This window comes from Oncorhynchus keta, unplaced genomic scaffold, assembly GCF_023373465.1.
Source record: "Oncorhynchus keta strain PuntledgeMale-10-30-2019 unplaced genomic scaffold, Oket_V2 Un_contig_17611_pilon_pilon, whole genome shotgun sequence".
Taxonomy (NCBI): domain Eukaryota; kingdom Metazoa; phylum Chordata; class Actinopteri; order Salmoniformes; family Salmonidae; genus Oncorhynchus; species Oncorhynchus keta.
The window spans coordinates 9478-80534 of record NW_026280505.1 but is presented as its reverse complement, the minus strand read 5'-3'; the positions used below and the strand labels follow the sequence as shown (position 1 = coordinate 80534).

Here is a 71057-nt window from a genome sequence, read left to right as displayed (position 1 = left end):
CTGTTTTCTATCATCAGAGTATTGGAACATCTAGGGGTCTGTTTTCTATCATCAGAGTATTGGAACATCTAGGGGGTCTGTTTTCTATCATCAGAGTATTGGAACATCTAGGGGTCTGTTTTCTATCATCAGAGTATTGGAACATCTAGGGGCCTACAGTCTGTTTTCTATCGTCAGAGTATTGGAACATCTAGGGGTCTGTTTTCTATCATCAGAGTATTGGAACATCTAGGGGTCTGTTTTCTATCATCAGAGTATTGGAACATCTAGGCCTTTTCACATCAGTCATCTAGGGGTTTTTTCTATCATCAGAGTAGTGGAACATCTAGGGGTCTCTTTTTTCTATCATCAGAGTATTGGAACATCTAGGGGTCTGTTTTCTATAATCAGAGTATTGGAACATCTAGGGGTCTGTTTTCTATCATCAGAGTAGTGGAACATCTAGGGGTCTGTTTTCTATCATCAGAGTATTGGAACATCTAGGGGTCTGTTTTCTATAATCAGAGTATTGGAACATCTAGGGGTCTGTTTTCTATCATATTGGAGCATCAGTCAGAGTAGTTTCTAGGGGCCTGTCTGTTTTCATAATATATTGGAACATCTAGGGGTCTGTTTTCTAACATCAGAGTATTGGAACATCTAGGGGTCTGTTTTCTATCATCAGAGTATTGGAACATCTAGGGGTCTGTTTTCTATCATCAGAGTATTGGAACATCTAGGGGGTCTGTTCTTTTTCTATCATCAGAGTATTGGAACATCTAGGGGGCCTCTCTGTTTTCTATCATCAGAGTATTGGAACATCTAGGGGGCCTGCAGTCTGTTTTCTATCATCAGAGTATTGGAACATCTAGGGGGCCTGTTTTCTATCATCAGAGTATTGGAACATCTAGGGGTCTGTTTTCTATCATCAGAGTATTGGAACATCTAGGGGTCTGTTTTCTATCATCAGAGTATTGGAACATCTAGGGGTCTTTCTATCATCAGAGTATTGGAACATCTAGTTGTTTCTATCATCAGAGTATTGGAACATCTAGGGGGTCTGTTTTCTATCATCAGAGTATTGGAACATCTAGGGGTCTGTTTTCTATCATCAGAGTATTGGAACATCTAGGGGTCTGTTTTCTATCATCAGAGTATTGGAACATCTAGGGGGTCTGTTTTCTATCATCAGAGTATTGGAACATCTAGGGGGTCTCTTTTCTAGGGGGTCATCAGAGTATTGGAACATCTAGGGGTCTGTTTTCTATCATCAGAGTATTGGAACATCTAGGGGCCTACAGTCATCTAGTTTTCTATCATCAGAGTATTGGAACATCTAGGGGTCTGTTTTCTAACATCAGAGTATTGGAACATCTAGGGGGTCTGTTTTCTATCATCAGAGTATTGGAACATCTAGGGGTCTGTTTTCCTACAGTCTGTTTTCTTCTCTATCTGTTTTCTATCATCAGAGTATTGGAACATCTAGGGGGTCTGTTTTCTAACATCAGAGTATTGGAACATCTAGGGGGTCTGTTTTTCTATCATCAGAGTATTGGAACATCTAGGGGGTCTGTTTTCTATCATCAGAGTATTGGAACATCTAGGGTCTGTTTTCTATCATCAGAGTATTGGAACATCTAGGGGTCTGTTTTCTATCATCAGAGTATTGGAACATCTAGGGGTCTGTTTTCTATCATCAGAGTATTGGAACATCTAGGGGTCTGTTTTCTATCATCAGAGTATTGGAACATCTAGGGGTCTGTTTTCTATCATCAGAGTATTGGAACATCTATCTGTTTTCTATCATCAGAGTATTGGAACATCTAGGGGGCTGTTTTCTACAGTGTTTTTTCTATCATCAGAGTATTGGAACATCTAGGGGTCTGTTTTCTATCATCAGAGTATTGGAACATCTAGGGGCCTCTGTTTTCTAACATCAGAGTATTGGAACATCTAGGGGGGTCTGTTTTCTATCATCAGAGTATTGGAACATCTATGGGGCCTCAGTCTGTTTTCTAACATCAGAGTATTGGAACATCTAGGGGTCTGTTTTCTATCAGAGTATTGGAACATCTATGGGGCCTACATCTGTTTTCTATCATCAGAGTATTGGAACATCTAGTTTTTTCTATCATCAGAGTATTGGAACATCTAGGGGTCTGTTTTTCTATCATCAGAGTATTGGAACATCTAGGGGTCTGTTTTCTATCATCAGAGTATTGGAACATCAAGGGTCTGTTTTCTATCATCAGAGTATTGGAACATCTAGGGGGTCTGTTTTCTATCATCAGAGTATTGGAACATCTAGGGGTCTGTTTTCTATCATCAGAGTATTGGAACATCTAGGCTTGGAAACATCAAGGGGGTCTGTGTTGCAGGCTAAGATGGTGTGAAAGCTCCAGCCAGGCACCACAGTTTGAAGTGTGAAACGTCAAGAAACACCTCAGTCAGTTATGGACACATGGGGTTCTATATCCGTGTCACGTTGTTTCTGTGGGTACAACACTAAGCCTGAGCCTGTGGTTGCCAAGATGAAGCAACATCCAATCATTCCTCTGCTGTTTTCTATCACAAAACAGTTTTGATTCTTAGCCAAAACCAGAATTTGATATCCTTGTTTTCTCAAATAGCCACTCTCTCTCTCTCCCTCTCTCTCTCTATCTCTCTCTCTCTCGTAGGAGACCGATCCATCTTCATCATGCCCCTATTTAGATCGATTCTCAGCTTGTCAACCTGGGATGATTGAACAGGATTATATTTTAACTTCACATTCTAATATCCCTGCCAAGGAGCCAATTGATTGGTCATTTATTTTCTGATGGGGAGGCTGAAGGAGAGGCTGAGGGAGATTAGACTGAGGGGAGGCTGAAGGGGAGGAAAGGGAGTGGCTGAGGGAGGCTGAGGCTGAGGGAGAGACTGAGGGGAGGCTAAGGGAGGAGGCTGAGGGAGAGGCTGAGAGCGAGGCTGAGGGAAAGGCTGGGGGGAGAGGCTGGGGAGAGGCTGGGGGAGAGGCTGGGGGAGAGACTGAGGGAGAGACTGAGGCGGAGGCTAAGGGAAAGAATGAGGGAGAGGCTGAGGGAGAGGCTGAGGGAGGCTGAGGGGGAGACTGAGGGGTGAGGCTGAGGGGTCAGATGCCAACTTTTGTCAGGAGAAATAAATAAGTATGATGAGGAGTCAGAGTGTGGAGCCAAATGGCCCCCAGTGCCCTATGTAGAGCATTCATATGGGCTGTGGTGCTGTTCCCTACATAGAGCATTCATATGGACTGTGGTCTATGTAGAGCATTCATATGGGCTGTGGTCCTATGTAGAGCATTCATATGGGCTGTGGTCCTATGTAGAGCATTCATATGGGCTGTGGTCCTATGTCGAGCATTCATATGGTCTGTGGTGTAGTTCCCAATGTAGAGCATTCATATGGGCTGTGGTCCCACGTAGAGCATTCATATGGGCTGTGGTCCTATGTCGAGCATTCATATGGGCTGTGGTGTAGTTCCCTATGTAGAGCATTCATATGGGCTGTGGTCCTATGTCGAGCATTCATATGGGCTGTGGTGTAGTTCCTATGTAGAGCATTCATATGGGCTGTGGTCCTACGTAGAGCATTCATATGGGCTGTGGTCCTATGTAGAGCATTCATATGGGCTGTGGTCCTATGTCGAGCATTCATATGGGCTGTGGTGTAGTTCCCTACATAGAGAATTCATATGGGCTGTGGTACAGTTCCCTACATAGAGAATTCATAGGGGCTGTGGTCCAGTTCCCTACATAGAGCATTCATATGGGCTGTGGTGTAGTTCCCAATGTAGAGCATTCATATGGGCTGTGGTGTAGTTCCCAATGCAGAGCATTCATATGGGCTGTCGTGTAGTTCCCAATGTAGAGCATTCATATGGGCTGTGGTATAGTTCCCTATGTAGAGCATTCATATGGGCTGTGGTCCTACGTAGAGCATTCATATGGGCTGTGGTCCTATGTAGAGCATTCATATGGGCTGTGGTCCTATGTCGAGCATTCATATGGGCTGTGGTGTAGTTCCTACATAGAGAATTCATATGGGCTGTGGTACAGTTCCCTACATAGAGAATTCATAGGGCTGTGGTCCAGTTCCCTACATAGAGCATTCATATGGGCTGTGGTATAGTTCCCAATGTAGAGCATTCATATGGGCTGTGGTGTAGTTCCGTATGTAGAGCATTCATATGGGCTGTGGTGTAGTTCCGTACGTAGAGCATTCATATGGGCTGTGGTGTAGTTCCCAATGCAGAGAATTCATATGGGCTGTGGTGTAGTTCCCAATGCAGAGCATTCATATGGGCTGTGGTCCTATGTAGAGCATTCATATGGGCTGTGGTTTAGTTCCCTCGTAGAGCATTCATATGGGCTGTGGTCCTATGTAGAGCATTCATATGGGCTGTGGTCCTATGTAGAGCATTCATATGGGCTGTGGTGTAGTTCCCTACGTAGAGCATTCATATGGGCTGTGGTGTAGTTCCCAATGCAGAGCATTCATATGGGCTGTGGTGTAGTTCCCAATGCAGAGCATTCATATGGGCTGTGGTGTAGTTCCCCTACGTAGAGCATTCATATGGGCTGAGTGTAGTTCCCTATGTAGAGCATTCATATGGGCTGTGGTGTAGTTCCCAATGCAGAGCATTCATAGGGGCTGAGGTGTAGTTCCCAATGCAGAGCATTCATATGGGCTGTGGTCCTCGCAGAGCATTCACATGGGCTGTGGTATAATTCCCTATGTAGAGCATTCATATGGGCTGTGGTACAGTTCCCTATGTAGAGCATTCATATGGGCTGTGGTGTAGTTCCCAATGCAGAGCATTCATAGGGGCTGTGGTGTAGTTCCCTATGTAGAGCATTCATATGGGCTGTGGTCCTACGTAGAGCATTCATATGGGCTGTGGTACAGTTCCCTATGTAGAGCATTCATATGGACTGAGGTGTAGTTCCTATGTAGAGTATTCATATGGGCTGTGGTGTAGTTCCTACGTAGAGCATTCATATGGGCTGTGGTCCTATGTAGAGTATTCAAATGGGCTGTGGTCCTATGTAGAGTATTCATATGGGCTGTGGTGTAGTTCCCTACATAGAGCATTCATATGGGCTGTGGTGTAGTTCCCTACATAGAGCATTCATATGGGCTGTGGTACAGTTCCCTACATAGAGCATTCATATGGGCTGAGGTGTAGTTCCCTATGTAGAGCATTCATATGGGCTGTGGTCCTATGTAGAGTATTCATATGGGCTGTGGTATCGTTCCCAATGTAGAGCATTCATATGGGCTGTGGTGTAGTTCCCTACGTAGAGCATTCATATGGGCTGTGGTCCTATGTAGAGCATTCATATGGGCTGTGGTGTAGTTCCCAATGCAGAGCATTCATATGGGCTGTGGTCCTACGTAGAGCATTCATATGGGCTGTGGTCCTACGTAGAGCATTCATATGGGCTGAGGTGTAGTTCCCAATGCAGAGCATTCATATGGGCTGTGGTGTAGTTCCCTACGTAGAGCATTCATATGGGCTGAGGTGTAGTTCCCTATGTAGAGCATTCATATGGGCTGTGGTCCTACGTAGAGCATTCATATGGGCTGTGGTGTAGTTCCCAATGTAGAGCATTCATATGGGCTGTGGTCCTACGTAGAGCATTCATATGGGCTGTGGTGTAGTTCCCAAATGTAGGGCATTCATATGGGCTGTGGTGTAGTTCCCTACATAGAGCATTCATATGGGCTGTGGTCCTACATAGAGCATTCATATGGGCTGTGGTGTAGTTCCCTACATAGAGCATTCATATGGGCTGTGGTACAGTATATAGGGAGTCGGGGGTGACGCATCAACAGTAGATTCCTGTAGGAAACTACATCTTTCATGGTGGAAAGTAGGAGGGCCCTAGCTCTTTATAAATGGTGGAAAGTAGGAGGGCCCTAGCTCTTTATAAATGGTGGAAAGTAGGAGGGCCCTAGCTCTTTAAAGATGGTGGAAAGTAGGAGGGCCCTAAGCTCTTTATAAATGGTGGAAAGTAGGAGGGCCCTAGCTCTTTAAAGATGGTGGAAAGTAGGAGGGCCCTAGCTCTTTATAAATGGTGGAAAGTAGGAGGGCCCTAGCTCTTTAAAAATAGTGGAAAGTAGGAGGGCCCTAGCTCTTTATAAATGGTGGAAAGTAGGAGGGCCCTAGCTCTTTATAAATGGTAGAAAGTAGGAGGGCCCTAGCTCTTTATAAATGGTGGAAAGTAGGAGGGCCATAGCTCTTTATAAATGGTGGAAAGTAGGAGGGCCTAGCTCTTTATAAATGGTAGAAAGTAGGAGGCCCTAGCTCTTTATAAATGGTGGAAAGTAGGAGGACCATAGCTCTTTATAAATGGTGGAAAGTAGGAGGGGCCTAGCTCTTTATAAATGGTGGAAAGTAGGAGGGCCCTAGCTCTTTATAAATGGTGGAAAGTAGGAGGGGCCTAGCTCTTATAAATGGTGGAAAGTAGGAGGGCCCTAGCTCTTTATAAATGGTGGAAAGTAGGAGGGCCCTAGCTCTTTATAAATGGTGGAAAGTAGGAGGGCCCTAGCTCTTTATAAATGGTGGAACATTAATAATTTGGTTTGTATCCCAGTGTGCAAATCTGGTTGAAGTTGATCATACGTCATGACAGTAGTATTACAATGTGGGTTTATTGATGTCATTTCAACAAGCTTTACTTCCTGATTGGTCTTCTAGGAATGCTTGATGTCACAATAGAAAGACTAAAACATGAAGTCATGTCCCACACTAGTCCAAGAGTGTATTGTCACAGGAGGTTGGTGGCACCTTAATTGGTTGGAGGACGGGCTCCTGGTAATGGATGGAGCGGAATCAGGTGGAACGGTATCAAATACATCAAACACATTGGTTTCCATGGTTACCATGTGTTTGATGTCATTCCATTTGCTCCGCCCCCCTGTCAGCAGCCTCCACTGGAGTGGGACAATGAGGTATGACGTCTTCTCTCTCACTCCACTTTCCATATTGGTTTCCATGGTTACCATGGAACTTTTCATACCCACCAACCAGCTAGGGTGAGACTGTGAGTACGGCTCTAACTCCACTTTCCATACCCACCGAACCAGCTAGGGTGAGACTGTGAGTACGGCTCTAACTCCACTTTCCATACCCACCGAACCAGCTAGGGTGAGACTGTGAGCACGGCTCTAACTCCACTTTCCATACCCACCGAACCAGCTAGGGTGAGACTGTGAGTACGTCTAACTCCACTTTCCATACCCACCGAACCAGCTAGGTGAGACTGTGAGTACGGCTCTAACTCCACTTTCCATACCCACCGAACCAGCTAGGTGAGACTGTGAGTACGGCTCTAACTCCACTTTCCATACCCACCGAACCAGCTAGCGTGAGACTGTGAGTACGGCTCTCCTCCACTTTCCATACCCACCGAACCAGCTAGGGTGAGACTGTGAGTACGGCTCTCACTCCACTTTCCATACCCACCGAACCAGCTAGGGGTGAGACTGTGAGTACGGCTCTGGAGATGACATACAGTATGACATGGCCTGTCTAGTGTGGATGAACCTTAGAACATCTCAGACTGCGTCTGCTGGGGGACAGTCTGGGTGTGTGTGTGTGACCCAGTCTGCTGGGGGACAGTCTGGGTGTGTGTGTGTGACCCAGTTACTGTGACTGCAGTCAGTTACCTTTTTGGAAACAACTGTCTGCTCCTAGTCCTCAGATGACATCAGCAAAGAACAGCCTCCTCTTATAATGTTGTAGTAACAATATATTTTTTTTTATCCCGGTGGGAATCAAACCCACAACATTTGGTGTTGCATCGTGCTGTACAGACTGAGTCACACCCGTTGTTTCTGTTCTAGAAGCTTTTTTTATATGGAAATTCTGCAGCCACTTCCTCTCATCTCCCCTGTTGTCACCATCATACCTTTGATTTATTTTACCTTCATTTTACTAAATTCTTATTTTCAATGATGGCCTAGGAACAGTGGGTTAACTGGCTCGTTCAGGGGCAGAATGACAGATTTGTACCTTGTCAGCTCGGGATTTGAACTTGCAACCTTACGGTTACTAGTCCAACGCTCTAACCACTAGGCTACCCTGCCACCCCTCCACTCTAACCACTAAATCAAAATCAATTCAAATTTTATTTGTCACATACACATGGTTAGCAGATGTTAATGCGAGTGTAGCGAAATGCTTGTGCTTCTAGTTCCGACAATGCAACAAGTAATCTAACTAACAATTCCAAAACTACTGTCTTATACACAGTGTAAGGGGATAAATAATATGTACATAAGGATATATGAATGAGTGATGGTACGGGGCAGCATACAGTAGATGGTATCGAGTACAGTATATACATATGAGATGAGTATGTAGACAAAGTAAACAAAGTGGCATAGTTAAAGTGGCTAGTGATACATGTATTACATAAGGATGCAGTAGATGATATAGAGTACAGTATATACGTATGCATATGAGATGAATAATGTAGGGTAAGTAACATTATATAAGGTAGCATTGTTTAAAGTGGCTAGTGATATATTTACATCATTTCCCATCAATTCACATTATTAAAGTGGCTGGAGTTGGGTCAGTGTCAATGACAGTGTGTTGGCAGCAGCCACTCAATGTTAGTGGTGGCTGTTTAACAGTCTGATGGCCTTGAGATAGAAGCTGTTTTTCAGTCTCTCGGTCCAAGCTTTGATGCACCTGTACTGACCTCGCCTTCTGGATGATAGCGGGGTGAACAGGCAGTGGTTCGGGTGGTTGATGTCCTTGATGATCTTTATGGCCTTCCTGTAACATTGGGTGGTGTAGGTGTCCTGGAGGGCAGGTAGTTTGCCCCCAGTGATGCGTTGTGCAGACCTCACTACCCTCTGGAGAGCCTTACGGTTGAGGGCGAAGCAGTTGCCGTACCAGGCGGTGATACAGCCCGCCAGGATGCTCTCGATTGTGCATCTGTAGAAGTTTGTGAGTGCTTTTGGTGACAAGCCAAATTTCTTCAGCCTCCTGAGGTTGAAGAGGCGCTGCTGCGCCTTCTTCACGACGCTGTCAGTGTGAGTGGACCAATTCAGTTTGTCTGTGATGTGTATGCCGAGGAACTTAAAACTTGCTACCCTCTCCACTACTGTTCCATCGATGTGGATAGGGTTAGATTAAGGTCGGACGGAGTCCAATCCTTAATGTTTAGCATTTTAAAACTACTGTAAATCCCAGATTATCCCAAGTCAGCCTCCAAGCTAAACCCAACCCTGCCATGACCAATCCAAAGGTCAAACGCCAGGTTCACCCAGCTATACCTTCTGAATCATGGTTGTCTCCATGTTCAACAGATTAGAAAGATACTGAACTACATTTTTCTATAACTTTTTTACGGCTGTTTGTTGATATTTATGTTTGTTACAGTCATATATTGGCAGGAGATGTCTGCCTGGCAGCGATTTGTCGGCATCAAAACTTAGTCATATGTTCTATTTTATTCATCTTTCAAATCTCTCCAATTCATCTGAGATAAGAAACAAGTCTACGACTCAAATGACACCATATTCCATCAAAAGTGCCCTACTTTTCACCAGAATCCTATGGGCCCTGGCACCCTATTCCCTACATAGTGCACTACTTTTCACCAGAACCCTATGGGCCCCGGCACCCTATTCCCTACATAGTGCCCTACTTTTCACCAGAACCCTATGGGCCCTGGCACCCTATTCCCTACATAGTGCACTACCTTTAATCAGAATCCTATGGGCCCTGGCCCCCGATTCCCTACATAGTGCCCTACTTTTAGTCAGAACCCTATAGGCCCTGGCACCCTATTCCCTACATAGTGCCCTACTTTTAGTCAGAACCCTATAGGCCCTGGCACCCTATTCCCTACATAGTGCCCTACTTTTAGTCAGAACCCTATAGGCCCTGGCACCCTATTCCCTACATAGTGCCCTACTTTTAATCAGAACCCTATGAGCCCTGGCACCCTATGAGCCCTGGCACCCTATGAGCCCTGGCACCCTATTCCCTACATAGTGCCCTACTTTTAATCAGAACCCTATGAGCCCTGGCACCCTACATAGTGCACCACCCATTGTGGGTCAGACAGCAGGCTGTGTGTTGCATCGACCTCTATAGGGCTTTTCACGCTACTGATCCCAACTGAAGCGGAGTTGAACCACATGTAAATCAGTACTGAGCTGGCCTGCTTAAGCATCCAGTTGATGGAACCGTGAGGGTAATAACAGTGATAACTATTACCAGTAGTAGACCACGTACCCTGCTGCTAGCAGTCATATCCCATCAACACCAATCCCCCTCTCTCCCTCTGCCGGTGTGGTCACAGAAACCTCTTTGCTGGTGTAACCGATGTGAAACGACTAGCTAGTCAGCGGTGGTGGTGGCGCGCTAATAGAGTCTCAATCGGTGACGTCACTCGCTCTGAGACCTTGAAGTAGTTGTTCCCCTTTTGCTCTGCAAAGAGCAGATGGGTAACCATGGGTAACCATGGGCTTTGTGGGTGTCGGTTGTTGATGTGTGCAGTGGGTTCCTGGTTTGAGCCCAGGTAGGGGCGAGGAGAGGGACGGAAGCAATACTGTTACACTTTGAGTAGAGTTGATACTTTCTAATGTTCATCTAACATCTCCACCATCCATGTCTCATCTAACATCTCCACCATCCATGTCTCATCTAACATCTCCACCATCCATGTCTCATCTAACATCTCCACCATCCATGTCTCATCTAACATCTCCACCATCCATGTCTCATCTAACATCTCCACCATCCATGTCTCATCTAACATCTCCACCGTCCATGTCTCATCTAACATCTCCACCATCAATGTCTCATCTAACATCTCCACCATCAATGTCTCATCTAACATCTCCACAGTCCATATCTTATCTAACATCTCCACCATCCATGTCTCATCTAACATCTCCACCATCCATAACTCATCTAACATCTCCACCATCCATATCTCCACCATCCATAACTCATCTAACATCTCCACCATCCATATCTCCACCATCCATATCTCATCTATCATCTCCACCATCCATGTCTCATCTATCATCTCCACCATCCATGTCTCATCTATCATCTCCACCATCCATGTCTCATCTAACATCTCCACCATCCATGTCTCATCTATCATCTCCACCATCCATGTCTCATCTAACATCTCCACCATCCATGTCTCATCTAACATCTCCACCATATCTGTCTCATCAATCATCTCCACCATCCATGTCTCCATCCAGGCAACCTGTAGATACAGGATATAGTGATGAGTAGGAAGTGATCTACTGGACTTTAATGAGGACCAGATACAGGATATAGTGATGAGTAGGAAGTGATCTACTGGACTTTAATGAGGACCAGACAACCTTTAGATACAGGATGTAGTGATGAGTAGGAAGTGATCTACGGGACTTTAATGAGGACCAGATACAGGATGTAGTGATGAGTAGGAAGTGATCTACTGGACTTTAATGAGGACCAGATACAGGATGTAGTGATGAGTAGGAAGTGATCTACGGGACTTTAATGAGGACCAGATACAGGATGTAGTGATGAGTAGGAAGTGATCTACTGGACTTTAATGAGGACCAGCCAACATTTAGATACAGGATGTAGTGATGAGTATTAAAACTGTCACCTGTGATAAAACCAATGGTACTATGTTAGACTGAATCCAAAGGTTTAAGAGTAGTGTCTGCTGCATTCTGGGTAATGGTGTCACCGTAGTCAACAACGGGCAGGAAAGTTGACTGTACAATCTGCGTCCTGCTATTTAGGGAGAGGCAAGATCAGTTTCTATACAATAAAGGCTACTTTAAATCTCAGCTTTTTAACTTGCTCATCCGTATGTTTTTTTAAACATGAATTCCAAATGCCCAGATATTTGTAGGCCTTGAATCCGATCGATGGGAGAACCATTCAATGAATAACTATGTAGTCAATCTGAAACATTCTGGAGAGAAGTTGAGAACAACATACAGTATGTTTAGTCTTGGCCACTTGGTTAAGTATCCGTTTTAAACCAACAAGGACTTTCTTGTAAGGTTAGATTGCAGCTCTTATAATACATTATTTGCATTAGGGGCAATGGCATAACAGTATTGTTTACATACAGATTAATATTCCATGTTTTAACAGATCGACTAATATTATTTATATCAACAGTAAAGAGAATAGGTCCCAGTACTGATCCCTGTGGTACACCTTTTATAATCGCGAGGACACTAGACTTAACACCATCAGAGATCACACACTGAGTTCTGTCTGACAGGCCTATATCAGTCAACCTTTGAATGAGAATGTGATGGTGTGTGGTATCGAAGGCTTTGGAAAGGTCGAGAAATAAGTAAAAGCACAATGATTTTTATGATTTAAGCAATTTAACACATCATCTAGAACAAGTGTAGCAGCTGAATGTCTGGGTCTGAAACCAGAATGGTACGTAAACAGCTGAATGTCCCAGTCTGAAACCAGATTGATTGCGTAGCAGCTGAATGTCCCAGTCTAAAACCAGATTGGTACGTAGCAGCTGAATGTCCCAGTCTAAAAACAGATTGGTACGTAACAGCTGAATGTCCCAGTCTAAAACCAGATTGGTGTGTAACAGCTGAATGTCCCTGTCTAAAACCAGATTGGTGCGTAGCAGCTGAATGTCCCAGTCTAAAACCAGATTGGTACGTAAGTAGCTGAGTGTCTGGGTCTAAAACCAGATTGGTACGTAGCAGCTGAATGTCCCAGTCTAAAACCAGATTGGTACGTAGCAGCTGAATGTCCCAGTCTAAAACCAGATTGGTGTGTAACAGCTGAATGTCCCAGTCTAAAACCAGATTGGTACGTAGCAGCTGAACGTCCCAGTCTAAAACCAGATTGGTACGTAGCAGCTGAATGTCCCAGTCTAAAACCAGATTGGTGTGTAACAGCTGAATGTCCCAGTCTAAAACCAGATTGGTACGTAGCAGCTGAATGTCCCAGTCTAAAACCAGATTGGTGTGTAACAGCTCAGTGTCCCAGTCTCAAACCAGATTTGTGTGTAACAGCTCAGTGTCCCAGTCTAAAACCAGATTGGTACGTAGCAGCTGAATGTCTGGGTCTGAAACCAGATTGGTACGAAGCAGCTGAATGTCCCAGTCTAAAACCAGATTGGTACGTAGCAGCTGAATGTCCCAGTCTAAAACCAGATTGGTACGTAGCAGCTGAATGTCCCAGTCTAAAACCAGATTGGTGTGTAACAGCTCAGTGTCCCAGTCTCAAACCAGATTGGAACGTAACAGCTCAGTGTCCCAGTCTCAAACCAGATTGGTACGTAACAGCTCAGTGTCCCAGTCTCAAACCAGATTGGAACGTAACAGCTCAGTGTCCCAGTCTCAAACCAGATTGGAACGTAACAGCTCAGTGTCCCAGTCTCAAACCAGATTGGAACGTAACAGCTCAGTGTCCCAGTCTCAAACCAGATTGGAACGTAACAGCTCAGTGTCCCAGTCTCAAACCAGATTGGAACGTAACAGCTCAGTGTCCCAGTCTCAAACCAGATTGGAACGTAACAGCTCAGTGTCCCAGTCTCAAACCAGATTGGAACGTAACAGCTCAGTGTCCCAGTCTCAAACCAGATTGGAACGTAACAGCTCAGTGTCCCAGTCTCAAACCAGATTGGAACGTAACAGCTCAGTGTCCCAGTCTCAAACCAGATTGGAACGTAACAGCTCAGTGTCCCAGTCTCAAACCAGATTGGTGTGTAACAGCTCAGTGTCCCAGTCTCAAACCAGATTGGTGTGTAACAGCTCAGTGTCCCAGTCTCAAACCAGATTGGTGTGTAACAGCTCAGTGTCCCAGTCTCAAACCAGATTGAGTGAGAAGTAAAGACAGTGTTCTTAGCCGAAAGTTAGTCAGGGATTCTAAAACCTTGGAAAGGCGAGATAATTCCGAAATTGGACGGTAGTTATCTAAGTCAGCGGGATCTCAATCTCCTCCTTTATCTACGGGGAGGAAGTGCCTCTTTTCAGATCTTAGGGATATCACCAGAAACAATTATCACGTTAAACAAATAGGTTAGTGGTTCTGCAGTAAGTGGAGCAGAGAGAGGCAGCAAGAAGTGAATCAAGTGAATCAGCTCCTATGGTTTAATTAACATCAGTCTGTATTGCAGTAAGAAGTGAATCAGCTCCTATGGTTTAATTAACATCAGTCTGTACTGCAGTAAGAAGTGAATCAGCTCCTATGGTTTAATTAACATCAGTCTGTACTGCAGTAAGAAGTGAATCAGCTCCTATGGTTTAATTAACATCAGTCTGTACTGCAGTAAGAAGTGAATCAGCTCCTATGGTTTAATTAACATCAGTCTGTACTGCAGTAAGAAGTGAATCAGCTCCTATGGTTTAATTAACATCAGTCTGTTCCAAAGCACTTAGTACATCATAGACATCAAAGGGTTGAAATGAAAGTCTGTCAGTGTATGTGACGACGACGCCGAAGCATGTGCAGGTAAAAACATTGATTGAAAACAACAAACAATACAAACATGAACACAGGTGTGTGTAATGATGAGTACCAGGTGTGCGTAATGATGAGTACCAGGTGTGCGTAATGATGAGTACCAGGTGTGCGTAATGATGAGTGCCAGGTGTGCGTAATGATGAGTGCCAGGTGTGCGTAATGATGAGTACCAGGTGTGTGTAATGATGAGTACCAGGTGTGCGTAATGATGAGTACCAGGTGTGCGTAATGATGAGTACCAGGTGTGCGTAATGATGAGTACCAGGTGTGCGTAATGATGAGTGCCAGGTGTGTGTAATGATGAGTGTCAGGTGTGTGTAATGATGAGTGCCAGGTGTGTGTAATGATGAGTGCCAGGTGTGCGTAATGATGAGTACCAGGTGTGCGTAATGATGAGTGCCAGGTGTGTGTAATGATGAGTACCAGGTGTGCGTAATGATGAGTGCCAGGTGTGTGTAATGATGAGTACCAGGTGTGTGTAATGATGAGTACCAGGTGTGCGTAATGATGAGTACCAGGTGTGCGTAATGATGAGTGCCAGGTGTGCGTAATGATGAGTGCCAGGTGTGTGTAATGATGAGTACCAGGTGTGCGTAATGATGAGTACCAGGTGTGCGTAATGATGAGTGCCAGGTGTGCGTAATGATGAGTGCCAGGTGTGTGTAATGATGAGTGCCAGGTGTGCGTAATGATGAGTACCAGGTGTGCGTAATGATGAGTACCAGGTGTGCGTAATGATGAGTACCAGGTGTGCGTAATGATGAGTACCAGGTGTGCGTAATGATGAGTGCCAGGTGTGTGTAATGATGAGTGCCAGGTGTGCGTAATGATGAGTGCCAGGTGTGTGTAATGATGAGTGCCAGGTGTGCGTAATGATGAGTACCAGGTGTGCGTAATGATGAGTGCCAGGTGTGCGTAATGATGAGTGCCAGGTGTGCGTAATGATGAGTGCCAGGTGTGCGTAATGATGAGTGCCAGGTGTGTGTAATGATGAGTGCCAGGTGTGTGTAATGATGAGTGCCAGGTGTGCGTAATGATGAGTGCCAGGTGTGTGTAATGATGAGTGCCAGGTGTGCGTAATGATGAGTGCCAGGTGTGCGTAATGATGAGTGCCAGGTGTGTGTAATGATGAGTGCCAGGTGTGCGTAATGATGAGTGCCAGGTGTGCGTAATGATGAGTGCCAGGTGTGCGTAATGATGAGTGCCAGGTGTGTGTAATGATGAGTGCCAGGTGTGCGTAATGATGAGTGCCAGGTGTGTGTAATGATGAGTGCCAGGTGTACGTAATGATGAGTGCCAGGTGTGCGTAATAATGAGTGCCAGGTGTGCGTAATGATGAGTGCCAGGTGTGCGTAATGATGAGTGCCATCTTCCTCCTCCTCTGACTTCTTCATCTCCTCATCATCATCCTCCTCTTCCTCCTCCTCTGACTTCTTCACCTCCTCATCCTCCTCTTCCTCTTCCTCTTACTTCTTCATCTCCTCATCCTCCTCTTCCTCTTCCTCCTACTTCTTCACCTCCTCATCCTCCTCTTCCACTTCCTCCTACTTCTTCATCTCCTCATCCTCCTCTTCCTCCTCCTCTGACTTCTTCACCTCCTCATCCTCGTAGTGTTTACAGTTTTGCAAAAAAAAATATATATATATATAATATTATAAAATGACAAAAACTGAGTGTAAAACGGAGAACGTGCATTCAGTTTGGCAACACTTTGGTAAATGCATTGGGCCAGAAGGGATCATGGTTTCTTCACCAGAGAGTGATTCAAGACTCACTGTTAAACTGTAACACTGCTGTCTTCTCCTTTAACATTAAGGAAAGACTAGTGATCACTGGCTACATCCCAAATGGCACCATTTCACTATTATAGTACACTACTTTTGACGAGAGCCCTATAGAGTCAAGTAGTGCACTATGTAGGGAATAGGGTGCCACGTGAGCCCTAACCCATGTCTCATTGGCCTCTGATGGAGGCCACCTGATATTGTTTAATGCCACAGCAGCTGGTCTGTGGCGGGTATGGAAACAGGGGTGACATTACTGAGTGACCTCTGGCAGATATTGATACTGAAGTTTACAGGCATCTTAACGGACAGCCTCTGTCCTCATGTCAGGACCCTCTGGGACAGGGTCCTCTGGCAGATATTGATACTGAAGTTTACAGGCATCTTAACGGACAGCCTCTGTCCTCATGTCAGGACCCTCTGGAACTATCTACAATGGCAGCCTATTCCCTATATAGTGCACTACGTTTGACCAGGGTCCATGGGAGGGAATAGGGTGCCATTTCAGGAGCACCCTTTATCTTTACAGACGGGCATTTTAAAGGAAAGCCTGTCCTCAACAGGACCCTCTGGAACTATCTACAATGGCAGCCTATTCCCTATATAGTGCACTACGTTTGACCAGGGTCCATGGGAGGGAATAGGGTGCTGAAAGGACAGCCTCTGTCCTCAACAGGACCCTCTGGGACTGTCTAAAATGGCAGCCTATTCCCTATATCTTTACAGACGGGCATCTGAAAGGACAGCCTCTGTCCTCAACAGGACCCTCTGGGACTGTCTAAAATGGCAGCCTATTCCCTATATCTTTACAGACGGGCATCTGAAAGGACAGCCTCTGTCCTCAACAGGACCCTCTGGGACTGTCTAAAATGGCAGCCTATTCCCTATATCTTTACAGACGGGCATCTGAAAGGACAGCCTCTGTCCTCAACAGGACCCTCTGGGACTGTCTAAAATGGCAGCCTATTCCCTTTATCTTTACAGACGGGCATCTGAAAGGACAGCCTCTGTCCTCAACAGGACCCTCTGGGAATGTCTACAATGGCAGCCTATTTCCTTTATCTTTACAGACGGGCTTCTGAAAGGACAGCCCCTGTTCCCATCAAGTCCATGTGTCTTAGTCAGAGAGACAGTGCACAGCAAGAGGCCCAGTAGCAATTAGCCTGTAGAGCAGAGAGTCAATAACCTGCTAGCAGACTGAACAGATTACACTGAACAGATTCAAATGCTAATTAGGCCTAAGGGTTGTGGTTGGGGGTTAGAGTTAAAAAAATAAATAATTCACCTTTATTTAATCAGGTAGGCTAGTTGACAACACGTTCTCATTTACAACTGCGACCTGGCCAAGATAAAGCAAAGCAGTGCGACACAGACAACAACACAGAGTTACACATGGAATAAACAAGCGTACAGTCAAGAAAAAAATAAAGTCTATATAAAGTGAGTGCAAAAGGCGTGAGGAGGTAAAGGCAATAAATAGGCCAATAGTAGCGAAGTCATTACAATTAAGCAAATTAACACTGGAGTGATAGATGAGCAGATGGTGATGTGCAAGTAGAAATACTGGTGTACAAAAGAGCAGAAAAGTAAATAAAAACAATATGGGGATGAGGTAGGTAGATTGGGTGGGCTATTTACAGATGGGCTGTGTACAGCTGCAGCGATCGGTTAGCTGCTCAGATAGCTGATGTTTAAAGTTAATGAGGGAGACATAAGTCTCCAGCTTCAGCGATTTTTACAATTCATTCCAGCCATTGGCAGCAGAGAACTGGAAGGAAAGGCGGCCAAAGGAGGTGTTGGCTTTGAGGGTGACCAGTGAGATGTGCTATGGGTGGGTGTTGTTATGGTAACCAGTGAGCTGACATAAGGCGGAGCTTTACCTAGCATGGACTTATAGATGACCTGGAGCCTGGCAACGAATATGCATGGAATCATTCCTTCTAAAAACTGTCTGGCTAACTAACACACACAGTGCAGATAAAGTCTTCACATTCATTGTTTTACACAATATCTTAATCACAGAGAGAGACAGAGAGAGACAGAGAGGGAGACAGAGAGAGAGAGAGACAGAGAGACAGAGAAAGAGACAGAGAGAGAGACCGAGAGAGAGAGACAGAGAGAGAGACCGAGAGAGAGACAGAGAGACAGAGAGAGAGAGAGACAGAGAGCCAGAGAGAGAGACAGATATCTTAATTAATCACAGCACTGGTAAACCGTAGGGATTGTTGAGGTGAACCACATAACCTGATACACAGTCAAACCCCCCTTTTATAGATTAATAGGAATGTCACATTGATCAAACTCGTTTTTTAATGCTGCTCCTATTAATAAACATTTTAACGATCTGAATAAAAATCATTCCTCTGACTGCTGGGATGTCAAGGTACTAAAATCTAAAAGGAAATGAACTGTAAACCTTTTCATATCAATTGTAACAGACACAACGTGTAGCACACAATAAAGCCCATCAGCCCATTGTCTCAATACAACAATGTGATGTCCACGACTGGTAGTTCAATTACTGTCTGACAGAAATAACCTTTTCATCTCTCAACCTTTTTTAACAAAACTAAACCATACAGAAAAGATGGCTTGTTTTTTTTTTCCTCAACCTTTATGTGCTCATCGAGTCATTGTGATCTGAAATGACACCTATTCACAATGTAACGGTCGTTAAGGTGACGTTGTCACTGTGACAAATCTGAACCGGTTCTCTCTCTCTCTCTCTCTCTCTCTCTCTCTCTCTCTCTCTCTCTCTCTCTCTCTCTCTCTCTCTCTCCCCTGAGCTCTCTCTCTCCTCCCTTCTCTCGTCCCCTTCTCTCTCTCTCCCCTTTGTCTCCCCGATCTCTCTCTCTCCTCCCTTCTCTCCCCCTCTCTCTCCCCCGATCTTTCTCTCTCTCCTCTCTCCCTTCTCTCTCTCTCCTCTCTCTCTCTCTCTCTCTCCTCCCTTTTCTCCCCCTCTCTCTCTCCCCCTCTCTCTTTCTCTCCTCCCTTCTCTCGTCCCCTTCTCTCTCTCTCTCCTCCCGTCTCTCCCCCGATCTCTCTCTCTCCTCCCTTCTCTCGTCCCCTTCTCTCTCTCTCCTCCCTTGTCTCCCCCGATCTCTTTCTCTCCTCCCCCTCTCCTCTCTCTCCCCTTCTCTCCCTCTCTCTCCTCCCTCTCTCTCTCCCTCTCTCTCTCTCTCTCCCTTCTCTCTCCCCTCTCTCTCTCTCTCTCTCCCTCTCTCTCCTCTCTCTCTCTCTCTCTCTCTCTCTCTCTCTCTCTCTCTCTCTCTCTCTCTCTCTCTCTCTCTCTCTCCTCCCTCTCTCTCTCTCTCTCCCTTTCTCTCTCCCCCCCCCTCTCGCTCTTTCTCTCTCTCTCTCTCTCTGCTCCCTCTCTCTCCCCTTCTATTTCTCTCTCCTCCATTCATTCTCTCATCCCCTTCTCTCTCTCCTCCCTTCTCTCATCCCCTTCTCTCTCCTCCCTCTCTCTCCCTCCCTCCCTCCTCCCTCTCTCTCTCTCCTCCCTTCTCTCCTCCCTCTCTCTCTCTTTGCCTCCAGGTTCCATTGCCAGATGTTCCTACATCAAATACCACTACTCTTCAGCAACGATACCCAAGAACCTCTCGTATAACATCACAAAGACCATACGACAGGATGAGTGGCACTCTTTGCGTAAGTCTCCCCATTCTTGATTTTCTTCAACAGGGTTTCGTTATGTCTGTATGTGTAGTTTCTGTACTCTCTACACAGACATCCCCTGTTTCCCGTGGTTATGTCTGTATGTGTAGTTTCTATACATGGGTCATGTACAGAGACTTCCTGTCACCTGACACACTGTCAGTGATGGGAGAAGGCATGACAGTTTGGGTCATGGTTAGAGACTTCCTGTCACCTGACACACTGTCAGTGATGGGAGAAGGCATGACAGTTTGGGTCAGTCTAGTGGTTAGAGGCAGGTAGCCTAGTGGTTAGAGGCAGGTAGCCTAGTGGTTAGAGGCAGGTAGTCTAGTGGTTAGAGGCTTCCTGGTTCCAGAGCGTCCACATACTCCACGCTTCCTGGTTCCAGAGCTTCCTGGTTCCAGAGTGTCCACATACTCCACTCTTCCTGGTTCCAGAGCTTCCTGGTTCCAGAGCGTCCACGTTCCAGAGCTTCCTGGATCCAGAGCTTCCTGGTTTCAGAGCTTCCTGGATCCAGAGCTTCCTGGTTTCAGAGCTTCCTGGTTTCAGAGCTTCCTGGCTCCACGCTTCCTGGTTCCAGAGCGTCCACATACTCCACGCTTCCTGGTTCCAGAGCGTCCACGTACTCCACGTTTCCTGGTTCCAGAGCGTCCACATACTCCACGCTTCCTGGTTCCAGAGCGTCCACATACTCCACGCTTCCTGGTTCCAGAGCGTCCACATACTCCACACTTCCTGGTTCCAGAGCTTCCTGGTTCCAGAGGGTCCACATACTCCACGCTTCCTGGTTCCAGAGCGTCCACATACTCCACGCTTCCTGGTTCCAGAGCGTCCACATACTCCACGCTTCCTGGTTCCAGAGCTTCCTGGTTCCAGAGCGTCCACATACTCCACGCTTCCTGGTTCCAGAGCTTCCTGGTTCCAGAGCGTCCACATACTCCACGCTTCCTGGTTCCAGAGCTTCCTGGTTCCAGAGCTTCCTGGTTCCAGAGCTTCCTGGTTCCAGAGCTTCCTGGTTTCAGAGCTTCCTGGCTCCACGCTTCCTGGTTCCAGAGCGTCCACATACTCCACGCTTCCTGGTTCCAGAGCTTCCTGGTTCCAGAGCTTCCTGGTTCCAGAGCGTCCACATACTCCACGCTTCCTGGTTCCAGAGCGTCCACATACTCCACGTTTCCTGGTTCCAGAGCGTCCACATACTCCACGCTTCCTGGTTCCAGAGCTTCCTGGTTCCAGAGCGTCCACATACTCCACGCTTCCTGGTTCCAGAGCGTCCACATACTCCACGCTTCCTGGTTCCAGAGCTTCCTGGTTCCAGAGCGTCCACATACTCCACGCTTCCTGGTTCCAGAGCTTCCTGGTTCCAGAGCGTCCACGTTCCAGAGCTTCCTGGATCCAGAGCTTCCTGGTTCCAGAGCTTCCTGGCTCCAGAGCTTCCTGGTTCCAGAGCTTCCTGGTTTCAGAGCTTCCTGGATCCAGAGCTTCCTGGTTTCAGAGCTTCCTGGAACCAGAGCTTCCTGTTTCCAGTGCTTCACAACATCCCTCCATGAAGCAGATACGGCTCTATGACGGTCCAATCCCATCAGGAACTATTCACACCCTTTAACAAGGGTTAAAGCACACAGCCTTGTAATCCCATGTGGACGATAGAAGAGATGGAGTTTTGCTCCAGTCAAGGAGTCAGTCATCCGTTTTATTGGACCAGGTGAGAGGATAGCTTTGGTTAGCATGCAGTCATCTGAAAGAACAAAGACTGTACCCCTCAAGGCTCCAAAATAGCAAGGTGTTAAAGAACACAGACTGTACCCCTCAAGGCTCCAAAATAGCAAGGTGTTAAAGAACACAGACTGTACCCCTCAAGGCTCCAAAATAGCAAGGTGTTAAAGAACACAGACTGTACCCCTCAAGGCTCCAAAATAGCAAGGTGTTAAAGAACACAGACTGTACCCCTCAAGGCTCCAAAATAACAAGGGTTAAAGAACACAGACTGTACCCCTCAAGGCTCCAAAATAACAAGGGTTAAAGAACACAGACTGTACCCCTCAAGGCTCCAAAATAACAAGGGTTAAAGAACACAGACTGTACCCAAGGCTCCAAAATAGCAAGGTGTTAAAGAACACAGACTGTACCCCTCAAGGCTCCAAAATAGCAAGGTGTTAAAGAACACAGACTGTACCTCTCAAGGCTCCAAAATAGCAAGGTGTTAAAGAACACAGACTGTACCTGATGGATGGGTGGATGGATGGATGGATGGATGGATGGATGGATGGATGGATGGATGATGGATGATGGATGGATGGATGGATGGATGGATGGATGGATGGATGGATGGATGGATGGATGGTGGATGGATGGATGGATGATGGATGGATGAATGGTGGAAGGATGGTGGATGGATGGAGGATGGATGGATGGATGATGGATGGATGAATGGAAGGATGGTGGATGGATGGATGGATGGATGGATGGATGGATGGATGATGGATGGATGGATGGATGGATGGATGGATGGATGGATGATGGATGGATGGATGGATGGATGGATGGATGGATGGATGATGGATGGATGGATGATGGATGGATGGATGATGGATGAAGGATGGATGGATGATGGATGGATGGATGAAGGATGGATGGATGGATGGATGGATGGATGGATGGATGGTGGATGGATGGATGGATGATGGATGGATGATGGATGGATGCCCTGTCAAGCATGAAACACTGAAAAATAAAATGACCAAAGGGAAAATAAACAAATCCACTTCCTGCTCTTGGAGAGTCTCCCCCTCTCTCCCCTCTCTCTCCCCCTCACCTCCCCCTCTATCTCCTCTCCTTTCCCCTCTCTCCCCTCTCTCTCCTCTCTCCTTCCCCCTCCACCTCCCCCCTCTCTCTCCTCTCCTTTCCCCTCTCTCCCCCTCACCTCCCACTCTCTCCCTCCTCTCACCTCCCCCTCTCTCTCCTCTCCTTCCCCCTCACCTCCCCTCTCTCTCCTTCCCCTCACCTCCCCCTCTCTCCCCCTCCCCTGGTTTAACCAGGCCACTTCCCCTTCCCTCTGGGTTTAACCAGGCCACATCCCTTCCCTCTGGGTTTAACCAGGCCACTTCTCTTCTCTCTGGGTTTAACCAGGCCACTTCTCTTCTCTCTGGGTTTAACCAGGCCACTTCTCTTCCCTCTGGGTTTAACCAGGCCACTTCTCTTCTCTCTGGGTTTAACCAGGCCACTTCTCTTCCCTCTGGGTTTAACCAGGCCACTTCTCTTCCCTCTGGGTTTAACGAGGCCACTTCTCTTCCTCTGGGTTTAACCAGGCCACTTCTCTTCTCTCTGGGTTTAACCAGGCCACTTCTCTTCCCTCTAGGTTTAACCAGGCCACATCCCTTGACCAAAATGACAGTACTGCCGAGTAGGCTAGCTCCTCTGGGTTTAACCAGGCCACTCCCTTCCCTCTGGGTTTAACCAGGCCACTTCCCTTCTCTCTGGGTTTAACCAGGCCACTTCCCTTCTCTCTGGGTTTAACCAGGCCACTTCTCTTCCCTCTGGGTTTAACCAGGCCACTTCTCTTCCCTCTGGGTTTAACCAGGCCACTTCCCTTCTCTCTGGGTTTAACCAGGCCACTCCCTTCTCTCTGGGTTTAACCAGGCCACTTCTTTTCCCTCTGGGTTTAACCAGGCCACTTCTCTTCCCTCTCACAGCCAGACCTGACCATTCTCTCTGGGTTTAACCAGGCCACATCCCTTCTCTCTGGGTTTAACCAGGCCACTTCCCTTCCCTCTGGGTTTAACCAGGCCACTTCTCTTCCCTCTGGGTTTAACCAGGCCACTTCTCTTCTCTCTGGGTTTAACCAGGCCACATCCCTTCCCTCTGGGTTTAACCAGGCCACTTCTCTTCCCTCTGGGTTTAACCAGGCCACATCCCTTCCCTCTGGGTTTAACCAGGCCACCTCTCTTCCCTCTGGGTTTAACCAGGCCACATCCCTTCTCTCTGGGTTTAACCAGGCCACATCCCTTCTCTCTGGGTTTAACCAGGCCACTTCCCTTCTCTCTGGGTTTAACCAGGCCACTTCTCTTCCCTCTGGGTTTAACCAGGCCACTTCTCTTCTCTCTGGGTTTAACCAGGCCACTTCCCTTCTCTCTGGGTTTAACCAGGCCACTTCTCTTCCCTCTGGGTTTAACCAGGCCACATCCCTTCTCTCTGGGTTTAACCAGGCCACTTCTCTTCTCTCTGGGTTTAACCAGGCCACTTCTCTTCCCTCTGGGTTTAACCAGGCCACTTCTCTTCCCTCTGGGTTTAACCAGGCCACTTCTCTTCTCTCTGGGTTTAACCAGGCCACTTCTCTTCTCTCTGGGTTTAACCAGGCCACTTCTCTTCTCTCTGGGTTTAACCAGGCCACTTCTCTTCTCTCTGGGTTTAACCAGGCCACTTCTCTTCCCTCTGGGTTTAACCAGGCCACTTCTCTTCCCTCTGGGTTTAACCAGGCCACTTCTCTTCCCTCTGGGTTTAACCAGGCCACTTCCCTTCCTCTGGGTTTAACCAGGCCACTTCTCTTCCCTCTGGGTTTAACCAGGCCACTTCTCTTCCCTCTGGGTTTAACCAGGCCACTTCTCTTCCCTCTGGGTTTAACCAGGCCACATCCCTTCTCTCTGGGTTTAACCAGGCCACTTCTCTTCCCTCTGGGTTTAACCAGGCCACTTCTCTTCCCTCTGGGTTTAACCAGGCCACTTCTCTTCCCTCTGGGTTTAACCAGGCCAGTTCTCTTTCAGACCAGTTCTCTTTCAGGCCAGTTCTCTTTCAGGCCAGTTCTTTTTCTCACACACACACACGGACACAGTCTTCTCCCTGGGGCAGATGCTGTTATAACCCAGTCTTCTCCCTGGGGATGATGCTGTTATAACCCAGTCTTCTCCCTGGGGATGATGCTGTTCTAACCCAGTCTTCTCCCTGGGGATGATGCTGTTATAACCCAGTCTTCTCCATGGGGATGATGCTGTTATAACCCAGTCTTCTCCCTGGGGATGATGCTGTTATAACCCAGTCTTCTCCCTGGGGATGATGCTGTTATAACCCAGTCTTCTCCCTGGGGATGATGCTGTTATATCCCAGGTTATACACACACACACACACACACACACATACATACATACGTACGTGTGGGGTACAGAGATGAGGTAGCCATTCAAAACCAATCTGTCCTTGCAACTCAGTACGTGACTTGTTAATTAATTTACACCTGAACTTATTTAGGGCCTAACAAAGGGGTTGATTACGTATTAACTCAATGCATCATTCTTGTTATTATATATATTATTTTTATTGTACCAATAAACAAAAACATTCATAGACATTTCCACATTTCATGTGTAATTATTGAGTAAAATATTTCTTAAAACATAAATCCACTTTGACACTAAGTCTAAATGTAATCCATTTTAAATTCAGTCTGTGACAAAACCTGGAAAAGGTCAAAGGTTGGGAAGACTTTCTGAAGGCACTCTAACTGTGTATAAAGGGACAGATAGTCAATAGTAGCAGCAGTGAATGTGATGAGTTAAAACGTGAAAGAAAAGACTGGGACTGGGAATGTGATGAGTTAAAGACTGGGACTGGGAATGTGATGAGTTAAAGACTGGGACTGGGAATGTGATGAGTTAAAGACTGGGACTGGGAATGTGATGAGTTAAAGACTGGGACTGGGGATGTGATGAGTTAAAGACTGGGACTGGGAATGTGATGAGTTAAAGACTGGGACTGGGGAATGTGATGAGTTAAAGACTGGGACTGGGAATGTGATGAGTTAAAGAAAAGACTGGGACTGGGAATGTGATGAGTTAAAGACTGGGACTGGGGATGTGATGAGTTAAAGACTGGGACTGGGGATGTGATGAGTTAAAGACTGGGACTGGGAATGTGATGAGTTAAAGACTGGGACTGGGAATGTGATGAGTTAAAGACTGGGACTGGGAATGTGATGAGTTAAAGACTGGGACTGGGAATGTGATGAGTTAAAGACTGGGACTGGGAATGTGATGAGTTAAAGACTGGGACTGGGAATGTGATGAGTTAAAGACTGGGACTGGGAATGTGATGAGTTAAAGACTGGGACTGGGAATGTGATGAGTTAAAGAAAAGACTGGGACTGGGAATGTGATGAGTTAAAGACTGGGACTGGGAATGTGATGAGTTAAAGAAAAGACTGGAAGACAAGGAGATGGAAAAGGTCTTGAAAGGATGGAGAAGGAAGGGGGTAGGAGATTTGATGAGACCTCACAATTCTTCCTCTCCCCTCTCTTCCTCCCTCTGTCCCCCTCTCCCCTCTCTTCCTCTCCCCTCTCTTCCTCCCTCTGTCCCCCTCTCCCCCTCCCTCTGTCCCCCTCTCAAGTCACTCCACCTCTCCACCCCTCCACCCCTCCACACTATTATATGAGTAGATTGGTAGAGAGATGGCTGATCAGAGCAGAGAGAGACAGAAGGGAGACCATATCTCTGTCCCAAATAGCACCCTAATTCCCTATACAGTGCACTACTTTAGACCAGGGTCCTATGGCACCCTATTCCCTATTTAGTACACTACTTTATACGGGGGCCCTATAGCACCCTATTCCCTATTTAGTACACTACTTTAGACCAGGGCCCATAGGGAATAGAGTGGCATTTGGGACACAGCCCATTAAATAGTTTAGATAGTGGGGATGGGAGTGGTTGGCTGACTGCGTTTAGGATAGCTGTTACCATAGCCGCGAGCCAATAAAGGAGGAGAACTCGTTAATATTGCAACACTGACCTTGTCAGAAACGTTGTCCACGGTTACTCGCCGTAGAAATATAATTACAGAACATTGACTTGAATGGGGATTGCTGTTCTATTTAATTACATTTCTATGGAAACACAACCTTGCAGATAACGAGCAGAGCATTCAATGTATCTGCTCAGAAGTTACGTTCACCTCAATAGCTGTCAGGCTACTGTAAGGTTACGTGTTGTAGAAGTAGACTACTGTCTTGGCTGTCAGGCTACTGTAAGGTTACGTGTTGTAGAAGTAGACTACTGTCTTGGCTGTCAGGCAACTGTAAGGTTACGTGTTGTAGAAGTAGACTACTGTCTTGGCTGTCAGGCTACTGTAAGGTTACGTGTTGTAGAAGTAGACTACTGTCTTGGCTGTCAGGCTACTGTAAGGTTACGTGTTGTAGTAGTAGACTACTGTCTTGGCTGTCAGGCTACTGTAAGGTTACATGTTGTAGAAGTAGACTACTGTCTTGGCTGTCAGGCTACTGTAAGGTTACGTGTTGTAGAAGTAGACTACTGTCTTGGCTGTCAGGCTACTGTAAGGATACGTGTTGTAGAAGTAGACTACTGTCTTGGCTGTCAGGCTACTGTAAGGTTACGTGTTGTAGAAGTAGACTACTGTCTTGGCTGTCAGGCTACTGTAAGGTTACGTGTTGTAGAAGTAGACTACTGTCTTGGCTGTCAGGCTACTGTAAGGACTACGTGTTGTACTGTAAGGTTAGACTACTGTCTTGGCTGTCAGGCTACTGTAAGGTTACGTGTTGTAGAAGTAGACTACTGTCTTGGCTGTCAGGCTACTGTAAGGTTACGTGTTGTAGAAGTAGACTACTGTCTTGGCTGTCAGGCTACTGTAAGGTTACGTGTTGTAGAAGTAGACTACTGTCTTGGCTGTCAGGCTACTGTAAGGTTACGTGTTGTAGAAGTAGACTACTGTCTTGGCTGTCAGGCTACTGTAAGGTTACGTGTTGTAGAAGTAGACTACTGTCTTGGCTGTCAGGCTACTGTAAGGATACGTATTGTAGAAGTAGACTACTGTCTTGGCTGTCAGGCTACTGTAAGGTTACGTGTTGTAGAAGTAGACCTACTGTCTTGGCTGTCAGGCTACTGTAAGGTTACGTGTTGTAGAAGTAGACTACTGTCTTGGCTGTCAGGCTACTGTAAGGTTACGTGTTGTAGAAGTAGACTACTGTCTTGGCTGTCAGGCTACTGTAAGGATACGTATTGTAGAAGTAGACTACTGTCTTGGCTGTCAGGCTACTGTAAGGTTACGTGTTGTAGAAGTAGACTACTGTCTTGGCTGTCAGGCTACTGTAAGGTTACGTGTTGTAGAAGTAGACTACTGTCTTGGCTGTCAGGCTACTGTAAGGTTACGTGTTGTAGAAGTAGACTACAGTCTTGGTTGTCAGGCTACTGTAAGGTTACGTGTTGTAGAAGTAGACTACAGTCTTGGTTGTCAGGCTACTGTAAGGTTACGTGTTGTAGAAGTAGACTACTGTCTTGGCTGTCAGGCTACTGTAAGGTTACGTGTTGTAGAAGTAGACTACTGTCTTGGCTGTCAGGCTACTGTAAGGTTACGTGTTGTAGAAGTAGACTACTGTCTTGGCTGTCAGGCTACTGTAAGGTTACGTGTTGTAGAAGTAGACTACTGTCTTGGCTGTCAGGCTACTGTAAGGTTACGTGTTGTAGAAGTAGACTACTGTCTTGGCTGTCAGGCTACTGTAAGGTTACGTGTTGTAGAAGTAGACTACTGTCTTGGCTGTCAGGCTACTGTAAGGTTACGTGTTGTAGAAGTAGACTACTGTCTTGGCTGTCAGGCTACTGTAAGGTTACGTGTTGTAGAAGTAGACTACTGTCTTGGCTGTCAGGCTACTGTAAGGTTACGTGTTGTAGAAGTAGACCTACTGTCTTGGCTGTCAGGCTACTGTAAGGTTACGTGTTGTAGAAGTAGACTACTGTCTTGGTTGTCAGGCTACTGTAAGGTTACGTGTTGTAGAAGTAGACTACTGTCTTGGCTGTCAGGCTACTGTAAGGTTACGTGTTGTAGAAGTAGACTACTGTCTTGGCTGTCAGGCTACTGTAAGGTTACGTGTTGTAGAAGTAGACTACTGTCTTGGCTGTCAGGCTACTGTAAGGTCACGTGTTGTAGAAGTAGACTACTGTCTTGGCTGTCAGGCTACTGTAAGGTTACGTGTTGTAGAAGTAGACTACTGTCTTGGCTGTCAGGCTACTGTAAGGTTACGTGTTGTAGAAGTAGACTACTGTCTTGGCTGTCAGGCTACTGTAAGGTCACGTGTTGTAGAAGTAGACTACTGTCTTGGCTGTCAGGCTACTGTAAGGTCACGTGTTGTGAAGTAGACTACTGTCTTGGCTGTCAGGCTACTGTAAGGTTACGTGTTGTAGAAGTAGACCTACTGTCTTGGCTGTCAGGCTACTGTAAGGTTACGTGTTGTAGAAGTAGACTACTGTCTTGGCTGTCAGGCTACTGTAAGGTTACGTGTTGTAGAAGTAGACTACTGTCTTGGGTGTCAGGCTACTGTAAGGTTACGTGTTGTAGAAGTAGACTACTGTCTTGGCTGTCAGGCTACTGTAAGGTTACGTGTTGTAGAAGTAGACTACTGTCTTGGCTGTCAGGCTACTGTAAGGTTACGTGTTGTAGAAGTAGACCTACTGTCTTGGTTGTCAGGCTACTGTAAGGTCACGTGTTGTAGAAGTAGACTACTGTCTTGGCTGTCAGGCTACTGTAAGGTCACGTGTTGTAGAAGTAGACTACTGTCTTGGCTGTCAGGCTACTGTAAGGTTACGTGTTGTAGAAGTAGACTACTGTCTTGGCTGTCAGGCTACTGTAAGGTTACGTGTTGTAGAAGTAGACTACTGTCTTGGCTGTCAGGCTACTGTAAGGTTACGTGTTGTAGAAGTAGACTACTGTCTTGGCTGTCAGGCTACTGTAAGGTCACGTGTTGTAGAAGTAGACTACTGTCTTGGCTGTCAGGCTACTGTAAGGTTACGTGTTGTAGAAGTAGACTACTGTCTTGGCTGTCAGGCTACTGTAAGGTTACGTGTTGTAGAAGTAGACCTACTGTCTTGGCTGTCAGGCTACTGTAAGGTTACGTGTTGTAGAAGTAGACTACAGTCTTGGCTGTCAGGCTACTGTAAGGTTACGTGTTGTAGAAGTAGTCTACTGTCTTGGCTGTCAGGCTACTGTAAGGTTACGTGTTGTAGAAGTAGACCTACTGTCTTGGCTGTCAGGCTACTGTAAGGTTACGTGTTGTAGAAGTAGACTACTGTCTTGGCTGTCAGGCTACTGTAAGGTTACGTGTTGTAGAAGTAGACTACTGTCTTGGCTGTCAGGCTACTGTAAGGTTACGTGTTGTAGAAGTAGACTACTGTCTTGGCTGTCAGGCTACTGTAAGGTTACGTGTTGTAGAAGTAGACTACTGTCTTGGCTGTCAGGCTACTGTAAGGTTACGTGTTGTAGAAGTAGACTACTGTCTTGGCTGTCAGGCTACTGTAAGGTTACGTGTTGTAGAAGTAGACTACTGTCTTGGCTGTCAGGCTACTGTAAGGATACGTATTGTAGGAGTAGACCTACTGTCTTGGCTGTCAGGCTACTGTAAGGATACGTATTGTAGAAGTAGTCTACTGTCTTGGCTGTCAGGCTACTGTAAGGTTACGTGTTGTAGAAGTAGACTACTGTCTTGGCTGTCAGGCTACTGTAAGGTTACGTGTTGTAGAAGTAGACTACTGTCTTGGCTGTCAGGCTACTGTAAGGTTACGTGTTGTAGAAGTAGTCTACTGTCTTGGCTGTCAGGCTACTGTAAGGTTACGTGTTGTAGAAGTAGACCTACTGTCTTGGCTGTCAGGCTACTGTAAGGTTACGTGTTGTAGAAGTAGACCTACTGTCTTGGCTGTCAGGCTACTGTAAGGTTACGTGTTGTAGAAGTAGACTACTGTCTTGACTGTTTAGGCTGACTTTGATGTGTTGTTATTGATGGGTCTAGTGTTTTGGCTGAACTCAGGCTACTGTCTTGGCTGTCAGGCTACTGTAAGGTTACGTGGTAGAAGTAGACCTACTGTCTTGGCTGTCAGGCTACTGTAAGGTTACGTGTTGTAGAAGTAGACTACTGTCTTGGCTGTCAGGCTACTGTAAGGTTACGTGTTGTAGAAGTAGACTACTGTCTTGGTTGTCAGGCTACTGTAAGGTTACGTGTTGTAGAAGTAGTCTACTGTCTTGGTTGTCAGGCTACTGTAAGGTTACGTGTTGTAGAAGTAGACCTACTGTCTTGGCTGTCAGGCTACTGTAAGGATACGTGTTGTAGAAGTAGACTACTGTCTTGGCTGTCAGGCTACTGTGAGGTTACGTGTTGTAGAAGTAGACCTACTGTCTTGGCTGTCAGGCTACTGTAAGGTCACGTGGGATGTAGAAGTAGTCTACTGTCTTGGCTGTCAGGCTACTGTAAGGTCACGTGTTGTAGAAGTAGTCTACTGTCTTGGCTTTCAGGCTACTGTAAGGTTACGTGTTGTAGAAGTAGACCTACTGTCTTGGTTGTCAGGCTACTGTAAGGTTACGTGTTGTAGAAGTAGACCTACTGTCTTGGTTGTCAGGCTACTGTAAGGTCACGTGTTGTAGAAGTAGACTACTGTCTTGGCTGTCAGGCTACTGTAAGGTTACGTGTTGTAGAAGTAGTCTACTGTCTTGGCTGTCAGGCTACTGTAAGGTCACGTGTTGTAGAAGTAGACTACTGTCTTGGCTGTCAGGCTACTGTAAGGTTACGTGTTGTAGAAGTAGACCTACTGTCTTGGTTGTCAGGCTACTGTAAGGTTACGTGTTGTAGAAGTAGACCTACTGTCTTGGTTGTCAGGCTACTGTAAGGTCACGTGTTGTAGAAGTAGTCTACTGTCTTGGCTGTCAGGCTACTGTAAGGTTACGTGTTGTAGAAGTAGACCTACTGTCTTGGTTGTCAGGCTACTGTAAGGTTACGTGTTGTAGAAGTAGACTACTGTCTTGGCTGTCAGGCTACTGTAAGGTTACGTGTTGTAGAAGTAGACTACTGTCTTGGCTGTCAGGCTACTGTAAGTTTACGTGTTGTAGAAGTAGACTACTGTCTTGGCTGTCAGGCTACTGTAAGGTTACGTGTTGTAGAAGTAGACTACTGTCTTGGCTGTCAGGCTACTGTAAGGTTACGTGTTGTAGAAGTAGACTACTGTCTTGGCTGTCAGGCTACTGTAAGGTTACGTGTTGTAGAAGTAGACTACTGACTTGGCTGTCAGGCTACTGTAAGGTTACGTGTTGTAGGAGTAGTCTACTGTCTTGGCTGTCAGGCTACTGTAAGGATACGTATTGTAGAAGTAGACTACTGTCTTGGCTGTCAGGCTACTGTAAGGTTACGTGTTGTAGAAGTAGACTACTGTCTTGGCTGTCAGGCTACTGTAAGGTTACGTGTTGTAGAAGTAGACTACTGTCTTGGCTGTCAGGCTACTGTAAGGTTACGTGTTGTAGAAGTAGACCTACTGTCTTGGCTGTCAGGCTACTGTAAGGTTACGTGTTGTAGAAGTAGACTACTGTCTTGGCTGTCAGGCTACTGTAAGGTTACGTGTTGTAGAAGTAGACCTACTGTCTTGGCTGTCAGGCTACTGTAAGGTTACGTGTTGTAGAAGTAGACTACTGTCTTGGCTGTCAGGCTACTGTAAGGTTACGTGTTGTAGAAGTAGACTACTGTCTTGGCTGTCAGGCTACTGTAAGGTTACGTATTGTAGAAGTAGACTACTGTCTTGGCTGTCAGGCTACTGTAAGGTTACGTATTGTAGAAGTAGACTACTGTCTTGGCTGTCAGGCTACTGTAAGGTTACGTATTGTAGAAGTAGACTACAGTCTTGGCTGTCAGGCTACTGTAAGGTTACGTATTGTAGAAGTAGACTACTGTCTTGGCTGTCAGGCTACTGTAAGGTTACGTGTTGTAGAAGTAGACTACTGTCTTGGCTGTCAGGCTACTGTAAGGTTACGTGTTGTATGAGGGATGAACTCTGATGTTGTCTGACTGTATTGATGGGTCTCAGGAGGTTTATGGGGGATGAACTGTGATGTCTGACTGTATTGATGGGTCTCAGGAGGTTTATGAGGATGAACTTGTTGTCTGACTGTATTGATGGGTCTCAGGAGGTTTATGAGGGATGAACTCTGATGTCTGACTGTATTGATGGGTCTCAGGAGGTTTATGAGGATGAACTCTGATGTTGTCTGACTGTATTGATGGGTCTCAGGAGGTTTATGATGAACTCTGATGTCTGTCTGTATTGATGGGTCTCAGGAGGTTTATGAGGGATGAACTCTGATGTTGTCTGACTGTATTGATGGGTCTCTACTGGTTTATGAGGGATGAACTCTGAGTCTGACTGTATTGATGGGTCTCAGGAGGTTTATGAGGGATGAACTCTGATGTCTGACTGTATTGATGGGTCTCAGGAGGTTTATGGGGTCTCAGAGAGGGATGAACTCTGATGTCTGACTGTATTGGGTCTCAGGAGGTTGGGTCTGTCTGAGGAGGGGTTTATTTACTGAACTCTGATGTCTCTGACTGTATTGATGGGTCTCAGGAGGTTTATGAGGGATGAACTCTGATGTCTGACTGTATTGATGGGTCTCAGGAGGTTTATGAGGGATGAACTCTGATGTCTGACTGTATTGATGGGTCTCAGGAGGTTTATGAGGGATGAACTCTGGTTGACTGTATTGATGGGTCTCAGGAGGTTTAGAGGGATGAAGATGTCTGACTGTATTGATGGGTCTCAGGAGGTTTATGAGGGATGAACTCTGATGTCTGACTGTATTGATGGGTCTCAGGAGGTTTATGAGGGATGAACTCTGATGTCTGACTGTATTGATGGGTCTCAGGAGGTTTATGAGGGATGAACTCTGATGTTGTCTGACTGTATTGATGGGTCTCAGGAGGTTTATGAGGGATGAACTCTGATGTCTGACTGTATTGATGGGTCTCAGGAGGTTTATGAGGGATGAACTCTGATGTCTGACTGTATTGATGGGTCTCAGGAGGTTTATGAGGGATGAACTCTGATGTCTGACTGTATTGATGGGTCTCAGGAGGTTTATGAGGGATGAACTCTGATGTCTGACTGTATTGATGGGTCTCAGGAGGTTTATGAGGGATGAACTCTGATGTCTGACTGTATTGATGGGTCTCAGGAGGTTTATGAGGGATGAACTCTGACTGTATTGATGGGTCTCAGGAGGTTTATGAGGGATGAACTCTGATGTTGTCTGACTGTATTGATGGGTCTCAGGAGGTTTATGAGGGATGAACTCTGATGTCTGACTGTATTGATGGGTCTCAGGAGGTTTATGAGGGATGAACTCTGATGTTGTCTGACTGTATTGATGGGTCTCAGGAGGTTTATGAGGGATGAACTCTGATGTCTGACTGTATTGATGGGTCTCAGGAGGTTTATGAGGGATGAACTCTGATGTTGTCTGACTGTATTGATGGGTCTCAGGAGGTTTATGAGGGATGAACTCTGATGTTGTCTGACTGTATTGATGGGTCTCAGGAGGTTTATGAGGGATGAACTCTGATGTCTGACTGTATTGATGGGTCTCAGGAGGTTTATGAGGGATGAACTCTGATGTCTGACTGTATTGATGGGTCTCAGGAGGTTTATGAGGGATGAACTCTGATGTCTGACTGTATTGATGGGTCTCAGGAGGTTTATGAGGGATGAACTCTGATGTCTGACTGTATTGATGGGTCTCAGGAGGTTTATGAGGGATGAACTCTGATGTCTGACTGTATTGATGGGTCTCAGGAGGTTTATGAGGGATGAACTCTGATGTTGTCTGACTGTATTGATGGGTCTCAGGAGGTTTATGAGGGATGAACTCTGACACATGAGGGATGTTTATGAGGGATGTTGTCTGACACAATGTTGAAGTAGTACACACACACACCCTCTCTCAAACACACACACACACACAGACACACACACACACACACACACACACACACACACACACACACACACACACACACACACACACACACACACACACACACACACACACACACACACACACACACACACACACACACACACACACACACACACATCCCTCTTTCTCTCTCTCTCTAACACACACAGACACACACACACACAGACACACACACATCCCTCTTTCTCTCTCTCTCTAACACACACACACGGACACACACACATCCCTCTCTCTCTCTCTCTCTCTCTCTAACACACACACATCCCTCTTTCTCTCTCTCTCTCTAACACACACACAGACACACACCCCTCTCTCTAACACACACACACATCCCTCTTTCTCTCTCTAACACACACACACACACACACACACACACACACACACACACACACACACACACACACACACACACACACACACACACACACATCCCTCTCTCTCTCTAACACACACACAGACACACACACATCCCTCTTTCTCTCTCTCTCTCTCTCTACACACACACATCCCTCTTTCTCTCTCTCTCTCTAACACACACACACACACACACACACACACACACACACACACACACACACACACACACACACACACACACACACACACACACACACACACACACACACACACACACACACATCCCTCTTTCTCTTTCTCTCTAACACACACACAGACACACACCCCACTCTCTAACACACACACACATCCCTCTTTCTCTCTCTAACACACACACACACACACACACACACACACACACACACACACACACACACACACACACACACACACACACACACACACACACACACACACACACACACACACACACACACATCCCTCTTTCTCTTTCTCTGTAACACACACACAGACACACACCCCTCTCTCTAACACACACACACATCCCTCTTTCTCTCTAACACACACACATCCCTCTCTCTCTAACACACACACACACACACACACACATCCCTCTTTCTCTCTAACACACACACATCCCTCTCTCTCTAACACACACACACAAACAGACACACACACATCCCTCTTTCTCTCTAACACACACACACAAACAGACACACACACATCCCTCTTTCTCTCTAACACACACACACACACACACACACACACACACACACACACACACACACACACACACACACACACACACACACACACACACACACACACACACACACACACACACAGAGACACACACACATCCCTCTCTCTCTAACACACACACACAGAGACACACACACATCCCTCTCTCTCTAACACACACACACAGAGACACACACATCCCTCTTTCTCTCTAACACACACACAGACACACACATCCCTCTCTCTCTAACACACACACAGAGACACACACACATCCCTCTCTCTCTAACACACACACACACAGACACACACACATCCCTCTCTCCCTCTCTCTCTCTCTAACACACACACACACACACACACACACACACAGACACACACACATCCCTCTCTCCCTCTCTCTCTCTCTAACACACACACATACACACATACACACACACAGACACACACACACAGCCCTGCAACAGAGGAAGGAGTAGCAGACCTTGCAGAAGGATTAAATCTCTCTCTCCCTCTCTCTCTCTCTCTCTCTCTCTCTCTCTCTCTCTAACACACACACACACAGACACACACACATACACACATACACACACACAGACACACAGCCCTGCAACAGAGGAAGGAGTAGCAGACCTTGCAGAGGATTAAATCCCTCTTGTTGGTGAATGATTGATGGGAAGCACAATCAACCACAATTAATAGGGGGGAAACCGTGTGTGTGTGTGTGTGTGTGTGTGTGTGTGTGTGTGTGTGTGTGTGTGTGTGTGTGTGTGTGTGTGTGTGTGTGTGTGTGTGTGTGTGTGTGTGTGTGTGTGTGTGTGTGTGTGTGTGTATATAGCTGGCAGTCTAGGATCGATGCACCTCATTACACATGTGCATCCCAGATGAGCTTGAAATCCGTTCGGCCCAGTCATGTGACCGTAGTTGCCACGGGGACATGATTCATCGTTGGCCAGACAGTGTTGTAATGTCTGAACAGAACCAACGGTTAAGGAACATCCTACTACCTAGAGGATGGAGAGTTGTACTGTCCTAGAGGATGGAGTGTTGTACTGTCCTAGAGGATGGAGTGTTGTACTGTCCTAGAGGATGGAGTGTTGTACTGTCCTACTACCTAGAGGATGGAGAGTTGTAATGTCCTACTACCTAGAGGATGGAGAGTTGTACTGTCCTAGAGGATGGAGTGTTGTACTGTCCTAGAGGATGGAGTGTTGTACTGTCCTAGAGGATGGAGTGTTGTACTGTCCTACTACCTAGAGGATGGAGAGTTGTACTGTCCTACTACCTAGAGGATGGAGAGTTGTACTGTCCTAGAGGATGGAGAGTTGTACTGTCCTAGAGGATGGAGTGTTGTACTGTCCTACTACCTAGAGGATGGAGTGTTGTACTGTCCTAGAGGATGGAGTGTTGTACTGTCCTAGAGGATGGAGAGTTGTACTGTCCTAGAGGATGGAGTGTTGTACTGTCCTACTACCTAGAGGATGGAGTGTTGTACTGTCCTAGAGGATGGAGAGTTGTACTGTCCTAGAGGATGGAGTGTTGTACTGTCCTACTACCTAGAGGATGGAGAGTTGTACTGTCCTACTACCTAGAGGATGGAGTGTTGTACTGTCCTAGAGGATGGAGTGTTGTACTGTCCTAGAGGATGGAGTGTTGTACTGTCCTACTACCTAGAGGATGGAGTGTTGTACTGTCCTACTACCTAGAGGATGGAGTGTTGTACTGTCCTAGAGGATGGAGTGTTGTACTGTCCTAGAGGATGGAGTGTTGTACTGTCCTAGAGGATGGAGTGTTGTACTGTCCTAGAGGATGGAGTGTTGTACTGTCCTAGAGGATGGAGAGTTGTACTGTCCTAGAGGATGGAGTGTTGTACTGTCCTACTACCTAGAGGATGGAGTGTTGTACTGTCCTAGAGGATGGAGTGTTGTACTGTCCTAGAGGATGGAGTGTTGTACTGTCCTAGAGGATGGAGTGTTGTACTGTCCTACTACCTAGAGGATGGAGAGTTGTACTGTCCTACTACCTAGAGGATGGAGTGTTGTACTGTCCTAGAGGATGGAGTGTTGTACTGTCCTAGAGGATGGAGTGTTGTACTGTCCTAGAGGATGGAGTGTTGTACTGTCCTAGAGGATGGAGTGTTGTACTGTCCTACTACCTAGAGGATGGAGTGTTGTACTGTCCTAGAGGATGGAGTGTTGTACTGTCCTAGAGGATGGAGTGTTGTACTGTCCTAGAGGATGGAGTGTTGTACTGTCCTACTACCTAGAGGATGGAGTGTTGTACTGTCCTAGAGGATGGAGAGTTGTACTGTCCTACTACCTAGAGGATGGAGTGTTGTACTGTCCTAGAGGATGGAGTGTTGTACTGTCCTACTACCTAGAGGATGGAGTGTTGTACTGTCCTACTACCTAGAGGATGGAGAGTTGTACTGTCCTACTACCTAGAGGATGGAGAGTTGTACTGTCCTACTACCTAGAGGATGGAGAGTTGTACTGTCCTACTACCTAGAGGATGGAGTGTTGTACTGTCCTAGAGGATGGAGTGTTGTACTGTCCTAGAGGATGGAGTGTTGTACTGTCCTAGAGGATGGAGTGTTGTACTGTCCTAGAGGATGGAGAGTTGTACTGTCCTACTACCTAGAGGATGGAGTGTTGTACTGTCCTAGAGGATGGAGTGGTGTACTGTCCTACTACCTAGAGGATGGAGTGTTGTACTGTCCTAGAGGATGGAGTGGTGTACTGTCCTACTACCTAGAGGATGGAGTGTTGTACTGTCCTAGAGGATGGAGAGTTGTACTGTCCTACTACCTAGAGGATGGAGAGTTGTACTGTCCTAGAGGATGGAGTGTTGTACTGTCCTGTTCCATCTCCTCTGTCTGGTGATGCTATGGGACTAGGTACTGTCTCTCCTGTTCCATCTCCTCTGTCTGGTGATGCTATGGGACTAGGTACTGTCTCTCCTGTTCCATCTCCTCTGTCTGGTGATGCTATGGGACTAGGTACTGTCTCTCCTGTTCCATCTCCTCTGTCTGGTGATGCTATGGGACTAGGTACTGTCTCTCCTGTTCCATCTCCTCTGTCTGGTGATGCTATGGGACTAGGTACTGTCTCTCCTGTTCCATCTCCTCTGTCTGGTGATGCTATGGGACTAGGTACTGTCTCTCCTGTTCCATCTCTTCTGTCTGGTGATGCTATGGGACTAGGTACTGTCTCTCCTGTTCCATCTCTTCTGTCTGGTGATGCTATGGGACTAGGTACTGTCTCTCCTGTTCCATCTCCTTCTGTCTGGTGATGCTATGGGACTAGGTACTGTCTCTCCTGTTCCATCTCTTCTGTCTGGTGATGCTATGGGACTAGGTACTGTCTCTCTGGTGATGCTATGGGACTGTTCCATCTCCCTCTGTCTGGTGATGCTATGGGACTAGGTACTGTCTCTCCTGTTGCCATCTCCTCTGTCTGGTGATGCTATGGGACTAGGTACTGTCCTGTTCCATCTCCTCTGTCTGTGATGCCATCTCCTCTGTCTGGTGATGCTATGGGACTAGGTACTGTCTCTCCTGTTCCATCTGTCCTCTGTCTGGTGATGCTATGGGACTAGGTACTGTCTCTCTGTTCCATGCTATATGGACTAGGTACTGTCTCAGCCCTTCTGTCTGGTGATGCTATGGGACTAGGTACTGTCCTCCTGTTCCATCTCCTTCTGTCTGGTGATGCTATGGGACTAGGTACTGTCTCTCCTGTTCCATCTCCCTCTGTCTGGTGATGCTATGGGACTAGGTACTGTCTCTCCTGTTCCATCTCTTCTGTCTGGTGATGCTATGGGACTAGGTACTGTCTCTCCTGGTGATGCCATACTGTCCTCTGTCTGGTGATGTTATGGGACTAGGTACTGTCCCTCAGCCCTCTGTCTGTGATCCATCTCCTCTGTCTGGTGATGCTATGGGACTAGGTACTGTCCTCCTGTTCATCTCCTTCTGTCTGGTGATGCTATGGGACTAGGTACTGTCCCTCAGCCCTCTGTCTGGTGATGACATGACTCCTTCTGTCTGGTGATGTCTATGATGGACTAGGTACTGTCCCTCAGCCCTTCTGTCTGGTGATGACAGGTACTGTCTCCTTCTGTCTGGTGATGCTATATGGACTAGGTACTGTCCCTGAGTGACCCTGGTGATGCTATATGACTAGGTACCAGCCCTTCTGTCTGGTGATGCTATACTGGGACTAGGTACTGTCTCTCCCTGTTGACAGCCCTTCTGTCTGGTGATGCTATGGGACTAGGTACTGTCCCTGAGTGACAGCCCTTCTGTCTGGTGATGCTATGGGACTAGGTACTGTCCCTGAGTGACAGCCCTTCTGTCTGGTGATGCTATGGGACTAGGTACTGTCCCTGAGTGACAGCCCTTCTGTCTGGTGATGCTATGGGACTAGGTACTTTCCCTGAGTGACAGCCCTTCTGTCTGGTGATGCTATGGGACTAGGTACTGTCCCTGAGTGACAGCCCTTCTGTCTGGTGATGCTATGGGACTAGGTACTGTCCCTGAGTGACAGCCCTTCTGTCTGGTGATGTTATGGGACTAGGTACTGTCCCTGAGTGACAGCCCTTCTGTCTGGTGATGCTATGACAGGACTGGTGATGGACTAGGTACTGTCCCTGAGTGACAGCCCTTCTGTCTGGTGATGCTATATGACTAGGTACTGTCCCTGAGTGACAGCCCTTCTGTCTGGTGATGCTATATGACTAGGTACTGTCCCTGAGTGACAGCCCTTCTGTCTGGTGATGCTATGTGACTAGGTACTGTCCCTGAGTGACAGCCCTTCTGTCTGGTGATGCTATGGGACTAGGTACTGTCCCTGAGTGACAGCCCTTCTGTCTGGTGATGCTATATGACTAGGTACTGTCCCTGAGTGACAGCCCTTCTGTCTGGTGATGCTATGGGACTAGGTACTGTCCCTGAGTGACAGCCCTTCTGTCTGGTGATGCTATATGACTAGGTACTGTCCCTGAGTGACAACCCTTCTGTCTGGTGATGCTATGGGACTAGGTACTGTCCCTGAGTGACAGCCCTTCTGTCTGGTGATGCTATATGACTAGGTACTGTCCCTGAGTGACAGCCCTTCTGTCTGGTGATGCTATATGTCTAGGTACTTTCCCTGAGTGACAGCCCTTCCCTAATTCTCAAAGCCTGGGCTGCAGCAGCTGCATCGATTATTTCGCTCATCTCTTTTTAATCCTCCTCCACAATCTCTCTCTCTTCCTTTACCATAAATAAATACTTGGATTAAGCCCTGGATTTACGCTGACAGGGCGGGGCTTAACGAGCTAAGGAGACTAAATACCCCACCTTGTCTCTAAAGCTCAGCATGTCAGAGAAGCCAACAGCCAGGGAGATATGGCCCTGCATCCCAAATACAACCCTATTCCTTTAATAGTGAGCGACTATTGACCAGGGCCTATAGGGTGCACTATCAAGGGAATAGGGTGCACTATCAAGGGAATATGGTGCACTATCAAGGGAATAGGGTGCACTATCAAGGGAATAGGGTGCACTATCAAGGGAATAGGGTGCACTATCAAGGGAATAGGGTGCACTATCAAGGGAATAGGGTGCACTATCAAGGGAATAGGGTGCACTATCAAGGGAATAGGGTGCACTATCAAGGGAATAGGGTGCCATATGGAATACATACATAAGGGGAACTTTTAAATAGTTTCAAAGTGCTGCCCTATTGTCAAGATAAGGCTGATTGATGACTGGACTCGATACTGTAAGAGAGCTAAACCGGTGGACCTGTAGGCCAAACTAAACTAAGCAGATGGGATTCTGTAGCAGACTTCTGCTGTTCTCCTCTTTACTGATTAGATGAAGTCACTGCCCAGTAACACGAGCCTACCAGACGAGCTAAATGGATCTATGCTCACTTCGAGGCAAGCAACACTGAACCATGCATGAGAGCACTAGCTGTTCTGGACGATTGTGTGATCAGGCTCTCCGTAGCCCATGTGAATAAGACCTTTAAACAAATCAACATTCTCAAGGCCGCAGGGCCAGACGGATTACCAGGACTCGTACTGAGAGCATGCGCTAACCACCTGGCAATTGTCTTCCCTGACGTGTTCAACCTCTCCCTGATCCAGTCTGTAATACCTACATGTTTCAAACAGATCACCATAGTCTCTGTTCCCAAGAACGCCAAGGTAACCTGTCTAAATGACTATGGCCCAATAGCACTCACATTTGTAGCTTTTAAAAGCTGGTCATGGCTCACATCAACACCATCATCGCAGGCACCATGGACCCACTTCAAGTTGCATACCGACCCAAAAGATCCACAGATGACGCAATCTCTATTTCCCTCCACACTGTCTTCTCCCACCTGGACAAGAGGAACACCTATGTGAGAATGCTGTTCATTGGCTACCTCTCAGCATTTAAGACCATAGTGCCCTCCAAGGTCATCACTAATCTGAGGACCCTGGGACTCAACACCTCCCTCTGCAACTGGATCCTGGACTTCCTGACGGGTCGTCCCCAGGTGGGGAGGGTATGTAGCAACACATCTGCCACGCTGATCCTCAACACTGGAGATCCCCAGGGGTGCGTGCTAAGTCCCCTCCTGTACTCCCTGTTCATCCACAGCTGCACGACTTCAACAACATTATTAAGTTTCCTAACAACATGATGGTGGTAGGATTGATCACCGATGGCGAGGAGACAGCCTACAGGGAGGAGGTTAGATGCCTGGCAGTTTGATGCCAGGACAACATCCTCTCCTTTAACGTCAGCAAGACAAAGGAGCTGATTGTGGACTACCGGAAATGGAGACCAGAGCGCGCCACCATTCACATCGACAGGGCTGTAGTGTCCAAATCACTAAGGATCTATTCATGGTCCACACATACCAGCACAGTCGTGAATAGGGCACGACAAAGCCTCTTCCCCATAAGGAGGTAGAAAAGATTTGGCATGGGGACCTCAGATCCTCAAGAAGTTCTACAGCTGCACCATTGGGAGCATCTTAACTGGCTGCATCACCGCTTGGTACGGTAACTGCTTGGCATCCGACACAGATGCAGACACAGGAGGCAGATGGTTGGAGTCTTACAGTGTTTATTAATCCAAAAGGAGTAGGCAAGACAATGGTCGTGGACAGGCAAAAAGGTCAAAACTAGATCAGAGTCCAGGAGGTACAGAGTGGCAGACAGGCTCGTGGTCAAGGCAGGCAGAATGGTCAGGCAGGCGGGTACAAAGTCCAGAAACAGGCGAGGGTCAAAACCAGGAGAACTAGAAAAAAAACAAAGCAAAAATCAGGTGAACGGGAAAAACGCTGGTTGACTTGGCAACATACAAGACGAACTGACACAGAGAGAAAGTAAACACAGGGATAAATACACTGGTACAGAGAGAAAGGAAACACAGGGATAAATACACTGGGAAAAACAAGACACCTGGAGGGGGTGGAGACAATAACAGGAACAGGTGAAACAGATCAGGGCATGACAGCAAGGCGCTACACAGGGTGGTGTGGACAGCCCAGTACATCACTGGGACTGAGCTCCCTGCCATCCAGGACCTCTATACCAGGCGGTGTCAGAGGGTAGTGTACAGCCCAGTACAACACTGGGACCAAGCTCCATGCCATCCAGGACCTCTATACCAGGCGGTGTCAGAGGGTATGTACAGCCATGTTACAACACTGGGACTCTCCCTATATAGTCATGTTATGTACCTGGTACTCACTGTATATAGCCATGTTATTACCTGGTGTTATTACCTGGTGTACAGCCCAGTAACACTAGGACCATGTTAGCTACCTGCCATTCAGGACCTCTATACCAGGCGGTGTCAGAGGGTAGTGTACTTCCTGTAAACACTGGGACCATGCTATTACCTGGTACATCCAGGACCTCTATACCATGTTATGTCAGAGGGTACTTCCTGTATATAGCCATGTTATTACCTGGTACTTCCTGTATATAGCCATGTGGATACCTGGTCGGTGTCAGAGAAATATAGCAATGGACCCACTAAAGACTACCTGGTACATCCAAGTCATAGACCATGTTACAACCTGCTACTTCCCCACCTGGCATATAGCTACATGTGGAAGGCACCTGGTACTTCCTGTATTAACCATGTTATTCACTACTAATCAACAGGACCTGATACTTCCTGTACCCTAACCATGTTACTACCTGGTACTTAAATATATAACCATGTTATTACTACTGGTACTATCTGTATATAACCATGTTATTACCTGGTACTTTGTATATAGCTGCATGTTATTACCTGGTACTATCCTGTATATAACCTATGTTATTACCTATATGTATCCTTACTACCCTGCTATGTCTATTATCTATTCTTTACCCCTATATTCTACTGTCTATCTATCCTTTACCCTACCTATATGTATATCTACTGTCTATTATCTACCTTTACCCCTACCTATATGTACATATCTACTTTCTATTATCTATCCTTTACCCCTACCATATCGTACATAACTCTCTGTCTATTATCTACGCCTTTAACTCAGCTAGTACAGTCTGTCTATCCCATCTATCCTTTACCCTACCCTATGTACATATCTACTGGACCCATATTATCTATCCTTTGCCCCTACCTATATGTGTCTATATCTACCAATGTGTGTCATTATCATTAATACCCCTACCTCATATGTACATGATCTACTGTCTAATAAATATCCTTTACAGGCTAATCCTATAAAACTGTAATCATCCCCATTCTACAGACTACCTATTCCTTTACCCCTACCTAGGGATGTACATATCTACTGTCTATTAAGGGGACCCCTACCTATTTGAGTGTCATATCATCTGCTGTCTATTATCTATGGATTTACCCCTACCTATATGTACATATGCTGATGGGGAAGGATTCTGACTGTCTAGGTATCTATCCTTTACCCCTACCTATATGTACATATCTACTGTCTATTACTATCCTCCTTTTCCTATATGTACATATCTACTGTCTATTATCTACTGTTACCCCTAGAGATATGTAGAGAACTGTCTATAAACACAGTAGAGAACTGTTAGACACAGTAGAGAACTGTCTAGACACAGTAGAGAACTGTTATAGAGACAGTACAGAACTGTTATAGAGACAGTAGAGAACTGTCTATAAACACATCCTTTAACTACCTATATGTACAGTATCTAACTGTCTATTAGATCCTTTACCCCTACCTATACTGTACATATCTACTGTCTAGAATCTATCCTATAGACCCCTAGTACAGAACTGTTATAGACTGTCTAGAGACTATCTACTGTATCAATCCTTTACCCCTACATATGTACATATCTACTGTCTATATCTATCCTTTACCCCTACCTATATGTACATATCTACTGTCTAGTATCTATCCTTTACCCCTACCTATATGTACATATCTACTGTCTATAAACACAGTAGAGATCTACTGTTATTACCTTTACCCCTACCTATAGAGACAGTAGAGAACTGTTATAGAGACATATGCCTAGTTATCCCCTAGAACTGTTATATCTACAGTAGAGAACCCTATTATAGACATAGTACTGAGAACTGTATATAGACACAGTAGAGAACTACCTATATGTACATATCTACTGTCTGTTATCTATCACACCTATATTACATATCTACTGACTGTATATAGTACATATCTAGAGAACTAATATAGACACATCCTAGACCTAACTTCCTATATGTACATATCTACCTGTCTATTATCTATTCTTTACCCCTACCTATATGTACATATCTACTGTCTATGTTATACCTACACAGTATTAACCCCTATTATACCTACTGAGACATATTACCCTACTGTCTATAGATCTATCCTTTACCCCTACCTATATGTACATATCTACTGTCTATTATCTATCCTTTACTGTATATAGTACATATATCTACTGTCTATATATCTATGTCTATTACCTGGTACTACCTATATGTACATATCTACTGTCTATTATCTATCCTTTACCAGTATTAGAACTGTGTATATATCATGTACTGTACTGTTATCTATCCTTTACCTTACTTATATGTACATACTGTTACATATCTACTGTAGAGAACTGTTATACCTGGTACACAGTATATAACCTGTTATACATATCTACTCAGTATCTATCCTTTACCCCTACCTGTTATGTACCTATCTACTTCTATATCTAACCTGTTATACCTATACAGTACATATCTACTGTCTATTATCCATCCTTTACCCCTAGAGATATGTACATATCTACTGTCAGTTATCTATCCTTTACCCCTACCTATATGTACATATCTACTGTCAATTACCTCGAGAACTCTCTATAGACATAGACTCAGTACTGTCTTCCTATACAGTAGACCCTGAACTGTTATTACCTGGGAACTGTTATAGAGACAGTATAGTCTGTTCATTACCCCATGGTACTTACTGTTATATAGCCATGTAGATAACCTGGTACATAAACCTGTATATAGAACTATTATAAACCCCTGGTAGAGAACTGTTATATAGCCATGTTAGAACCTGGTATAGACTTCCTGTATATAGCCTGTTATTACCTGGTACTTCCTGTATAGAACCATGTTATAGACCTGGTAACTCTTATAGATAGTCAGTAGAGATTTACCCTGGACACAGTATATAACCTGTTTATTACCTGGTACTCCAGTATAGAACTGTTATAGACACAGTAGAGAACTGTTATAGAGACAGTAGAGAACTGTTATAGACACTAGGTAACTGTATATAGAGACAGTAGATAACTGGTATAAAGACAGTAGAGCCATGTTATTACCTGTACTTCCTGTATATAGCCACAGTTAGACCTGGTACTTTATAAACTAGCCATGGATTACAGTAGAGAACTGTATATAGCCAGTAGTTAACTTACCTGGACACATATAGAACTGTTATAAACTGGTACAGACTGTAGATAGCCAGTTATTACCTGTTATTCCTGTATATAGTGAGTACTGGTACCTCCTGTATATAGCCATGTTATTGAACTGTTATAGACCTGGTAGTATAGCCATGTTATTACCTGGAACTGGTACCCTGTATAAGCCATGTTATTACCTGGTACTTCCTGTATATAGCCATGTTATTACCTGAACTGTATATAGCCATGTTAGGACCTGGTACCCCTGTATATAGAATGTTATAGACACAGTGGTAACTCCCTTATATGCCATGTTAGTCAACTGGTACTGAGGTGTATATACTCCATGTTATTACTGGTAGACAGTAGATAACTGTTATTGAGATGGAAGTAGAGAACTGTTTAGACACAGTAGAGAACTGTTGTGTTGACACTAGGTCGTAGACAGCAGTAACTGGATAGACACAATGTAGGCACTGTGTATAGAGACAGTAGAGATGTTATGAGAGCTACTTAATCCCAAATGACACTGCTCCCTACCCTGCACTGCTTTTGACTGGGACCCATGTTGCCTTTTGGGATGCAACCAGTGAGTGTGTCATTTCATTAATACTCATGGGGAACTGTGACTTTAAAATAAATAAATAAACCTTGGACCACAGGCTAATCCTTAAAATTGTAATCATCCCCATTCCCAGACACCATTCCTTTTGTCTGTGCAGAAGGGAGAGATTTGAGAGGCTCTTATATGAAGGGAAGGATTTGAGTGTAGACACTGCTGAGGGGGAAGGATTTGAGTGTCAGCTGCTGAGGGGGAAGGATTTGAGTGTCGGGTGGATGAGTCCTTTACCCTGAAAATTACCTCCAGGCTCTTCAAGTGACTTCCTCCTTTTCCTGAGTAGAGAGACAGTAGAGAACTGTTATAGAGACAGTAGAGAACTGTTATAAACACAGTAGAGAACTGTTATAGAGACAGTAGAGAACTGTTATAGACACAGTAGAGAACTGTTATAGAGACAGTAGAGAACTGTTATAGACACAGTAGAGAACTGTTATAAACACAGTAGAGAACTGTTATAAACTAGTCAGACTGGAGACACAGTAGAGAACTGTTATAGACACAGTAGAGAACTGTTATAGACACAGTAGAGAACTGTTATAAACTAGTCAGACTGGAGACACAGTAGAGTTGTTGGAGTGAGTGAGTGAGTGAGTGAGTGAGTGAGTGAGTGAGTGAGTGACTGAGTGACTGAGTGACTGAGTGACTGAGTGACTGAGCGAGGGAGGGAAGGAAGGAAGGAAGGAAGGAAGGAAGGAAGGAAGGAAGGAAGGAAGGAAGGAAGGAAGGAAGGAAGGAAGGAAGGAAGGAAGGAAGGAAGGGAGGATGGAGGATGAGGTTTGTCAGTTTTGGATAGAGGGATGGAGGAGGGAAAGAGGGTGGGGTTGGTCTTCAACTCCCAGCTTCCTTTGCCTGGGGTGACCTGAGGTCCTGAGGTTGTGTTGCTACCAGTGACCAGGCAGCTCCACGGAAACAGCAAGGCATCGATTAGGGAAATCAGGATGAAGGGATGGAAAGATGGAGGGATGGAGTGTAGGGTTGGTCAACTTCCTTTACCAGGGGTGGCCTGAGGTTGTGTTGCCACTAGCGACCAGCTCCATGGAGACAGCGAGGCAAGGCGTGGATTAGAAAAGGCACTGGTGTGTGGCTACAGCTTTCCTACTTCATTTGATGCTCCAGCTACTTAACAAAAACATTCTGCTCCATATCTGTCCTCTTACTGGAGGATAATCCCCCATGTTTCCTTTCCTGCTGAAAATAGACCTTTCTCTTTCTAACTTCCTGTTTTACTAAAATGGAGGGAGGATTCTGCCACCTCTGAATACCACTGCTTCACACCCTCTCCTCTCTACAGTCCACCAAAGCCAGGGTAGACAGCACATTGTTCTGGTAGTATGAGAGTTGAATATCTCTGCTTCACACCCTCTCCTCTCTACAGTCCACCAAAGCCCGGGTAGACACCACCCTCTCTTCTCTACAGTCCACCAAAGCCCGGGTAGACACCACCCTCTCCTCTCTACAGTCCACCAAAGCCCGGGTAGACACCACCCTCTCCTCTCTACAGTCCACCAAAGCCCGGGTAGACACCACCCTCTCCTCTCTACAGTCCACCAAAGCCCGGGTAGACACCACCCTCTCCTCTCTACAGTCCACCAAAGCCAGGGTAGACACCACCCTCTCCTCTCTCCAGCCAGACACAGCAGGTGCTGCTGCATGATGAATCACCACCTCCTGCCTCCCACCCCCAGTTGACATATCCACTTCCTGTGAGAGTGAAACGGGCTCGGCTCATTGGATTATTACAGCCCTGGCTGGACAGTTCTCTTGGTGGACAATACGTTTTCCCCTGGTCTGATCCATGTTCTGTGGAGAGGTGCCTCTTGAAATCACTCTGTACAGTTCGGAGAGGGCTAGATTTGGAGAATACACTGAGATAATGGACTGAAATAAAATGCTCTGTTTACAGTTGGAACGGAACTAATAATCAAACTTTAACCGGGCTAATAATGGAACTAATAAATGAACTAATAATGGAATAATAATGAACATAATGGAACTAATAATGGAACTAATAATGGAACACTAATAAATGAACGTAATAATGGAACTGGAACTGAACTAATAATGGGATGGACTAATAATGGAACTAATAATGGAACTAATAATGGGCTAATAATGGAAAATGCTCATAATGGAACTAATAATGGGGAACTAATAATGGAACTTTAATAAAATGAACTAATAATGAACTTGGAACTAATAATGGAACTAATAATGAACTAATAATGGAACTAATAATGAACTAATAATGGAACTCATAATGGAACTAATAATGGAACTAATAATGGAACTAATAATGGAACTAATAATGAACTAATAATGAACTAATAATGGAACTAATAATGGAACTAATAATGGAACTAATAATGGAACTAATAATGGAACTAATAATGGAACTAATAATGGAACTAATAATGAACTAATAATGGAACTAATAATGGAACTAATAATGGAACTAATAATGGAACTAATAATGGAACTAATAATGAACTAATAATGGAACTAATAATGGAACTCATAATGGAACTGGAACTAATAAATGGAACTAATAATGGAACTAAATAATAATAATGAACTAAATAACTGGAACTAATAATGGAACTAATAATGGAACTAATAATGGAACTCTAATAATGGAACTAATAATGGAACTAATAATGAACTAATAATGGAACTAATAATGGAACTAATAATGGAACTAATAATGGAACTAATAATGGAACTAATAATGGAACTAATAATGGAACTAATAATGGAACTAATAATGGAACTAATAATGGAACTAATAATGAACTAATAATGGAACTAATAATGGAACTAATAATGGAACTAATAATGGAACTAATAATGGAACTAATAATGGAACTAATAATGAACTAATAATGGAACTCAATAATGGAACTATAATGGAACTAATAATGGAACTAATAATGGAACTAATAATGGAACTAATAATGAACTGATAATGGAACTCATAATGGAACTAATAATGAACTAATAATGGAACTAATACATGAACTAATAATGGAATAATAATGGAACTCATAATGGAACTCATAATGGAACTCATAATAATGAACTAATAATGGAACTAATAATGGAACTAATAATGGAACTAATAATGGAACTCATAATGGAACTAATAATGGAACTCATAATAATGAACTGATAATGGAACTCATAATGGAACTAATAATGGAATAATAATGAACTGATAATGGAATAATATTGAACTGATAATGGAATAATAATGGAACTGATAATGGAATAATATTGAACTGATAATGGAATAATAATGGAACTGATAATGGAATAATAATGGAACTCATAATGGAACTCATAATGGAACTCATAATAATGAACTAATACATTAACTAATAATGGAACTCATAATGGAACTAATACATTAACTAATAATGGAATAATAATGAACTGATTATGGAATAATATTGAACTGATAATGGAATAATAATGGAATAATATTGAACTGATAATGGAATAATATTGAACTGATAATGGAATAATAATGAACTGATCATGGAATAATAATGGAACTGATAATGGAATAATATTGAACTAATAATGGAATAATATTGAACTGATAATGGAATAATAATGGAACTGATAATGGAATAATATTGAACTAATAATGGAATAATATTGAACTAATAATGGAATAATATTGAACTGATAATGGAATAATATTGAACTATATAATAATATTGGATATAATATATGAACTGATAATGGAATAATATTGAACTAATAATGGAATAATATTGAACTGATAATGGAATAATATTGAACTGATAATGGAATAATATTGAACTGATAATGGAATAATATTGAACTAATAATGGAATAATATTGAACTGATAATGGAATAATATTGAACTGATAATGGAATAATATTGAACTGATAATGGAATAATATTGAACTGATAATGGAATAATATTGAACTAATAATGGAATAATATTGAACTGATAATGGAATAATATTGAACTGATAATGGAATAATATTGAACTGATAATGGAATAATATTGAACTAATAATGGAATAATATTGAACTAATAATGGAATAATATTGAACTAATAATGGAATAATATTGAACTGATAATGGAATAATATTGAACTGATAATGGGGGCGCTGAGGAACAGATAATGAGTGGGTAGTGGGTCTGGAGAAGAACAGGTGGGCCCGTGTGTCAGAAAAGCCAGGGACGATTTCATGGTCCCGAAAATCGAATCTTCTCACAAAAACGTGTGTAGCATCCGAACGGAAAGATGAGACTCTAGGGAACACGTACGTGTCGGTTGTTTTGCTCTACGACGCCCACAGGCCTCAAAACACGGGTCTGAAGGTCCCCTGGTACCAGTTGGAAAAATGAATGGAATCACATATGGAGACTGTTAGGTTCCAAACGTTGGGGGTTAAATACACAGAAATACATGTTTCCTGATCTTTCTTCTTCTCTCAGATATAAAACAGACACTTCAGAATAAACTTCCTTTAGATATAAATACATGTTTCCTGATCTTTCTTCTTCTCTCAGATATAAAACAGACACTTCAGAACAAACTTCCTTTAGATGTAAATACATGTTTCCTGATCTTTCTTCTTCTCTCAGATATAAGACAGACACTTCAGAATAAACTTCCTTTAGATGTAAATACATGTTTCCTGATCTTTCTTCTTCTCTCAGATATAAGACAGACACTTCAGAACAAACTTCCTTTAGATGTTTGGTGGGGCCTATGAATCTGTTATTCAATGTGTCTCTATGGGCTAATAGCAGTAAGGACTATCTGTTATTCAATGTGTTTCTATTGGCTAATAGCAGTAAGGACTATCTGTTATTCAATGTGTTTCTATTGGCTAATAGCAGTAAGGACTATCTGTTATTCAATGTGTTTCTATTGGCTAATAGCAGTAAGGACTATCTGTTATTCAATGTGTTTCTATTGGCTAATAGCAGTAAGGACTATCTGTTATTCAATGTGTTTCTATTGGCTAATAGCAGTAAGGACTATCTGTTATTCAATGTGTTTCTATTGGCTAATAGCAGTAAGGACTATCTGTTATTCAATGTGTTTCTATGGGCTAATAGCAGTAAGGACTATCTGTTATTCAATGTGTTTCTATTGGCTAATAGCAGTAAGGACTATCTGTTATTCAATGTGTTTCTATTGGCTAATAGCAGTAAGGACTATCTGTTATTCAATGTGTTTCTATTGGCTAATAGCAGTAAGGACTATCTGTTATTCAATGTGTTTCTATTGGCTAATAGCAGTAAGGACTATCTGTTATTCAATGTGTTTCTATTGGCTAATAGCAGTAAGGACTATCTGTTATTCAATGTGTTTCTATTGGCTAATAGCAGTAAGGACTATCTGTTATTCAATGTGTTTCTATGGGCTGATAGCAGTAAGGACTATCTGTTATTCAATGTGTTTCTCTCCAGTGGGCGGGCCTGACTCTCCAGTGGGCGGGCCTGACACTCCAGTGGGCGGGCCTGACTCTCCAGCGGGCGGGCCTGACTCTCCAGTGGGCGGGCCTGACTCTCCAGTGGGCGGGCCTGACTCTCCAGTGGGCGGGCCTGACTCTTCAGTGGGCGGGCCTGACTCTCCAGTGGGCGTGCCTGGGCTAAATTATGCCTCCAGCCTTACCCCCATCTGTCTAATGGTGTCAGACTGAACTCCTAAACACTGCACAATGATGACACATTGATGTGTACAGGTTTATGAACACATTGCCACACACTGCCTCCTCCTCAACCACTCAGCAGGGTGGCCAGAAGTTCATCCCTGAGTGTTTATAAACAATAACCGTTAGCAACACCAAACAATAGCGACGACACAGGACAGAAAACACAGCCACACGTCCAGTTTGGGCCATATCGGCTTTACAACACCCGGTTCTGTTTGAGGTTGGCTTGTTTCTGTTCATATGAATGGGGTTTATGGGTAGGAGTTGTATTCCAGCTGCCAGTGACTAGTGGTGACTAGTGGTGAGTAGTGGTGAGTAGTGGTGAGTAGTGGTGACTAGTGGTGAGTAGTGGTGAGTAGTGGTGAGTAGTGGTGACTAGTGGTGAGTAGTGGTGACTAGTGGTGAGTAGTGGTGAGTAGTGGTGAGTAGTGGTGACTAGTGGTGAGTAGTGGTGAGTAGTGGTGAGTAGTGGTGAGTAGTGGTGAGTAGTGGTGACTAGTGGTGAGTAGTGGTGACTAGTGGTGAGTAGTGGTGAGTAGTGGTGAGTAGTGGTGACTAGTGGTGAGTAGTGGTGACGAGTGGTGAGTAGTGGTGAGTAGTGGTGAGTAGTGGTGACTAGTGGTGACTAGTGGTGAGTAGTGGTGACTAGTGGTAACTAGGAGTGAGTAGCGGTGAGTAGCGGTGACTATTGGTGAGGAGTGATGACTAGTGGTGAGTAGTGGTGACTAGTGATGACTAGTGGTGAGTAGTGGTGAGTAGTGGTGACTAGTGGTGAGTAGCGGTGACTAGTGGTGAGTAGTGGTGACCAGTGGTGAGTAGTGGTGAGTAGTGGTGAGTAGTGGTGACTAGTGGTGAGTAGTGGTGACTAGTGGTGAGTAGTGGTGAGTAGTGGTGAGTAGCGGGGACTAGTGGTGAGTAGGGGTGACTAGTGGTGATTAGGGGTGAGTAGTGCCCACTGCCCAAGTGAGAGACATGGCTGTCAGATTAAGACTGACGGGGCTCTGGTCTAAGGTAGTGCACTATATAGGGAATAGGGCTCTGGTCTAAGGTAGTGCACTATATAGGGAATAGGGCACTGGTCTATAGTAGTGCACTATATAGGGAATAGGGCTCTGGTCTAAGGTAGTGCACTATATAAGGAATAGGGCTCTGGTCTGTAGTAGTACCACTATATAGGGAACAGGACTTTGGTCTAAGGTAGTGTACTATATAGGGAATAGGGCTCTGGTCTATAGTAGTACCACTATATAGGGAACAGGACTTTGGTCTAAGGTAGCGTACTATATAGGGAATAAGGCTCTGGTCTAAAGTAGTGCACTATATAGGGAACAGGGCTCTGGTCTAAAGTTGTGTACTATAAAGGGAATAGGGCTCTGGTCTAAAGTAGTGTACTATATAGGGAATAGGGCCCTGGTCTATAGTAGTGTACTATATAGAGAATAGGGCTCTGGTCTAAAGTAGTAAAGGGAATAGGGCTCTGGTCTAAGTATGTACTATATAGGAATAGGGCTCTGGTCTATAGTAGTACTATATAGGGAATAGGGAACTAAAGTAGTGTACTATATAGGAATAGGGCTCTGGTCTAAGTAGTGTACTATATAGGAATAGGGCTCTGGTCTATAGTAGTGTACTATATAGGGAATAGGCTCTGGTCTATAGTAATAGGGAATAGGGCTCTGGTCTATAGTAGTGTACTATATAGGGAATAGGGCTCTGGTCTATAGTAGTGTACTATATAGGGAATAGGGCTCTGGTCTATAGTAGTGTACTATATAGGGAATAGGGCTCTGGTCTATAGTAGTGTACTATATAGGGAATAGGGCTCTGGTCTATAGTAGTGTACTATATAGGGAATAGGGCTCTGGTCTAAAGTAGTGTACTATATAGGGAATAGGGCTCTGGTCTATAGTAGTGTACTATATAGGGAATAGGGCTCTGGTCTAAAGTAGTGTACTATATAGGGAATAGGGCTCTGGTCTAAAGTAGTGTACTATATAGGGAATAGGGCTCTGGTCTAAAGTAGTGTACTATATAGGGAATAGGGCTCTGGTCTATAGTAGTGTACTATATAGGGAATAGGGCTCTGGTCTATAGTAGTGTACTATATAGGGAATAGGGCTCTGGTCTATAGTAGTGTACTATATAGGGAATAGGGCTCTGGTCTATAGTAGTGTACTATATAGGGAATAGGGCTCTGGTCTATAGTAGTGTACTATATAGGGAATAGGGCTCTGGTCTATAGTAGTGTACTATATAGGGAATAGGGCTCTGGTCTATAGTAGGGCCCTGGTCTATATAGTGTACTATATAGGGAATAGGGCTCTGGTCTAAATTAGTGTACTATATAGGGAATAGGGCTCTGGTCTAAAGTAGTGTACTATATAGGAATAGGGCTCTGGTCTAAAGTAGTGTACTATATAGGGAATAGGGCTCTGGTCTAAAGTAGTGTACTATATAGGGAATAGGGCTCTGGTCTAAAGTAGTGTACTATATAGGGAATAGGGCTCTGGTCTATAGTAGTGTACTATATAGGGAATAGGGCTCTGGTCTATATAGGGAATAGGGCTCTGGTCTACTATAGGGAATAGGGCTCTGGTCTATAGTAGTGTACTATATAGGAATAGGGCTCTGGTCTATAGTAGTGTACTATATAGGGAATAGGGCCCTGGTCTATAGTAGTGTACTATATAGGGAATAGGGCTCTGGTCTATAGTAGTGTACTATATAGGGAATAGGGCCCTGGTCTATAGTAGTGTACTATATAGGGAATAGGGCTCTGGTCTATAGTAGTGTACTATATAGGGAATAGGGCTCTGGTCTATAGTAGTGTACTATATAGGGAATAGGGCTCTGGTCTATAGTAGTGTATTATATAGGGAATAGGGCCCTGGTCTATAGTAGTGTACTATATAGGGAATAGGGCCCTGGTCTATAGTAGTGTACTATATAGGGAATAGGGCTCTGGTCTATAGTAGTGTACTATATAGGGAATAGGGCTCTGGTCTATAGTAGTGTACTATATAGGGAATAGGGCTCTGGTCTAAAGTAGGGTACTATATAGGGAATAGGGCTCTGGTCTATAGTAGTGTATTATATAGGGAATAGGGCTCTGGTCTAAAGTAGTGTACTATATAGGGAATAGGGCTCTGGTCTATAGTAGTGTACTATATAGGGAATAGGGCTCTGGTCTATAGTAGTGTACTATATAGGGAATAGGGCTCTGGTCTAAAGTAGGGTACTCATAATGGTGCCATATGGGATTCACACCGAGTGTTAAGTGTTTAGCTTTTTTCAGCCTTTCACTTTCTCTCTTCGTCTCTCCTGCTCTCTGCCACCTCCTGCCATGTCAAGTCCTTCACCGCCCCCGCGGGACATTAGACCCCCATGCTTCTGCTGATTGGTTTAATGATGCAGGGCGAGAGCTGCCCGTGTGCGACACCTGTCGTTATGTTGCCGGTGGCGATGTAACAGAATGGCGGGTGGGAGGCTGTCGAGGTCAGGCGATCTGCTGGAACCAATGTTTGAGAATGTCACCCTCGTCTCTTCTCTCACTGCCAGAGATACAATCTGACTGGGATTATCTTCCCCTCTCTCACTGCCTGAGATACAATCTAACAGGGATTATGTTCTCTTCTCTCACTGCCTGAGATACAATCTAACAGGGATTATGTTCTCTTCTCTCACTGCCTGAGATACAATCTGACTGGGATTATCTTCCCCTCTCTCACTGCCTGAGATACAATCTGACTGGGATTAACTTCCCCTCTCTCACTGCCTGAGATACAATCTGACTGGGATTATCTCCCCCTCTCTCACTGCCTGAGATACAATCTGACTGGGATTATCTTCCCCTCTCTCACTGCCTGAGATACAATCTGACTGGGATTATCTTCCCCTCTCTCTCTGCCTGAGATACAATCTGACTGGGATTATATTCTCCTCTCTCACTGCCTGAGATACAATCTGACTGGGATTATCTTCTCTTCTCTCACTGCCTGAGATACAATCTGACTGGGATTATCTCCCCTCTCTCACTGCCTGAGATACAATCTGACCGGGATTATCTTCCCCTCTCTCACTGCCTGAGATACAATCTGACTGGGATTATCTTCCTCTCTCTCACTGCCTGAGATACAATCTGACCGGGATTATCTTCCCCTCTCTCACTGCCTGAGATACAATCTGACCGGGATTATCTCCCCCTCTCTCACTGCCTGAGATACAATCTGACAGGGATTATCTTCTCTTCTCTCACTGCCTGAGATACAATCTGACCGGGATTATCTTCCCCTCTCTCACTGCCTGAGATACAATCTGACAGGGATTATCTTCTCTTCTCTCACTGCCTGAGATACAATCTGACAGGGATTATCGTCTCTTCTCTCACTGCCTGAGATACAATCTGACAGGGATTATCTTCTCTTCTCTCACTGCCTGAGATACAATCTGACAGGGATTATCTTCTCTTCTCTCACTGCCTGAGATACAATCTGACAGGGATTATCTTCCCCTCTCTCACTGCCTGAGATACAATCTGACTGGGATTATCTCCCCCTCTCTCACTGCCTGAGATACAATCTGACAGGGATTATCTTCTCTTCTCTCACTGCCTGAGATACAATCTGACAGGGATTATCTTCCCCTCTCTCACTGCCTGAGATACAATCTGACAGGGATTATCTTCCCCTCTCTCACTGCCTGAGATACAATCTGACTGGGATTATCTTCTCCTCTCTCACTGCCTGAGATACAATCTGACAGGGATTATCTTCTCTTCTCTCACTGCCTGAGATACAATCTGACTGGGATTATCTCCCCCTCTCTCACTGCCTGAGATACAATCTGACCGGGATAATCTCCCTCTCTCTCACTGCCTGAGATACAATCTGACTGGGATTATCTCTCTCTCTCTCACTGCCGGAGATTCAATCTGACAGGGATTATCTTCTCTTCTCTCACTGCCTGAGATACAATCTGACTGGGATTGTCTCCCCCTCTCTCACTGCCCGAGATACAATCTGACTGGGATTATCTTCCCCTCTCTCACTGCCTGAGATACAATATAACAGGGATTATCTTCTCTTCTCTCACTGCCTGAGATACAATCTGACCAGGATTATCTCCCTCTCTCTCACTGCCTGAGATACAATCTTACTGGGATTAAAGCCACACTCTGGGAGATGTGCAGACCATCAAAGACTGGATAGTCTTATATACAGTAGTGTCTGTTGCCCAACTCCCTTTTTAACACAGTGTGTGTCAACCACAGCACAGTGTACTCCTGTCTCTGAATCTATTGCATTGTTATTCACAACACGTTGCAACTCTGTGTCGTCTGGGGAAAATACTGTAATTGTCTTGTGCTGTCTGTGTTGTGGTCTGACCTGGAAGGAGAGATGACCTTGTGGTCTGACCTGGAAGGAGAGATGACCTTGTGGTCTGACCTGGAAGGAGAGATGACCTTGTGGTCTGACCTGGAAGGAGAGATGACCTTGTGGTCTGTCCTGTAAGCAGAGATGGCCTTGTGGTCTGACCTGGAAGGAGAGATGACCTTGTGGTCTGTCCTGTAAGCAGAGATGGCCTTGTGGTCTGACCTGGAAGGAGAGATGACCTTGTGGTCTGACCTGGAAGGAGAGATGACCTTGTGGTCTGACCTGGAAGGAGAGATGACCTTGTGGTCTGTCCTGGAAGGAGAGATGACCTTGTGGTCTGACCTGGAAGGAGAGATGACCTTGTGGTCTGACCTGGAAGGAGAGATGACCTCGGCTTCTCGTCTCTACGTCGGCCATGTGCTCAGTGCTGATAAGGAATTGGACGACAGAGGAACAGACCTGACTAACAGGCTCTCCTCGCCAGTCCGGAGTTAATAAACCTTCTGTATATAACAGAGCAGGAGACTGACGCATACTATATCACATTTATATCGTAGGGATGAGACGCCCCGTGTGTGTGTGTGTGTGTGTGTGTGTGTGTGTGTGTGTGTGTGTGTGTGTGTGTGTGTGTGTGTGTGTGTGTGTGTGTGTGTGTGTGTGTGTGTGTGTGTGTGTGTGTGTGTGTGTGTAGGAACACTCTGTTCTCCTCTTATCTCTCAGAGCCACCGCGTAGCAGAGTCTCCGACGCTCCTTTTACAAAACACACTTTAATTAAAGTTTCAGCGTTTTTAATAGCAGAGCTTTAAAAGGGAAAGTCAGAGGGTAACTCAGGCTGCTAACCAAATGGCACCCTATTCCCTATATAGTGCACTACATTAGACCAGGACTCAACCTATTCCCTATATAGTGCACTACATTAGACCAGGACTCAACCTATTCCCTATATAGTGCACTATATAGGGAAGAGGGCTCCATTTGGGACTGAGTGAAACAGTATTATATTGGCTCTATTTTAGTCCAGCCTCAGCCTGAGGAGAACTAATTGTTTCCTTGGTCAGGACAGTTTGGCCCATGTAATAACCCCGTAGAGCTCTGGTCAACAGTAGTGCTCCATTTAGGGAGTAGGGTGAATACCTGGATGTATTCAGTAGGGTGAATACCTGGATGTATTCAGTAGGGTGAATACCTGGATGTATTCAGTAGGGTGAATACCTGGATGTATTCAGTAGGGTGAATACCTGGATGTATTCAGTAGGGTGAGTACCTGGATGTATTCAGTAGGGTGAATACCTGGATGTATTCAGTAGGGTGAATACCTGGGTGTATTCAGTAGGGTGAATACCTGGATGTATTCAGTAGGGTGAATACCTGGATGTATTCAGTAGGGTGAATACCTGGATGTATTCAGTAGGGTGAATACCTGGATGTATTCAGTAGGGTGAATACCTGGATGTATTCAGTAGGGTGAGTACCTGGATGTATTCAGTAGGGTGAATACCTGGATGTATTCAGTAGGGTGAGTACCTGGATGTATTCAGTAGGGTGAGTACCTGGATGTATTCAGTAGGGTGAGTACCTGGATGTATTCAGTAGGGTGAATACCTGGATGTATTCAGTAGGGTGAATACCTGGATGTATTCAGTAGGGTGAGTACCTGGATGTATTCAGTAGGGTGAGTACCTGGGTGTATTCAGTAGGGTGAATACCTGGATGTATTCAGTAGGGTGAATACCTGGATGTATTCAGTAGGGTGAATACCTGGATGTATTCAGTAGGGTGAGTACCTGGATGTATTCAGTAGGGTGAATACCTGGATGTATTCAGTAGGGTGAATACCTGGATGTATTCAGTAGGGTGAATACCTGGATGTATTCAGTAGGGTGAATACCTGGATGTATTCAGTAGGGTGAATACCTGGATGTATTCAGTAGGGTGAATACCTGGATGTATTCAGTAGGGTGAATACCTGGATGTATTCAGTAGGGTGAATACCTGGATGTATTCAGTAGGGTGAATACCTGGATGTATTCAGTAAGGTGAATACCTGGGTGTATTCAGGTTGGCAGAAGCAGCTGAACCAGTCAACTGTGGTTTGGTTGGAGAGTTGATCTCCACTTACGTGTGTGTGTGTGTGTGTTCAGTGTGTGTGTGTGTGTGTGTGTGTGTGTGTGTGTGTGTGTGTGTGTGTGTGTGTGTGTGTGTGTGTGTGTGTGTGTGTACCTGGATGTATGTGTGTGTGTGTGTGTGTGTATGTGTGTGTGTGTGTGTGTGTGTGTGTGTGTGTGTGTGTGTGTGTGTGTGTGTGTGTGTGTGTGTGTGTGTGTGTGTTGTGTGTGACCTAAAACAACAACACAGCATTATAGCAACACGTGACAACACAACACGGGTGAGTACCTGGATGTATTCAGTAGGTAGCAACACAACACGGTAGCAACACAACACGGTAGCAACACAACATGGTAGCAACACAACACGGTAGCAACACAACACGGTAGCACACAACACGGTAGCAACACAACACGGTAGCAACACAACATGGTAGCAACACACACAACACGGTAGCAACACAACATGGTAGCAACACAACATGGTAGCAACACAACATGGTAGCAACACAACATGGTAGCAACACAACACAGTAGCACCTGGACAACACAGCAACACAACACGGTAGCAACACAACACGGTAGCAACACAACACGGTAGCAACACAACATGGTAGCAACACAACATGGTAGCAACACAACATGGTAGCAACACAACATAACAATACGGTAGCAACACAACACGGTAGCAACACAACACGGTAGCAACACAACACGGTAGCAACACAACACGGTAGCAACACAACACGGTAGCAACACAACACGGTAGCAACACAACACAGTAGCAACACAACACGGTAGCAACACAACACGGTAGCAACACAACACGGTAGCAACACAACACGGTAGCAACACAACACGGTAGCAACACAACACGGTAGCAACACAACACGGTAGCAACACAACACGGTAGCAACACAACACGGTAGCAACACAACACGGTAGCAACACAACACGGTAGCAACACAACACGGTAGCAACACAACATGGTAGCAACACAACACGGTAGCAACACAACACGGTAGCAACACAACACACAACACGGTACAACATTGGTAGCAACACAACATGGTAGCAACACAACACGGTAGCACAACACAACACAGCATTATAGCAACACAACACGGTAGCAACACAACACGGTAGCAACACAACACACAACACGGTAGCAACACAACACGGTAGCAACACAACACGGTAGCAACACAACACGGTAGCAACACAACACGGTAGCAACACAACACGGTAGCAACACAACACGGTAGCAACACAACACGGTAGCAACACAACATGGTAGCAACACAACACGGTAGCAACACAACATGGTAGCAACACAACATGGTAGCAACACAACATCGGTAGCAACACAACATGGTAGCAACACAACACGGTAGCAACACAACACGGTAGCAACACAACACGGTAGCAACACAACACGGTAGCAACACAACACGGTAGCAACACAACATGGTAGCATCACAAATCATTGTTCGGCACAGACAACAGCATGAAGGTCAAGAAGGTAGAGACAACAATACTTCACATGAACCAGCCACAACCGTCAGTGACAGTGTCCATGATTGAGTCTTTGAACGAAGAGGTTGGAGGACCACCCATACGTAGAATGTATGCACACATGACTGTGAGTCGCTTTGGATAAAAGCGTCTGCTAAATGGCATATATTATTATTATTATTATATTAGATAAAACTGTGAATGTTTGTTGCAGCTCGTTCCAGTCGCCAGCTGCAGTGAACTGAAAAGAGGAGCGACCCAGGGATGTTTGCGCTTTGGGGACCTTTAACAGAATGTGACTGGCAGAACGGGTGTTGTATGTGGAGGATGAGGGCTGCAGTAGATATCTCAGATAGAGGGGAGTGGGGCCTAAGAGGGTTTTATAAATAAGCATCAACCAGTCTATAGAGTGATGTGTCCTATTTAGTTTTTATTTATTTATTTAACCTAAGGAGTATTGGCGGCAAATCTGATGGCCGAATGGTAAAGAACATCTAGCTGCTCGAGAGCACCCTTACCTGCCGATCTATAAATTACGTCTCCGTAATCTAGCGCGGGTAGGATGGTCATCTGAATCAGGGTTAGTTTGCCAGCTGGGGTGAAAGAGGAGCGATATTACAATAGAGGAAACCAAATCTAGATTTAACTTGAGCCTGCAGCTTTGATATGTGCTGAGAGTGTACCGTCCAGCCGTACTCCCAAGTACTTGTATGAGGTGAGTACCTCAAGCTCTAAACCCTCAGAGGTAGTAATCACACCTCCTTCTCCCCTCCTCTCCTCCTCCTCCCCTCCTCTCCTCCCCTTCTCTTTTTCCCTTACTCCCCTCCCCCTCCTCCTCCCCTCCCCTCCTCCTCCCCTCATCCTTCTCCCCTCCTCCTCTCCTCCTCCTCCTCCTCCTCTCCTTCTCCTCTCCTCCTCCTCTCCTCCTCCTCCCCCCTCCTCTCCTCCTCATCCTTCTCCCCTCCTCCTCCCCTCCTCCTCTCCTCCTTCTCCCCTCCTCCCTCCTCCTCCTCCCCTCCTCCTCATCCTTCTCCCCTCCTCCTCCTCCTCCTCTCCTCCTCCTCTCATCCTTCTCCCCTCCTCCCCTCCTCCTCTCCTCCTCCCCCCTCCTCCTCTCCTCCTCCTCATCCTTCTCCCCTCCTCCCCTCCTCCTCTCCTCCTCCCCCTCCTCCTCTCCTCCTCCTCTCCTCCTTCTCCCCTCCCCTCTCCTCCTCCTCCCCTCCTCCTCATCCTTCTCCCCTCCTCCTCTCCTCCTCCTCTCCTCCTCCTCTCCTCCTCCCCTCCTCCTCTCCTCCCCCTCCTCCTCTCCTCCCCTCCTCCTCCCCTCCTCCTCTCCTCCTCCTCTCCTCCTCCCCTCCTCCTCCTTCCCCCTCCTCCCTCTCTCCTCCTCCTCCCTCCTCCTCCCCTCCTCCTCTCCTTCTCCCCTCCTCCTCTCCTCCTCCTCCTTCTCCTCTCCTCCTTCTCCCCTCCTCCTCCCCTCCTCCCCTCCTCCTCTCCTCCCCCCCACCTCCTCCCCTCCTCCTCTCCTCCCCTCTCCTCCTCCTCCCCTCCTCCCCTCCTCCTCCTCCCCTCCTCCCCTCCTCCTCTCCCCTCCTCCTCCTCTCCTCCTCATCCTTCTCCTCCTCCTCCCCTCCTCTCCTCCTTCTCCTCCTCCTCCCCTCCTCCTTCTCCCCTCCTCCTCCCTCCCCCTCCTCCCCTCCTCCTCTCCTCCTCCTCCCCTCCTCCCCTCCTCCCCCCTCCTCCCCTCCTCCTCTCCCTCCTCCTCCCCTCCTCCCCTCCTCTCCTCCTCCCCTCCCTCCTCCCCTCCCCTCCCCCTCCCCCTCCCCCTCCTCCTCTCCCTCCCCTCCTCCTCCCCTCCCCTCCCCCTCCCCCTCCCCTCCTCCTCCCTCCCCTCCTCCCCTCCTCCCCTCCCCCTCCCCTCCTCCTCTCCTCCCCTCCTCCCCCTCCTCCCCTCCCCTCCTTCTCCCCTCCTCCTCTCCTCCCTCCCCTCCTCCTCCCCTCCCCTCCTCCTCCTCCTCCTCCCCTCCTCTCCTCCTCTCCTCCCCTCCTCCTCCTCCCCCTCCTCCCCTCCTCCCCTCCTCCTCCCTCCTCCCCTCCTCCTCCCCTCCTCTCCCCCTCCCCCTCCCCCTCCCCCTCCTCCTCCCTCCTCCTCCTCCCCTTCTCCCCTCCTCCCTCTCCTCCTCCCCCTCCCCTCCTCCTCTCCTCCTCCTCCTCCTCCCCTCTCCCCTCCTCCTCCCCTCCTCTCCTCCTCCCCTCCTCCTCTCCTCCTCCTCCCCTCCTCCTCTCCTCCTCCCCTCCTCCCCCCTCCCCTCCTCCTCTCCTCCTCCCCTCCTCCCCTCCCCCTCCCCCTCCCCTCCTCCTCTCCTCCTCCCCTCCTCCTCTCCTCCTCCCCCCCTCCCCTCCCCCTCCCCCTCCCCTCCTCCTCTCCTCCTCCCCCTCCCCCTCCCCCTCCTCCCTCTCCTCCTCCTCCTCCTCCCCTTCTCCCCTCCTCCTCCCCTCCTCTCCCTCCCCCCCCCTCCCCCTCCCCTCCTCCTCTCCTCCTCCTCCCCTCCTCCCCTCCTCCTCTCCTCCTCCCCTCCTCCTCTCCTCCTCTCCTCCTCCCCTCCTCCTCTCCTCCTCCCCTCCTCCCCTCCCCCTCCCCTCCCCTCCTCCTCTCCTCCTCCCCCTCCCCCTCCCCCTCCCCCCCCTCCCCTCCTCCTCTCCTCCCCCTCCTCCCCTCCTCCCCTCCTCCTCTCCTCCCCCTCCTCCTCTCTCTCCTCCTCCTCCCCCTCCCCCTCCTCCTCCCCTCCTCCTCTCCTCCCCTCCTCCTTCTCCCCTCCTCCTCTCCTCCTCCCCTCCTCCCCTCCCCCCTCCCCCTCCCCCTCCTCTCCTCCTCTCCTCCTCCTCCCCTCCTCCCTCTCCTCCTCCTCCCCTCCTCCCCTCCTCCCCTCCTCCCCCTCTCCTCCTCCTCTCCTCCTCCTCCCCTCCTCCCCTCCTCCCCTCCTCCCCTCCTCCTCTCCTCCCCTCCTCCCCTCCTCCCCTCCTCCCCTCCTCCTCCCCTCCTCCCCTCCTCCTCTCCTCCCCCCTCCTCCTCTCTATGAGTAAGTGCCTCCATGTTAATGTACTTCTCCATTATTCATTAATCTCTCCACAGCCTAACCTTCCCCTGAACCTGTGTATATTCTGACTCAGACATACGAGTTCTCCCCTTCTCAGCTGGTATTCTGTGTGGGTGACAACGTCTCCAGTATGCTACAGGCTGTTGCATCACAAATTCCACCCTATCTCCCTATGTGGCAATAGGGATACGGGTGCCATTTGGGACACAGGCTCAGTCCTGTTTGTACATGTTGTAGTCTTCACCACCTCTAGGTCTTTGTGTTTTGTATGTTTAGTCTACCTTCATCAGTTTCTCTCTGTGTACATTTTATGTTTCATCATTCATCCAGGACAGGCAGTATCGCGTCACAGATGGTGGGTAAAACCAATTTAAGACGAGGTAAAAGAGGGGAGAGAGAGAGGGAGTGAGAGAGAGAGAGACACACAGAGAGAGAGAGAGAGAGAGAGAGAGAGAGAGAGAGAGAGAGAGAGAGAGAGAGAGAGAGAGACAGAGAGAGAGAGAGAGCACATAATATTACATTTGAAATGTCTTTATTCTTTTGGAAATTTTGTGAGTGTAATGTTTACTGTCAATTTGTATAGTTTATTATCCTCTTCACTTGCATTGACAATGTTAACACATGTTTCCCATGCCAATAAAGCCCTTGAATTGAATTGAATTGAATTGAAATTGACAGAGAGAGAGAGAGAGGAGAGAGACAGAGAGAGAGAGAGAGAGAGAGAGAGAGCAGAGAGAGAGAGAGAGCAGAGAGAGAGAGAGAGAGAGAGAGAGAGAGAGAGAGAGAGAGAGAGAGAGAGAGAGAGAGACAGAGAGAGAGAGATTTGCACATAATATTACATTTGAAATGTCTTTATTCTTTTGGAAATTTTGTGAGTGTAATGTTTACTGTCAATTTGTATAGTTTATTATCCTCTTCACTTGCATTGACAATGTTAACATATGTTTCCCATGCCAATAAAGCCCTTAAATTGAATTAAATTGTGACAGATAGAGACTAACAGACAGAGCCACGGGGAGAGAGAGAGATAGAGAAGAGACAGCTGTTCAGAGGCAGTCACAGTGCACCTCATTTTCGCCCAACCTCATTCTCGCCCAACCTCATTCTCGCCTAACCTCATTCTCGCCCAACCTCATTCTCGCCCAACCTCATTCTTGCCCAACCTCATTCTCGCACAACCTCATTCTCGCACAACCTCATAGGCTAGTCCATTATCTCTCTCTCTCTGGAATGACTCAGCATAATTTTCTTCTCAGTCCTAATGTGCTTGTCCCACTGTCACAAGCAGCAGCTCTCTCTCTCTCTCTCTCTCTCTCTCTCTCTCTCTCTCTCTCTCTCTCTCTCTCTCTCTCATAATTTGCTTCTCAGTCCTAATGTGCTAATGTTTACTGTCAATTTGTATAATTTATTATCCTCTTCACTTGCATTGACAATGTTAACATATGTTTCCCATGCCAATACAGCCCTTAAATTGAATTAAATTGAGACAGATAGAGACAAACAGACAGAGCCACGGGGAGAGAGAGAGGTAGAGAAGAGACAGCTGTTCAGAGGCAGTCACAGTGCTCACACAACCTCATTCTCGCCCAACCTCATTCTCACACAACCTCATTCTCACACACTCATTCTCGCCCAACCTCATTCTCGCCCAGCCTCATTCTCGCCCAACCTCATTCTCGCCCAACCTCATTCTCGCCCAACCTCATTCTCGCCCAACCTCATTCTCGCCCAACCTCATTCTCGTCCAACCTCATTCTCGTCCAACCTCATTCTCGCACAACCTCATTATCGCCCAACCTCATTCTCGCCCAACCTCATTCTCGCCCAACCTCATTCTCGCACAACCTCATTCTCGCCCAACCTCATTCTCGCCCAACCTCATTCTCGCCCAACCTCATGCTCGCCCAACCTCATTCTCGCACAACCTCATTCTCGCACAACCTCATAGGCTAGTCCATTATCTCTCTCTCTTTGGAATGACTCAGCATAATTTTCTTCTCAGTCCTAATGTGCTTGTCCCACCGTCACAAGCAGCAGCTCTCTCTCTCTCTCTCTCTCTCTCTCTCTCTCTCTCTCTCTCTCTCTCTCTCTCTCTCTCTCTCTCTCTCTCTCTCTCTCTCTCTCTCTCTCTCTCTCTCTCTCTCTCTCTCTCTCTCTCTCTCTCTCTCTCTCATAATTTGCTTCTCAGTCCTAATGTGCTTGTCCCAAGCAGCAGTGCATCAATGACATCATTATAGTTGTCTCTCTTCTCCCTGCGACAGACTTAAAACTCTCTCTAAAGTGCTGAGTCGCCTGTCTCCTTTTATCACACAGGCAGCTTGTGTGTGTGTGTGCGCGTGCGTGTGTGTGTGTGTGTGTGTGTGGTGCCCGCGGCGGCTAGACGGAAACGACTGCCATTATACGGGGCGTCATGCTAAACGGGCGCTTTAATGATGTCACGGCGTGCTCGCCGCTCACCGCTGACTGCTTAGCTGTCACAGAGTTCCACCATCAGCACTATCCCAGAATCCTCAGCTTCATAAAACTAGTCAACCCTCACGGTTGATTAAAACTACTTTATTATTACATTTTGCTACTCCGGAAGGGAATTGGAATTAGGACCAAGGCTTGACGAGGGAAATGAGTACTGTACTCCTCAAGAACATCTCACTACAGAGTACTGTACTCCTCAAGAACATCTCACTACAGAGTACTGTACTCCTCAAGAACATCTCACTACAGAGTACTGTACTCCTCAATAACATCACTACAGAGTACTGTACTACTCAATAACATCACTACAGAGGACTGTACTCCTCAAGAACATCACTACAGAGTACTGTACTCCTCAAGAACATCTCACTACAGAGTACTGTACTCCACAATAACATCTCACTACAGAGTACTGTACTCCACAATAACATCTCACTACAGAGTACTGTACTCCTCAAGAACATCTCACTACAGAGTACTGTACTCCTCAAGAACATCTCACTACAGAGTACTGTACTCCTCAAGAACATCTCACTACAGAGTACTGTACTCCTCAATAACATCACTACAGAGTACTGTACTACTCAATAACATCTCACTACAGAGTACTGTACTCCACAATAACATCACTACAGAGTACTGTACTCCTCAAGAACATCTCACTACAGAGTACTGTACTCCTCAAGAACATCTCACTACAGAGTACTGTACTCCTCAAGAACATCTCACTACAGAGTACTGTACTCCTCAATAACATCACTACAGAGTACTGTACTCCATGTGTCTAACATGCCTGTTCCAGTCATATGAATGTTCACAGTGAGGTCATGTCTGTCTGTTCCAGTCATATGAATGTTCACAGTGAGGTCATGTCTGTCTGCATGATACTAATGAGGGCCCCTTGCTGGTCTTCTCTATGCTGCATGTTCGGCTGTAACCTGGACATCTCTGGAACAGCTGTAGAAGCCAATCTTATGAGGTGATGTTGACTGGGAGGGCCTGTAACAGACAAGTGGTAAATTGCATTTTGTTCTAAAGAAACGACAAAGCCCTTTGCTTATTCACTTCACAACATAAAATTACTATGCTAGTTGTATCTGCTTGGCTGGGGAATTAGCCGACTAGTTGACTATGCTAGTTGTATCTGCTTGGCTGGGGAATTAGCCGACTAGTTTACTATGCTAGTTGTATCTGCTTGGCTGGGGAATTAGCCGACTAGTTGACTATGCTAGTTGTATCTGCTTGGCTGGGGAATTAGCCGACTAGTTGACTATGCTAGTTGTATCTGCTTGGCTGGGGAATTAGCCGACTAGTTTACTATGCTAGTTGTATCTGCTTGGCTGGGGAATTAGCCGACTAGTTGACTATGCTAGTTGTATCTGCTTGGCTGGGGAATTAGCCGACTAGTTGACTATGCTAGTTGTATCTGCTTGGCTGGGGAATTAGCCGACTAGTTGACTATGCTAGTTGTATCTGCTTGGCTGGGGGAATTAGCCTACTAGTTTGCTATGCTAGTTGTATCTGCTTGTTTGAGGAATTAGCCGACTAGTTTACTATGCTAGTTGTATCTGCTTGGCTGGGGAATTAGCCGACTAGTTTAATATGCTAGTTGTATCTGCTTGGCTGGGGAATTAGCCGGCTAGTTTACTATGCTAGTTGTATCTGCCTATATCCTCAGGGCAGTAACTCAGATCACTATCAGAGGTCTCATGATGGAGTTTCACTACAAAACCTATGAGTTGTATTTAGGTAGGCTAACGTTAACCTGCTACCTAAGTAGCTATTAGCTAGCTAGATCGCTAATGTCAGCTATTCCTAGTGTCCAAGCCAGATGCGAGTTGTACTGAGGTAGGCTAATGTTAGCCTGCTACCTAAGTAGCTATTAGCTAGCTAGATCGCTAATGTCAGCTATTCCTAGTGTCCAAGCCAGATGCGAGTTGTACTGAGGTAGGCCAATGTTAACCAGCTAGCTAGGTAGCTATTAGCTAGCTAGATCGCTAATGTCAGCTATTCCTAGTGTCCAAGCCAGATGCGAGTTGTACTGAGGTAGGCTAAAGTTAGCCTGCTTCCTAAGTAGCTATTAGCTAGCTAGATCGCTAATGTCAGCTATTCCTAGTGTCCAAGCCAGATGCGAGTTGTACTGAGGTAGGCCAATGTTAACCAGCTAGCTAGCTAGATCGCTAATGTCAGCTATTCCTAGTGTCCAAGCCAGATGCGAGTTGTACTGAGGTAGGCCAATGTTAACCAGCTAGCTAGGTAGCTATTAGCTAGCTAGATCGCTAATGTCAGCTATTCCTAGTGTCCAAGCCAGATGCGAGTTGTACTGAGGTAGGCCAATGTTAACCAGCTAGCTAGGTAGCTATTAGCTAGCTAGATTGCTAATGTCAGCTATTCCTAGTGTCCAAGCCAGATGCGAGTTGTACTGAGGTAGGCCAATGTTAACCAGCTAGCTAGGTAGCTATTAGCTAGCTAGATCGCTAATGTCAGCTATTCCTAGTGTCCAAGCCAGATGCGAGTTGTACTGAGGTAGGCCAATGTTAACCAGCTAGCTAGGTAGCTATTAGCTAGCTAGATCGCTAATGTCAGTTATTCCTAGTGTCCAAGCCAGATGCGAGTTGTACTGAGGTAGGCTAATGTAAGCCTGCTTCCTAGGTAGCTAATAGCTAGCTAGATCGCTAATGTCAGTTATTCCTAGTGTCCAAGCCAGATGCGAGTTGTACTGAGGTAGGCCAATGTTAACCAGCTAGCTAGGTAGCTATTAGCTAGCTAGATCGCTAATGTCAGCTATTCCTAGTGTCCAAGCCAGATGCGAGTTGTACTGAGGTAGGCCAATGTTAACCAGCTAGCTAGGTAGCTATTAGCTAGCTAGATCGCTAATGTCAGTTATTCCTAGTGTCCAAGCCAGATGCGAGTTGTACTGAGGTAGGCTAATGTAAGCCTGCTTCCTAGGTAGCTAATAGCTAGCTAGATCGCTAATGTCAGTTATTCCTAGTGTCCAAGCCAGATGCGAGTTGTACTGAGGTAGGCCAATGTTAACCAGATAGCTAGGTAGCTATTAGCTAGCTAGATCGCTAATGTCAGCTATTCCTAGTGTCCAAGCCAGATGCGAGTTGTACTTAGGTAGGCCAATGTTAACCAGCTAGCTAGGTAGCTATTAGCTAGCTAGATCGCTAATGTCAGCTATTCCTAGTGTCCAAGCCAGATGCGAGTTGTACTGAGGTAGGCCAATGTTAACCAGCTAGCTAGGTAGCTATTAGCTAGCTAGATCGCTAATGTCAGCTATTCCTAGTGTCCAAGTCAGATGCGAGTTGTACTGAGGTAGGCTAACGTTAGCCTGCTACCTAAGTAGCTATTAGCTAGCTAGATCGCTAATGTCAGCTATTCCTAGTGTCCAAGCCAGATGCGAGTTGTACTGAGGTAGGCTAATGTTAGCCTGCTACCTAAGTAGCTATTAGCTAGC

The 71057-nt window shown here is 46.0% G+C and overlaps 1 long non-coding RNA gene across 15 annotated transcripts; it reads left to right on the top strand.

Annotated features, from left to right (window-relative positions):
• Positions 1 to 32840: 32840 nt before the first annotated feature.
• LOC127919831 (uncharacterized) lies at positions 32841 to 34589 on the top strand. 15 transcript variants are annotated; one of them, XR_008104234.1, is made up of 4 exons: positions 33313 to 33423; positions 33467 to 33907; positions 33952 to 34269; positions 34525 to 34589. It is a non-coding gene; the product is annotated as an uncharacterized LOC127919831 (long non-coding RNA). The 15 variants fall into 15 exon arrangements; XR_008104233.1 differs by lacking the exon at positions 34525 to 34589 and having other exon boundaries at positions 33467 to 33598; positions 33653 to 33907; positions 33952 to 34467; XR_008104240.1 differs by lacking the exon at positions 34525 to 34589 and having other exon boundaries at positions 33952 to 34005; positions 34057 to 34467.
• Positions 34590 to 71057: the final 36468 nt, after the last annotated feature.